The sequence below is a fragment of the Glandiceps talaboti genome, chromosome 18 (genome assembly GCF_964340395.1).
Source record: "Glandiceps talaboti chromosome 18, keGlaTala1.1, whole genome shotgun sequence".
Lineage (NCBI taxonomy): Eukaryota > Metazoa > Hemichordata > Enteropneusta > Spengelidae > Glandiceps > Glandiceps talaboti.
The window spans coordinates 8,299,248-8,371,336 of record NC_135566.1 but is presented as its reverse complement, the minus strand read 5'-3'; the positions used below and the strand labels follow the sequence as shown (position 1 = coordinate 8,371,336).

Genomic DNA, 72,089 nt, shown 5'->3' with positions numbered 1-72,089 from the left:
CACAGAAGACCTAGTTCCAGCACATCAGAGGTCTCCCAACACATCCACATTGAATCACCCGGTCACTCGGTTAACATAAATGAAGTGAAGATACTGGACACTGAAACCAGATATTTTGAACGGGGAGTGAAAGAAGCTATTTACATCCGAGCACTCAAACCATCACTAAACAGAGACGGGGGACGATACAAACTTCCAGGCACCTTTGACCCCTTATTAGGCTCACGTGTCCTGTAAGGTCACGTGTGCTGAATAGTGGGTCAATCTGTTTACATGTAACTTCCTTTAAGTGTTTCCCCTCTGATTAAACTTATTTGCAATTTTAGTGTTAGGCATGTAAAATCCTTAACCTAATACCATAATCTCTTTGCCATGACACTCTCCATTTGTCAAGATAAACAGATTAGGATGTTCAAATCATGATATCATCACCAGAGGTTTCCCACAAACCATTGCAGGAGGAAATCCCCAAAATGGCTGAAAACATGTGTCAAGTGCAGTAAATCGAATAAGTTACCAAGGTGTTATCAAAACAAATAAACAAAAGGTAGAAATAAGTCTGACTGGACCGCAGTCCTTATAAAATGTTACCATAGTAGCTGAGCTGTATTTATAAACAATAACTACAGTAACTATTTTGTGTTTTCAAACTATTTTCAGTTTTTGAGTAATATGCAAAAAAAACCACTGAACTTTTTTAAACACTAAGTAACATGATGATGGGTTATTCATTTATGGTAATATAAATCATTTTTTGTTATCACAGCACTTTTCAGATTACTGTTCACTTTGTCTGTTTATTATAACCAAGCAGAAACCAATGAGAAACTGCTATTATGCTACATGTTTACTTTTAGATAGATTGAGTGATTACATTTTCTTGCGACATTTTGTCCAAACGAAATGAACTAACATGCTACCATGCCGACATCAATACATTGGTGCCCCCATCTCTGCATCTAGTTGAAGAACAGTTTATCTCATTCAGATTGCATGTAGCAGGAACCTGAGATCTTGCTTGTGTACAATGTGGAGTTTCTTTTGGTTTCTGCACTGTTATATCAGACAGTGCCAGTGAACGGTAACTTGAAACGGGCTGTATTATTGTCTAAACCTCTCATATCAAAGTACGCATTCTTGAATATTAATGAGATAGAAACTGACAAATCAGCCTCACTTTGAATGCCACAATTTTCCCCTTATTAAAAATTTTATAGTTTATTAATTTTATGAACAATGCATTTTTATCACTGAAATCCTCACAAAAGTATGTATACACGCTTTCCAAACTAATTGTTGTTTTACAGACATTGTAATGTATCTTTATGGCGAGTCATATCATATGCCATAGAAATCTTTCAGACATAAATTTATGCATCACTGAGCACTCTCAGTTTTCCTTTTTAAATGTCAAGATACAATCTGATTACCTGGGGCTATCTATGTCACTGCAATAATCATTCCATTTCACTCACAATATATGCAAGATCCGTGTTATCATCTAGATGTTACACTTGCCCCAGCTGTTACAGTTTGTACATCATATGACATATCCATTTCTAGGCTGAAGTGCTCTTAAAGATAACTTCATAGATAGTACCTAAAAATTCATTGCATCTTTAATCTGAGCTGTACCACTTTAATGTTCATACTCATGTGAGGCCTCCAGGAGAGGGTTTCCCTACATTGGATATCTGTGGTATGAATGACAGAAACTTTGGTTCATTTTCTTTCACATGACAATGTTCACTTGCAGTTATTTCAAAATTCGATGAGAACATGAGTCCCAGTCAACTAGTCTAGTTCCTGACAGCGACTGTGTTCTGATTTTACACTACGTTAATATCTTCACACATACATGTAATGGGACAGTTACAGTTTGTACATGTACATTATGACATAATCACATAATATGTGAAGATACCATAGTGTAAAATCAGAACACAGTCCCGTCAGCAACTAGACTACAGTCCACTCACATGACTCAGGCTGTTTGATACATTTATCTTGACCTACATTAATATTGAGCGAGGCTAGTATTGAATAAACACTCTTGATTTTTTTCCAAGGAGGTATTAGACAAATGACTCAGTAAATAGAACGGGAAGAACATCCCCCAATTTAAATTCAAGTCACATTTAAGTTCATATCCTTGACAACTACTTAATAATCATCAGATTTCTTCACAAGATTTCTCTCTTTCTAAACAGGATTCAACTCATCCGGGTTTGTGGACTTTGATACAACATACATGTAGTCATGCAGTATCCTGGCATGATGAGTGACTCCACAATTCAAAGAACGACAGTAGTCACACACTCAACGGTACACAGTCTGTCAGCCTAAGTACCTGAAAAACACAGCTATTAGTACCTATACTATCATTAACTTGATGGCCAATCAAAGTATGCACCTACATTTAGGCTGCCACTACTTAACATTTCTAGGTACAAATTCCCAGAACCATGGAAAGTCTGGAAATCAAGACTACGGTTCCAGGCTGTACTACTGTACTCTACTGTTTAAAAGTGGCTGCACAATCTCTGCTTGAACTGATATATGTCCTTGTCAAAGCCTTTATTGTCACACCCCTTGACTTTGATCTAAATACATCATGTACCACCTCCTACTTTCTTTCAAGGACTATTCATGTCTCGTCAAGTGCTAACAATGCCCATATTCCAACTGAATTCTGTTTGCCAGTATACTGTATTATATATATAAGTAGGTTAAATCTACCCACTCAGACTGACTTCCCTCATCTAGAATCTATGGTTCACCTAGTACATTTTCCTTTAATCAAATTACAGCCTGGGAAACACAGTTTTAGGCTGGATGCTAACATGGTATCGAATCATCTCTGTAAAGAGAGATCTTTAGATTCGATGCCATGGATAGCACCAGAGTAACACCGTTCTAAATACTTAAACCAAAGTTACCCATTCATTTTTTTTAGTAATTTTGATATACCCTATGGTTGGGATTTATAGGATAAATCTGACTTCACAAAGCTGAGGAATTCATATCAGAGAATTATAATTGCCAATTTCACAATGGTATAATTTCTATTTAAATCTCAACACTGGACTTTAGAAATTCAACCCCAGAAAATCACATAAAATTGGTTTATATAATTTATGGTTGATGGTTGACCTGAATGAGAGAACACACTCTTCCCTTGAGGTCTACTACTGTTTCAAATTATCCAATAAAGGTATTATCTTGAATTACATCCTTGCTACTAATACTCTGTTAACACTAGACTGCTAAGTAACAGTCTACTGACATGGAATGATTTCAATATCTATGGAAATAAAATTTTTAGAACAAAAAAAAAAGTTGATGATTCTATAAATAAATATTATGATGTTAGATCGATGTACAGACATTGTATTATTTTAGTGAGCTACAGAGATAAATTGTAGACAAAAAAATGTGGTTATAATTCTAAAAATAAAGCTGACATCATTATGTATTTGGTGTAGAGAGCTCCTGGAGATAGTAATTGTCATTATAATGACTGAGACAAGTCTCCCGGCTACATTAATCTGTAAAATATGATGCGCTGTGCCACCCTATCAGCTCTAGCTACTGCCACTTCAAGCAAGAGAGGGCCAATTTTAATAACAGGATGTATCTTACAGTCTAGATTATTATGTGTTTTTTTGAGACTTAGTACATAAAGTAAACATTCCTTGAATAGACTAATTACATTATCATACAAATAGAGTATGTATATATCTCATTAATATGAAGAAACATATTTGCACATGTTTCGTCACCTTGATCAGAGAAGTATGTCGTTCCATGTTTTCTAACTATCAAGAAATGTACAATGTGTAACAGTATAGCTGATACTTGTTGGAATCTCATAGCATATATATTTCCAGAGCTAAGCTGATACCAATAAATACAAGTAATACTACTTCAAATTGGATTTCTTAAGAAAACATGTGGGAGACTCAGATGTCTGAATCACAGTGTCTTGTAGTCTGGATGCCAAGGTGGTAATAATACCGTATGGGAGCTAAGACTAAGTGTCTTGTAACATGGGGAGTATGCGGCAAGTACAAATGTACATGCAGCATTCCTTGTCAAAGATTTAGATAAGGTTTATGTTAGGGGGTCTCAGCCTGTTTCCATCCCTACCAAACTCTATTCAAAACTCCCCAGGCTAGCTCTTTAAAAACATGTATCATTGTACAAGTCAGCTCACACCCCTGAGATGCATCCACAACAATTACGGAATGAATGAATGAATGTCACCCTGTATTTGTATCTTATCCACGTTTCAGCTGCTCTTGTGTATAAATGTACAGTATGTGAATTCTGTCACTGTCCTATTAACATTGTAATCTGCACACATTGGAATATTGAGTCCATGTATTACATACCTGATTATAACTAAGTTGGCGTTGTATATGTACATCATAGCAGCATGTACTATACTCCACAGCCACTGAAAATGAGTAGGGCCGCATTGATGTTGTCATGTGTAAAACTGTCCAAGAGCAACGGTTAAAAATGGCTTAAAAAATCCAAAAACAAGCTTTCCTCAATACTGGAACATATCTAGACCATCAATTTGTATGTTGACTGTCTTGTATTCAGAGAGGAGCAAGTCAGCAGCTTCATAGTCATCCAATTACATGTACATGTAGGTTTCACAAAGACATGTACATATGTACGTGCACTGCAAATGTTATCCACCGTATTGAGGGTATCAAAGACGTCTCAACTACTGGGTACGTTTCACGTTAATTTAACAGCGACTGAAAGTGATCATTGATTGCATGACGTCCACATGCAGGATGCAGTGACACGCACACTTTGCTTATCAAATCAGAACACCCAGTCCTTGGACTTTCACTCCCACTGCTATGGCCTGATTTTCATCACCGGCACTTTTCTGCTTGACTAGCAGTCGTTGAATAGATACTGGTTACTCTAGATGTTTACATTATATACCTCCCTACATACAATGGACTAGCTATTTCTATTGGACGAGATCCATCACATGAGGGCTACATACTGTGTATAAGTCTTAACTTAAATCCAGCCTTTATGAATTGTGTTGGCTGTTATTACCTGCTAAAAGCTTCCCAAAATGAATCATGCGTAGACACAAGGAGACCTGACTCAGACTGAACCTATATACATAAATTCAACCTCTTATAAATATTACATTGAAAAACACCCTAGACGCACATGAATATGCACGAGACAAAACCTATCCTGACAAGAAATGTGATAAGTTTTAAATGAAATTTGAAATGATTTAAGAGCTGTTGATGAGTGATACTGATACATATCAAGATAATTCTACATTTTCGCTAAGGTTGGGGACCTGATATTATTGAGAAAGAAAAAAGATAAAATTTGCTTTCCATCTACTTGTCTTTGTACCATGACTGTGGTGGGGAACCCTGGTAATTTACATGTAACCTGTGAAATTCTGTCAGATCCAATTCGACACCTAAGAAGGACAAGTGATTTGTTCAAAACATGTCTGTTTCTCAATCAAAAGTGGAAGAAGAGAATTTGTGTATGTACCCTATGAATGCCAGAAGATTTTACCAATGAACTGCTCTCACCAAAAACGCTGATAACCAGTATATTCTATTGATACATGCATAAATAATCTCATATATTCAAGGATCTATTGACCAGTGATATATTACTGTAAAATTTAATTCAGAACTATTTTTAACCTTGTTTGTTTCTTTACGTAGTTAATTTGAAATTCGAACAAAAATAGCCATGACCTTAAAATAACCTATTGACAATTCAGAATTCAGGGTAACTTGTGTCAAAACTTAGCATTTATACAGTTTACATACCTGTGTACAATTTCCTCAATGCATACACACAAAATCAAACATTGTCTTCCAGGTGGGTGCTAGAATGAATCTTCATGGTTTCTGGATATGGTTACTAATGAAAATTATCTGCTCATATATTTCCTGAAAGCACATCCCTACAGTCTATTGTAGTACATGTTGGTAAAAATTGGGGATTTGATTCCAAGAAATCTTCTGACTTTGTATATAAGTAGAAATTGTCATTATTCACTAATTTCAAGGTATGGTACAAATCTGTCCCTGAAGAGGCAAGAAATACTAGTCAAATTCAGTTCTAAATGAATTAGCATGAACTAAATTTAAAAAAATAAATATGTATGATACTTATTAATAATAATAATTACTAAACAGTAATACATAATTATAATAAAATAGAAATTCTATAGGCAATCATGGCTGATTAATCAAGTTATCATTGTGTGTTCAAATTTGTTTCATTTTTAATGTCATGTATACTCTTGTAATAAGTGTCTTTGATCACATGGTTGATTATGGATACTGATGCTATATATTATATTACATTATTATTTTCAATAAGATTTTTTTATATAGCTTTTCTTCTTAAGAACATAATGGCTCTTTCAGAACTGAAGATTTTAATAGTTGAAGTAGTAAGACTTAGAGCATAAAGCATAACTCCTGGCAGTGACATAGTATAATCATGTACAATGCATGTTTAGTCTGTGTAATTGCTGAATGACAATCTACAAGTATGGTTTGAGGGCGAAAACTTTGATAATTGGTGGCAAACTACTGCTGTTTGAGTAAACAGAGTAAATACAAAACTAAACGATATAATATTAGACAGGACTATTAGAGGCCTACTGTGGATTTGAATTAAAATCTAGGTGCGATATAAGAGCTATAGAAAAGTTTGGCCAGAATGAAAGAACGGTCCCCATCTAATTGTTATTAAGATAACACTAATGCAATGACCAGGGATTGAAACATGGCCCTTTAAACTAAATACATGTATATCATATTAATGTGATTTGTGTAACTTTATATTTTATACTAGATGCTGTGCCTGTAGTACATCCTATAAATGAAAACCTCAATTGTAAATCTTCTCTTCCCACAGTAAACATGGCTATGGAAATTTTGTCAGGGGGGAATACTTTATATGATGATTTTGTGGTGGTGTCATTTGTTTAGAAAATTTGAAGAACATACTGTTAGTGTTACTTTGGACAATAAAATGTTTCTTTTCTAAGTCATGATAGATGCATTTTTATAAATTTTTATTTTCTAAATCACGATAGATGCATTTCTATATCGATAAGTGAAAGGAGAGGGTCTATGGGTAGGGGGGGGACTAATGGGGGGGGGGGGAGGGGGTCTATTAGGATTTCAAAACATACAGACGACTTAGTTTCAAATTCACCATACATGTATTTTAGCTAGGCACCAGAACAAATAGGATGTCATGCATTCCACACACAGACAGAGTCTCAAACCAGGTGTGACATGCCATGGTATTTGGGGTATGTAACACAATGCATCAGCAGGTAAACATTGTACATGTACATGTGTATGTATACAATCATGTATAGATCCACTATTATTAACCCAACAGGAAATGAATAGAATATATAGAAAGGGGATTTATTTTTTCAGTGCTGAAAACTCTGTCAACAGAGATCTAGGGAATGTACCCTGTGTCTTGGTATTCTTTTGTTCAACGATGTTAAAAGGTTGAACAGAGTGTACACCGTACGTGCAGGTTGTCCGCTCTGTAATTTTCTGAAAAACATGACAATTTTTGGTATATGTACATTTGTCTACCATACCTGCCTGTCTTAAAATTTGGTCTTTCTGAAACAATTATAAGTAATTAGTCTGTCCTGTATGTTGTGCGTTCATTTTTCTGTCGTTTGTGATAAAATGAAAATTCATAATATAAGCAAATGAGCATTATCTGTGCATTTCAATATGCTACACTTTTTTCAATCAAAGACCTGTAATTGTTTTGATTTCTAAAATGTTGATTTCGCCTGACATAAGTTTTTAAAAAAGATATTTCAATATTGTTATTCATGCTAATTGATAACGTTTTGAAATTGATACCTTTCTGTTTTTACTTGTACACATGTTCATAGTTATTTTACAATATCCTGTAAGGACAATGTCTTCTCATATGTATATATGAAACTATAAATGAATGTTGAACAGTTGTTTCACTTTCATCATGAAATGTCAATTGTATTTTACATACATGTGAAAGCACATGACTGTTTACAACCCGCAAAAAAAAAGATGTGTTTCCTTGCTTGTCATACACAAGAATGGAACAAGTTTCATGCAAAGACATACAAATTAATGTAATTTAATAATAGTGGTGTTTTTTCTCAGGTTGTATAACTGTAAGGATGTTGTGACTATAATCACAGAGATGTTAGTCTAGTTTCCTATACGCGTTATGATCGCTACGATCCTCTACACGGAGAGGATGGAGATCGTAGAGAACAGCGATAGGTATAAAGGAACTAGACTACAATGATGTGCTAATAATACAAAATACAAAATTCTTCCTGAGATGAATTTGAATATAAAGCTAATGTAATGTGTTCACAGACTGTAAGATATATATATATGTCATGCTCCAGCCTCATTGCCATGTGATTGTTACACATAATGACTGGCTTTTGCTTTTTAATTATGGGTATGAATCATGTTCATGTGATGTGGTCATACATGTAATTACCAACAGCCCGGGGTAAAACTTACATTTACATTTGTAAATTTTACAGTTCGCCAGTACACTGCTAGGGTGTGTGACTTTACACTATTATGCATGCTAGCCTGGAATCTATTCTAGTGTCTCGTTTTAAAATAAACACCCTGTAAAATATGGGTTCTTGGCTATAGGCTTATAGTCTAGTGCTATCCTTCACTGAATCTTAAGATCTCTCTTTAGAGATGACTGGATACTATGTTACCATTCAGACTACTATAGGCTTGAACTAGCCTGGAATCCATACAGATGGGGGTTGGAGAAGCAAAATTTAAAATCCCCATCTGTTTGGATTGAATTCCAGGCTGAACATGAGGGACTTCAAAGGAAAATTGGCAGTTTCATATCCTTCTACAGTTGGTATTACCATATATATATATTGCATAATGTATCAAGGTGCAAAGCATGTACAGACTGTCTACTGCATCAAGTCCAGCATTCCCTTTCCCAAATGCATAGTTCAAATACGTGCTATACAATACAATGAACATGTTGTACGTAACTCGTTCTAATGCTACATTTTCTAAAGTTACATATATCTCTTCATATTTACAATATCCAGCACACCTGTATGTATCAATGCATAGTCAAAGGTTGTTTATCTGTTCTTCACTCAGAAATAAATACATGCCCCCTTTTCATTTCAAAACAGACTTTCATTTCTGTATACTATTTTACTATTATGTGATCCATGACATGGTATATCCTTCCTCATTCCTTTCCACTAGTGGCATTTACACTCAACTTCCTCATTTTCTACATTTCTTTACAGTCTGTTGAACTAAATAGTTACCTTCAAGTTGTCTTTCGACACAGTTTTGTACAGAGTATATGTGTGTTTGCATGCTCATTCACTCTATGATTTATGCTGTGTTCATTCATGCACACACTTGTCTGAGCACTAAATATATCACATGGACCACTGGATGACCCCACAGATCAGTTGCCAGTATGCACAATGTAATCCATTTTAATATGATTACATAAATTCAAATTTTGAAAAAAATGCTGGGGTGTACATAGTCTAGCTGCTAGACCATTGGTCTTTCATTTGATAGGCGTACACCCACAGATCATACTACACTCAAGGTGTACATCATTTGCTTCAATCAGTGACAGAGGTACTCCTTGGCTTTTGGTCAGTAACCTTAAATTCAGAATGAAGATACAGGTCTTTATACCATGCACGAGCCAGGTTTAACAAAAAATATGGAATATATGCTCTGGCCGTTTTACATCCAACAGTGCACATCTATGTCACAACAATGCGTGTCTACATCACTGGTTCTGCAGTGTTTGAAAAATGAGTCAAAAATTCAAAATTGGCATTACTTTTCTTGATTTTACTTTTATGTTACTGGTGCTGGTATAATTCAGCTGAAATACATGTATACTCGTGACCTATGGGTTGTCATAACCTGTAGTGACAAATGCCACTTAGGTCACTCGTATTTTCCTTGGCTGAACAAAGAAAAATATTGAGGAATAACATCTAATTATACGACAAGAATAGGGTGAACACTGCTACATAACATTGCATGTTCAAGTGTGCATGGATCTAGACTGCACGAAGTCTTTCATTTTGAACAGTCTTAATTACAAAAATCCAGGCTACATGTACATGATTAAAGATGGAAGCATGGCTCAGAAAAAATGAAGTATGGCAGATGTTGTCATCATGTGTCAACAGCCATATACCACAGTTTGAACTATTCCAGTCTATTAGAAGTCACTAAAATGTAACCTTTCTACTCCTGGATCTGTGACTCCACTATACTTGTTCACTTTCATAGAACGAGGGGAACTGAGTCACAGCTACATGTAGATACAGTGATATACAGCGATGTAAACAGGCAACTGGAATGAAATCTACAAATGGGAAATTTTATTTGAATGCTAACATCAAAATGACATCATTCATTACAGAAATAAGTCAGACTAAATCAGAGTGCATATTCTCCTAAAGTGCCATGCCCATGTAGTTTACAGTTAAGTGTCAGGTACATTTACCACAAAGGAACTGTAGATATGCATGATGTGCATACTAAAATATTGAGTTCAATGACTATAGCTACCCCTCTAGGGTAGCACACACAATTTACAATTCCCTGGATAAAGTTATACAGAAATTAAGATCCAGATTAGATAAGTTTTGAGGGTACAAATGTATGAATGATCACTGAGTCATACATTGAACACGTAATACTTTCAGACTACATTGTCAAGGGAAGAGACGACTTCCACATAGAATCTGAACTAAATTGAAGACAGATTGACTACTGTGCTTGTCAAAAATGAGCCTCCTAGATAGACTATTTAAGTCTATTAAAAAAGATTTTGGGTACTCTTTTCAACACTTCCCTAACAATTATATCCTGTCTACTCACAATGCTATTAAATGTATTCTCATTCACTCTATTAAAATGAACAAATATTGCTATATCATGTACATGGAGGAACTTGAAAGATGAAAAGAGGGGACCATATAGACACATTCTAACATCAAGCCTGTCTGCGTCTGCATCATTTACATACTATGTACATTAACTCAGATTTGGCATCATGCTTCCCAGACATCAAGGATAGGCAGGGAAGGGAAATATGAATCCCTGGGAAAAAATAGGAAAATACATATTGAATTGCACTCATGCCAGGGAAAGATTGGGAAATAATAAACTCTGATTCAGAATCAGTGCTGCTGCCAGGGAAAGATATGATAAGATATGCCGAATCCGTGCTAATGCTTGGGAAAGATAGGGAAAGGAAAGCTGAATTGTGCTGATGTCTGGGAAAGATAAGGAAAGAAATACTGAACCCATGCTATAGGAGGGAAAATATGGAAAGATATGGAAGTGAATGCTGAACCAAGGTCCAGGGAAAGAAAGGGAAGAAAACACTGAATCTGCACTGAAGTGAAATACAATCCATATATATAATATTTGTAATAAACAGATTGACAACAGTATGGTGTGCATGTATACTGGTTGTCACCATATGTTTAGTCATATTGCTGTGAGGTTTTTGAACAGTAGCAGGTTATTAGAAATGTACGCTGGTATCACACACAGATACAGGAAATTTATAATCATGAGTTGTTCGGATCACTGACTTCCATGTACTTCATGAACTTTATGACCTCTGACCTCTGAATTGTATCTTTGGCATGGTGATCAGTTTCCCAGTAATGAGATATTCTAAAGATGTGACTGACAGAAAATAATAAACACATTCAGTATATGCATGAAACAAGTGATACGCAACCCATTGACCTGTGTGTCTGCCTTAACCCTGTATGAAAAATATTCATGCAAGCACAGTGTTATTTATGGTGGATGGTTTGCAGTAATGAAACCAACGATGGGTATGAGTCTACCACTACATAATTAAAATAGCCTGTAACCCTATCCATTTCAAAACATGTTTCAACTTTCTGTTTACTTTCCATTTAAGAGTGTGGACACAAAACTAGATACATCACTGCATAATCTAAATAAAATTAGACAATTTAAAAATCAAACCTTTTGGAGGTGTAAGTCAGAATAATTTCAACATATCTAGATACACCATGATAATTTTCAACATATCTTTATCTTTGACAACCAGAGTTAGTAATTTTCCAATTAGCCTTATTTGTCTTTCTGAAGTGTGAATACATACACACAGTCCCCTCTGATATAGTCTAGTTCCTATACAGTATTGTTATGATTTACACCAGTTAGAGATGATGCGATGTTGGCATCCAGACTACACCTCTACACTACAGATTACAGGAAATACAGAGCCAGCAATTATAGTGTTTGCTGTGTAGATGCAAACACCTCTACAGATAAATACAGGCATACGTACACATGCATACATCATATAAGATTTACATCTCAGTTTGACTATCTGTCATTTTTGTGATGTGCACTGTATAAAAAACATTACAAATTTGAGACACTACTTGACTCAAGCATACTGCCTTGCTGAATTCTGACATCCTTTCTTGAGAGGTACAAGTACAATTTCCAATATCACGTTTACAATATTGATTCATTTATGGAATACTCAAGGCTTGAATTTAACTTTAAAGTCTTAGTAGTACTAAAGATTTGGAGAACATTTTTGAAGTGCACTGATTCAGCTACAGTTTTCTATTGATTTTAATAGATCTAATAGACTATCACCTTCTAAATTTGGTAGTCTACTAGCTGTTCAGTAGTCTATGTATCCTGGACTACTGCTAATTGAGCTCTGTAATTACTGTATTGGGAAGAGAATCTACCCATATATTCATCATCAGTGTTCCCATGGGTACTAACTGTAGCATGACAGATTTTAGTGAATTATTATGGGGGTAAAGATAGACAACCCAATCTACATGTATTTACCATATAGGGTCAGGTAAGGTAAAGGTAGTGAAAACAGAACACTGTAAATTCATATGAAATCAATGTCTTCAGATGAGTCATCCATGCTGTAGTCATTGATAGAAGTTACTCTGTATGCATTGAAAGTAGTCATTGTCAAGTAAATGTGTTCTGTAGCTTTTCAACAATTAATATCAATTTTTATGTATATAAACTTTTGCAGGTTTTGCAAATCTCAGCTTGACCATCATTTGCCTTTGTCCATCTTTAATATGTCTTTTTTCAAATATTGGAGAACACGTTTTTTATATTAAACTCATTCAACTGCAAAGAATGACTTTTGTCTTGTTGTAACATTACTCCAAAATTCTTCAGAAGTAAATTGCAAATGTAGGGGAGTAATTTGTATGTATTCTGCAGCCTTTCAAAAATTGTCAACAAACCCTGGCAATATTAATGTTTATGCATTTAAACATATGCAGGTTTTGCAAACCTTAGATAAACCTTCATTTGCATTTGTCCATCCCATACAATATAGTATGCTTGCAAAATCCAACCTGGTACGTTGGAAAATTACACCCATGATTATACATGTATGCTGCCATAATTTATTAAACTGTGATATAATTTATGCCATCAACTGTGCAAACACTGGTGTATTGAATGCCATGGAAGGTATACATAAACATTTAATTTCAAATTTAGCACTATATCTACTTCAATAGTCTGATCACGGTTCAATGTAACATCATAAATAAATAGCTTTTGAATTTAGAATGTGCACCTTTAACTCTTACAACATTCTTGCAAACCAGAGCTGTTATTTCTTCCGTGACATGGGTGCATCTTGGATGGTGCTGTAAGTAAAAGAGGGTGTCCACTGTGGTTTACAATAATGCTGTTATAATTATAGTATAAATTCAGACAACATATAAAGTTGTTGTGGTACTTACCATAAGTGCAATTATATTACATGTATGTCTTGGTGACTCAATCTGATGTGATCTCCAACTTGCAGTCAGTAAATTGAATACAAATGACTTACAAACACACATCACCTCATACAGTATTATCCACACAAAATATACAATTTTCACAACAAAATCACAACTATGTGTCTACAGTTTATCTGTGTATTGTGAAAAAAAAAACCATAAAATATTTCTGCAATTATGTATCAAGCAATAAAATGTGTATTGTTTCATTGTTTGTCTTTATCGGTTGCAATTTCTGTCAATTGACATTTGACTTGGAGATCACATTAACATGATGTACAAACATCAATCGGATTAAAATGTGATGTAGTGAATATGACTGTAGTCTGGGTAGAAGGTGCTCACTCTTGGTATAACAAAATGGAAAACAATTCTCAGTACCTGTTATAGCATTTTGCACCAGACTCATGCTAGAGGGTCAGATTAGAACAAGAAGGTTGACTTCTCAGTACCTGCAATAGCATTTTATTTCATGCTAGCTAGAGGGTCAAAATAGAACAAGAAGGTTGACTTATCAGTAAGGTAATAGCATTTTACCTCACGCTAGAGGGTCAGATCATACAACGAGAAGGTTGACTTATTCTCACGCACACCTATATATACTAAATGCATGTAAAGAGCATGCAGCAGAAATTATGGTGTTGACCAAGAAATTGAATGTTCATTATTTTCATGATGCACCTAGTTAATAGTAATGTGCTAGTTCAGGTACCTAGAATTAAATGACAGAATACAAAGGAAATAGAGGTATATAAGAAATTGAGCTGTATCAGATTTTAATCAGATTGTATAGACATTCATCGGACTTGTTGCTTGTTGGATCGTACTTGTTCGGAATTCCTTTTAACAATGGATATACCCTAAACATTTGGCAAAAGTGTAGAAATATTTTCAGCCTGCCTGGACACCAGGTGTTCCAACCATTCACACTTGTTGACAACAATTTAATGTTTCTACTGATTCCAGTTACATGTGAGTGGGTGTAATAAATTATCAATTCAATAAATAACTTCATTTTATACCAGACTGAATATGTTGAGATTGTAAATTCCTCTGACAAATAAATCAGATTTGCACAAAAGACCAGACTAGACTAGAGGCAAACAATCGCAAAATTGGGTTTGGTATGTGCTTTGCACTTCCTGGTTGACATACATGTACTGTAAACCTAGATATTTTCGCTACTCGAAAATTTGGCGATTTTACAGTCTTCAGCTAGTTCTCAAAGATTAATTTTCACTGGTTTGAGCCATCTTAGTCCTCATCCTACAAAATCGATTTTACTCTTAATGGATGTTTTGTACCCCTAAATACAAATATTTCTTTTAAAAAATGGCAAATTGAGAAATGGAAGAAGTTTTGGTATAAAAAATTAGTAAATGCATGGTACTAAAATAAAGTATTAGTGTCGACAAAAGAAGTATTAGTATGGGAAAAGTGTTAAACTAACAACTCAAACTCAAACTTTTAGTTTTTTGTTTTTATGACTCTAATTGATAGTCTGTGGGATGGAGAGACAGAGAGACAGAGACAAAGACAGCCAAATGTTAGGGACCATCGCACAATGTCGAACAAGCTCATTTAAAGCAAACATTCATTTAAGACAAAACCCCTCCCTCCTCCTGAATGTTCACGACTGTGCCATCACACGTTTATACGTGTATATATCAAACCATGATCAAAATTATAGCAGTGACACCACTACGATCGACGCAGTGTGAAAATATGACGGTAAACATGAACTTCCAATCTTATGAACCTGTTTGCTGAGATGAAGGTGTGAAAGTTTTCGAAATTTAGCTAGAACTTAGAAGTACGAAAATGAAGTTCAGCAATCGTATTGACGCCACACCCCCTTTGCCCCTAAACAAATGATGTTCACCTGTTGAGCTTGTGTGACATTTTGTGATTGTCCCTAAGTTAGCAGTAAGATACTTTTGTGCAGTTTTCACTTTGTGTGTGAAAGTCTATGAAATTGAGTGAATATATTGTTTGCCATTCTAGTTTTCTGTACTTTTTTTTTTTTTTTTTTTTTTAATTTAGTTTTCTGTACTTTGATTTATAAATATAGTATAGTATATATAGTGCGGTACAGTACAGTACAGTACAGTACAGTACAGTACAGTACAGTACAGTACAGTACAGTACAGTACAGTATAGTACAGTACATTACAGTACAGTACAGTACAGTACAGTACAGTATAGTACAGTACAGTACAGTACAGTACAGTACAGTATAGTTGACTCGAAAATACATTTTACACAACATAATCTATGATCAAGGATATCCTACTAAAATATATCTAACTACAAAACATGTAAAACAGTAGTAACTAGGAAATAAATATTTGTAACCTATATATATGCCATATTTAAAACGACATTGTTGAGTGTCATATATTTATCTTATAAATACAAACCATCAATGAAGACAGGATGACCTCGACAAACCTTAATTTAAAATGTTTCAAAAAAATCTGACTAGTTTTTACCTCATTAATTAATATTAACACAGCATTGTGAGGTCAGCAATATATGTTATTTATCATTTCTATATTTAGTCATGGCAGCAATATATTCATATCAATTGTTATACAAAGTCCATCTGTGCCTGAGTTGGCACTGTCTGTACATACATACATACATACATACATACATACATACATACATACATACATACATACATACATACATACATACATACATGTATACTTTTGCCTGAAGTCCAATCTGTAGTGATATTTTACCTCCATAGAAATTGACAACATATCAAATCAGACTATTGTATATGATCACAAACTCCATTCATGGATGTGAATCCGAAATCATACCCTATTACAAGATAATGAATCAGTCTTTCCTAGCAAGTACATATCTATGGAATGCATCAAATTATATAAAACCAGGGGGCAAGGATAGGCTGAAAGATTCACCATTATTTGTGCTTCACTATATTGTTGTGGCTTAATACTTCATTACAAATGACAGTGATGTGGAGCACAAACAATGCCAAATCTTTCTGTCCATGTGTAAGCAGAGCTAGTCTGTAAGATACGACGCTGTCAGCTAACACTCATGGGGGGGGGGGGGGATTTGATCGTACTCAAAAAACAGGATTTAGATGCCTTCATAGGGCTGAATAACATGACGCATCAAACAATCTATGTGCAAGTAATGTTAAAATGGCACACAGACAATGATTTGTCAACGCTTGGGGTAAGGAGTGAAAGGTTAATAATAAGCCAAAAGATAGCTGAGTAGTCATTAGGTGACATTGCACTCTAATATTTCCTGGAAGTCAGACAAAATTGTCAACTTTTGCAGTCAGTCTGACAGTCATCTAAAGATAAAATCCTTTGAACTTCCAGACACAGACAAATATAATTATAAAATGTACAGTAGGCTTTAGCTGACAGACAATGTGATGAAACCTGGTATACAAGTAACAAGATATTATCACTTCATTCATTGTGCTGTTGTCAACCTATATATATAGTGAAATGTAACTGATGACAACAGCAACGCACTGTAATATTACTACCCAGCAATATGGTGCAGCTGTTTAATTTGCAGACAAACCATCGTACTCCACATATTCCAATATTAGACTTTAGTCTATATACATCCTATATATGTACATAAAATGTTGTATGAACACATTGTAGAGATCGTGAACATTTTAAAGGTAAATTTACTGATGCCTGAAAAGTGTCACTAAAATACACGATATAGTATTCCAATATTAGACTTTAGTCTATATACATCCTATGTATGTACATAAAATGTTGTATGAACACATTGTAGAGATCGTGAACATTTTAAAGGTAAATTAACTGATGCCTGAAAAGTGTCACTAAAATACACGATATAGTTTGTGGCAGTCTGTATGAAAATATCAACCTTTCACAAACAATGAAAAATTGCTTTAGAAAAAAGACCATGAATAAGACCTTTACTAGTGAGATTATTTATACTTTATAATTATTGATAACATTGTAAGAATACAGATACCAATAAGATATCTTATATACTTCTTACATGTATGTAGAAGTACCTTTCTGCATTTCAAACGATCCCAAGGTTACATTTACCTCATAGGCATTAGGTAGCATGCTACAAATGTAATATACACTATAGGCTATTATTTTTGTTTGCCATCATAACACCATCTGTCTGTAGACTGTATGACCAGATAAGTTGTATTTATTTATTCATTTGTTTGTTTGTTTGTATTTGCCCTCTGTCTGTGTGTATACTATGATGGGATACACTAAGTATTTTCAGCTTCAATGTAAAATTGGTGTGTTAGCCACGGAAAATTAGCATATTTAAATTATTTTACATTATAAAAGTATGACCTGAACTGAAATGTCACTTCATTGACCCTTAGGTCTGTCACAAGATCTAAGGTAACGCCAAACTTAGATAGTATTGGTGGAGTTGTCTCTATGGGTGAGATGACCCTGTCAATGTCATCCAACAACAAAGTGACTCATTCACACCAGAACTGACTCCAAAATGCATATTTACGATAACTCAAAAATGCATTGCTTGAGAGATTCATTTTTTGTAATATTCCAATTCTATATTTCCTTGTAAAATATTCACATTTTGTACACAACTACAAAATTGCAATCTTTGAAGTCACAGTGTTACATTAATTAATTTATTGCTTTCTGACTTGGATTATGGTAAGTGAAACCAATTAAGAACTCAGCTGCTGCTATCTCTAATTTTTATCAGTATTAATCTAATTAAAATCTATCAGGCAATTAGATAATTAAATTAAAGAAGACACATAATATATGCAAATGGATTTACAATAAAACTATCAACATTAATAGTTTTAATGCAGTTTTTATCTTATTTTTGACTGCTTTTAGTTGATTTGGTTTGAGAAATATTGCATGCAACCAGACTGTATGTGTGTAGGAAAATAAATCTAAGTTAAATATCTGCAACAACTATCAGTAATTTTTTTTACAAAGGACAGTAAGTAGGTAAAATTCAAGTCATTTTACCAGAATTCAATAATAAAATTATGATAGATTCTATGCAAAACTATGTCACTTAAAAATTATAAAAGTTATAAAAAGTGATGTCTCTTACTTCCAACATGCTGTGCCAAGTGTCATTAATCTAATTCAGTTGTTTACTTTCCCTGTTTATAACAAGTTTCACTTGTCAATGCTTGCCTGTCGCTGGTTGTATTCCACTTTTGTTTTGTGAGTGGATGTTAATTTCCTATAACAGGGATCGGAGTTAGCACTAGCAGTAGTCCAGCATACATAGTCATAGACTATTAAACATTATATCTTGACTACCAAGTTAGAAGGTGGTAGTCGGTTACAGTGTTAGACAAATGGAAATTGGCCGAAATAATTCACATGGCTAAATCTGAGTACCAAGCATAGAAGTTAAATTTGAGATGCTAACACCATATGTTACAACTACCTCCAGGCAGCACACTAAAAGTACACTGAATGAGGGGTGAGTAACCTGTAGTTAGACACAGTAGATAGACATCTACTGATTTATTAAAATATGTAAAACTTATCTCCTCCCTACATAACTTCTACTTCATAATTGAGTACTTTGTTATCAATGTTGTTTTTTCAAATGTTTTCAACCTAGTCCTACTGTTCTTCTATCTGTTCAACTGATAAGGTTACTATATAAAAACTTAATACTTTATTTCCTTACATATTATCAGATCAGTAAAACACTGTAATAATTAGCTTTTATATCACGACACCACCAAGGATCCTAACTACTTTAATACTAGTATTACTCTCATTTCCCCACCTAGTGACAAAACCAGCAAATGGACAGTTTGATAAAGCCTGTCGACCTGAACAGGTGTAACGGCAATTGTAAGTTATTAGAACCCTTGGTTAAGATCCAAGAACTAATTGTGTTACTGGAACTTAATCGTCTAAACTTTTTTCAAATGTAAATTGGCTCATATTTGTTCCTACTGTTTCTCTTTCTGTTCATTTTCGCAAGTGAGACCACATATCTCTGTTGATGCAACGAAATACAAGTATATTTTGGACAGTGAGAAAAAGAGGTCTTTGGTTTCCCATGATGCCTCTGGTGAGCACGTTTTGGAAGGTGCTGTAAACAGGCCTGTGATTTCTAATGATGCCTCTGGCGAGCATGTTTTGGACAGTGACACAAAGAGGCCTGTGGTTTATGATGATGCCTCTGGCGAGCACATTTTGGAAGGTGACGCAACTAGAGGCCTTTGGTTTACGATGATGCCTCTGGCGAGCACGTTTCGGACAGTGCTGTAAAGAGGCATGTGGATTATGATGATGCTTTGTGTTCAATTGATCAGCTTATTGTGCTTGGTAACCATGGTAACAGCCATTCTACGTTGCAAATTGTTTCCTTGAATTTACATGTAGAAATTATGAATTATTATTTCTACAGAACATTTCAATATTACAAAGTATAGATCTTCATATTCATATTCAAAGTATATAAAATCAAAAGATCACTGTTGAATTTCATACACCAGAATTTAATAAATCTAAAATTTAATTCAATTTAATTGGAATTTTTGGCATTGTTGAATGAAAACCACCCTATGTGATGCCACTATTGCCATTCTTTCTGCATACTTTGGTAACTGTATGAAAGTCACATTCCATGACGCAAGATCTTTTTATTTTGATACTGGAGTGGGGAACATGTTGGTAAATGGAAATTCACTGTATGTACATGTATGTATCTTAGGTTCAAAAAACTTTTAATACATGAAAAATGTAACTTGCATTCGCAATGAATTGTTCACAGCAGGATGATACATATGTAGAATGCAGTAGTTTGTATGCCTAGTAGGAGATGTCTGGTCACTGTGTTTCTGAATTTGAATTTCTTATTTGTTTCTTATTTGTTTAGTTTCTTATTTGTTTTGTTTTGTCTTGTTTTGTTTTGTTTTCTGACAATCTTTTGTTTTGCCCCCCCCCCCCCCATTCTGTTGTCTCTCACACAAATGGCATGATTCTCTTCTTTCTCTTGTGATTCTCATTATTTTATGTGACTACTTCTCTAGTTTAAGTGAAAAATCATCTGTCTGACAGACTGTACATTAATACTCTTCACATATTCTGCAGCAGTGATAACCTACACTAAAACTGCATTTATATGAGTCGTATAAAAACAATTTAAAATGACTCACATTTTAATAAAGATTAATAATTATGACATTATGGCCTGTCATGTCATTGATACTAATATCACACATACTAAAATCCAAACTGAGTGAAAAGTGACATGAGCGGAGTTTGCCGACATTCTCAAAGACCAAAATCTATGCATCAATTTATCACACAAATTTTCAACAAGTCTTCGGTATAACAGCAAGGTGAAAAAATGCTGTATTGCAAATTAGACTATATTATATTTAATGTTTAGTTTCAAGTTGTGATAAAATTTAACCCACAGCTGGCCTTCGATCATAACAACATGTGAGAATAATCTGAATCTGGTTTATTTGTTTATTTTTATTTCTAATTATATTCACTTTGAGGAATTTTTTTTTCAATAATTACTTTTTTTCAATAATTACATATCAAAATAAAGTTCAGTCTAGTCTAGTCCCTATACGGTATTGTTACGATTTACATCTCCACTCACTACGCTGGTATCCAGACTAAGTTCAGTCCTGCTGGTCCGATGAGAGGGTGGTACAATGTTTTGGAGTACCCATCATTGTAACATACATGCAATCACCGATGCTATTCTATGATATTTACCAAAGCTGTCAAAACTGCCTTTACAGTATTTGACAATCCTACAACCATGATACTGGCATTTCATTCCTAAAGGTGTAGGGGATAAAAATAACAACATGCGTGCCACTCAGTTTTGTTTACCTTAGCACACTGAACAGCAGAGTGTGTTATGGCAGCACTCATCAATTGAACACATGTTGTGATGTGACATTTACACTCAGAAATGTCTGCATTGTACTGGAGTAAAGTTCACACGTTCATGAGGACTACTGTACTGCTTTTACTGACAAATACATACTTCTTTTCAGACAGCCTAACAAATATTACAGAAGTGGCCATGTATGATGAGTATCTTTTAAAACTAATGTACATTGTAGGTTCTTCTTTGTTTTTTTTGTTTTTTTTAATTTGCATCTCAAAAGGGGATGATTAACAGCCTGAAAGTGATGATCAGCCATGTAATTCAGAAAGTAATAACAGTAAAAAACAATAAGTATTGGGAGGTAGATGTCTATAAAAAAAGTTCAAGACAGCAATTCACAGTATTTTACCTCATGCTAGAGGGTCAAAAAAGAACAAGAAGGTTTACTTATCCCCATATGGCTATATTAATGCATGTGCAGCGTATGTAGCAGAAGTCAGTGTGTCAACCACAAAATCAAATGATTGGTGTTTTTATGATGTGCCTAGGTTATAAAATTATATTTCAGGTAAGAGAAATTAAATCTACATACATGTAGTATGTACTTAGGTCAGATCATTAGCCCACATTCACTTCATTTTTTCATATTAGTCCACATAAGTGTTAGCCTATCTACCAATAATGAGCAAGAATTCAAAAAATCAAAATGGCAGTTTAATACAATAGCTTGTTGTAGCATAATAGTCCTTCAAGACTACAGGTAGGCTAATATAGTATATAAGTGTGACCACCCATGAATGTGATTTAAATCATGATGAAAACTTCTGCCAATAAATTGGTATTGTTAATATTCTCAAACATTCTTGTCATAATCATATGTTGAATTAATTAATCATTACTTCAACATATTAATAATTCCAATCCTCTTTCTGTGTTGCTCCAGTCACTATGCAAGCCTATGATACAAAAAGTATGCACTGAATAAAGAGAGTAAATAATGAATTTTCAAATCTTAGAAAAACGGTTGCAAGATCTAAATTTAAATGCCCTGCTTTAACATAGAGCCATCCAAAGTTAAGGTGTGGGCTGAGAGATTTTTATATGTCTATTTCCTGTTGTTTGGCCTTGAATATGTACACCACTTTTTCAAGTTTGAAAACTTTCCAACAAAAACCTAACAACTTCTAATTTCTAAAGTCACTTAGTGATATGTATGCACATCAGATTTAACCAAAATATATCATAAATAATAAATAAACATTCAATCTAATGAAAAATATTTGTATTTCAACTATCTGTCTCTTTATTTTCCTTTTTGTTCATCTATTTTTTTTTCATCAATTAATTTTTTATGTGCCTATTTTCGTGGTTCTATTAATTGCTTTATCAGTCATTTTACCAACTGAAATTTAAAAAGGAAAAAAAAAAGAAAAAAAGTACTAGTAATCGCTCTCCTAGCTACGTATTCTGTTTTAATACTCTGGGTGTACAGGATGTGCATGCATAAAGTTACCATCATGTGTGCCATAACTGATTCCAAAAATTATTCCAAAAACTTGGTCACATATACTTGGCTGCTGGGTACTACAAAATCATATATTTGTTTACAACTGCAATAATGGTGACTGCGCCCCGTACGTACGTAGTAGCAGTAATCTGTAAACGTTACAACTTTACATACCAAGTAGGAAGTGCCAGTGCTAGATACACTTACCGAAATGTTGGAGCTTGAACAGTTCGAACTGTTGCTCGAACTTGGCGAACGCTGGACAGTCACTAACGCCATTCTCTACTTTTTTTGGATCAGTCACTCCAGGTCTTGAAACACCTACTATAACCACTACATAATGAAATTCAGCTTGGACGTCAGACAGCCAAAGTCGTCTGGCACATCTCAATTGGCTACAAGACCCTAAGTAATTAATAACAGTCGTTCTTATTAAATCACATACAGTATTGATTACGTTTTCATTTTTTACATTCTAGACATTTTAGAAATATTTTGAAATTAAACTACGAGCTTTTATTGAAAAAATACGAACTTAATATAAAAATATTTTGTACAAATTGTGGACTCAAGTATTAATTATACTTTCTCAATATATTCTCCCAGTACGCATGTCTAATGACCTAGGAAGTTGTTTGGGGGTCGGGTGAAAGGATAAAGGTTACAAGCCATAGCAACACTTAGAAACAGCGATTACATTCAAACGTCTACACGGAAGGCGGCGAAGTTTCAAAGACTAGTCGCTACCGTGTCACATTTGTAGGTATCCAACACGTCTCACAGATATCACAGTAACAGTGAAACCTGCAAGAAACAAGTGGAAAGGCGATTCAACGTAAATAATCGTGTAGGTACGTTCGTTTTTCGAACGCAACGTTGTACGCGTTCGTAGACGTTGAAAGGTCATTATCACGCTGTAACTTGTAAGCATTGTTGATATCAATTTATATTGACACCCATTGTGTTGATATAATTTTGATTACTTGCGATTCAGTCCCTCATATTTGTTGTTTATCATGGGCCTGTATTATTGACAGTAATTGTTGAACTAACTCGCCACAGCTCCGTTTTATATTTGTAAGTGTACGTACGAGTAAAATTGTAAACAAAAATGGCGGACGTGCAAACCGCAAGTCCAGTCCGGAGCGCATCTGGATCAGCAGGTGCCCGTCAATATTCCCCAACACCTCCAGGATCAAGACCTGGTACACACCATGGTTCAAGACCAGCATCCAGAGAAGGTTTTTCTGGCTCAAGGCCCAATTCCCAAAAGGGGTCCAGACCAACATCAAATATGGTCAGCTCAGCTGGAAGGTACAGAACCCCTATAGGCTCCAGACCTGGCTCCAGAACAGGCAGTGGTTCCAAGGCACTTCAAACACAGATACCATCACCACTAAGTGACAGACCAGAAAGTGTTAGATCTATTGCCAGTAGGGGGTCATTTCCCGACCACTTGAGACCCTTGGTGAAAACAGCTGTCAAACGATGGAAGAGATTTCATGAACAGCGAGTGATGGAACGTCTGAAAGAACGAAGGGATGAGAAGAAACAACGCATCCAAAATGCAAGAGAAGACAAACAAAAACTTGCACGTAGAGTTCCTATAGATGTCTTAGCCAGAGACTGGTTAAATGATTATGAAGCAACCGTAGAAGTCAGGGCTTACCTTCTAGAGAAACTACTCCCAGTCCTTATTATGGGAGTTGAAAAATTGTTGCGAGAAGTAGACAGAAGAGAACTGGCAGACAAGGAAGCACCAGATTCCAACTTTAATCCAATCAACTTTTTAGGACAATACTTGATGAGAAATAATCCAAGATACAGTAATTTCCCTGAGGCATCACCGTACATTAGAGGGCTACAAGATGTCACTGATGAATTAAAAAAAGAAGTCTTCTCCTTTGAAGATAATAGGTAAGGAATTTGAAGTCTTATGCATTATGTGACAGTTCCTTCCAAAAAAAATCAGCTAGGTCTAGGGTGTGGAAGTACCGTAGTCTAACAAGCAGTGAGCCCTCTAATGATAGCCAAATTTTGTTGTTTTTTCCACAAAATGTTAAAAACTGGCATTTCTAATGATCACCACATAGTAAGAGATAGGAAAACAAATTTTGGTGCATCATTAGAAATTGTGTACATCAGTGGCAGTCAAATTGGCTTAGAGGACACACTGATAACAAATGCAAATAAAAAATAGCAGCAGCCTTGAACCTATATAAAGACAGTTTAGCACTTGATCCAGCAGATACAATTTGTATATCTGTATTTATCTGTAAAGAAAATACTGTACCACAGTCTGTAATTCAAGCCATTTTATACACATTTACAACATAAGTACATATGTATTATAGTTACATACATGTATATGCATCATACATGTAACTATTTTGTACCTACATGTAGCTTACATTGTAGGTGTTAGTTACATATGTTATCTAATCTGTCTATTTGTACAATTTCCTGAACAAGCAAACCCACAACAGTTTAAACTGTAGTTTGGTTTACAATCATTCAATTATAATCCATCATCATCATCATAGTGTTGGGATACAAATATATACATGGCAGGTTAGATCTTTTAACATATACCAAATTTGTATCAGCGAGTTAAGTGAACCACTAAATTCATCAGTGTCCCTTGTAATTTGTACATGAAATGGGTATTAATAATGTCTGAATATAAAACTTAAACCTCCATTATCACAAAAAGTGTTATTGAAAGATACACACTGTTGTTGAAAATAACAAGTACATGAAAAATATTAAAGTCATTATAATAAAAGGAAATTCTGAGTACACCACGATACTTTATTGTCACAGAAATCACAGTTGACATCATTAGTGATTTTTGATAAATCAGAATTATTATCATGTTGATGATGAGGTTAGAAACCTTGGGAAGACTTTTTAATGTACCAAACCTTGAATGATATAATACAGTCACACTTCATTTAAACACAAACAACTCATAAATACATGATTTATGTAGTAAACTAAAATCAGCCATCTATGAGTATGATTCAACCAACGAGAATGAATTTGAGTCACTTTGAATTTGTACTGTTGTAGGGTGATTTTTGGAAGTGGGCAGTGGTATAAATTCATTTTGAACTGTACTGACGTACTAAATCAGTAATTCTGTTTTCAGATCATGAAATAATCATTTCATTTATGTATCTTGATTTGTGTCATTCAGACTTGCTAGAGTTAAAGCTGAGGCTCGACGTAGGAGAGAGGAGAGAACAAAAGATGAGAAAATGAAAAGTCTGGAGAATCAACGCCGATCAGCTACACTGAGAGACCAATACAAAGAATGGATATTAAATGAAGAAGGAAGATTAGAACTGCATCTTGTACAGGAAGCACTAAGATCATTTAGTGAGATCACAGACAGCTATCCAGAAGAACTACGAAGAGGTACAAATGGTGTATTAGTTGTTGAAAGCATTGTCTGCATATCCCATTTTTGGCAGGCAGGCAGACAGACAGAGACAGACAGACAGACAGACAGACAGACAGACAGACAGACAGACAGACAGACAGACAAACAAACAAACACAAACAAACGCAAATACACACACAGAGCACTCATGTACTATATGCAAATACAGAGAATAGCAAAGAGTTAGTTTGAACGATCTATCTCAGGAACTGATATAACAATTTTAAAGTCAAAATGCACAAGTAGAACATACCCTTTTCTGTGTGAGGGCGCTCACACACCAACTGTCTCAAAAGTCAACATGTATCTGCATCTATATTATAGAATTAGGATCAAATTCAAAACTATTCTCCTACCTCACTTGTTTGAAGTGTCCCTTTTCACTTCACTGTAAATGTACATGTATAGTCAAGATGTTGTTTCTTGGAAAAAAAATGGCCCCACCCATCGCACAACGTGGAGTGATCCTATGCATGCATCGATTGATATACACCATAATCTGAATGTAAAAACAGCATGTTTTGTGTTCTACCCATTGAATGTCCTCTCCTCTATCCCACCCATATAGCCTCACAGTTCAGCCATGAATTGGAAGCCACTGATGATACCTGTAAAACTATCTCAATACAAGAATTCTCTGACGTAAGTATGCTATATCTAGGCATTATGTAGAACGTACCTGTACATGAGTGTAGGGTCTATTGTAGCATATACTAGTATAGCTAATTAGCAGATGTACATATGATAAGCAAACTGTGTGAACCCGTTTGTCCATACATTTGACCATTTTGTGTTTGGACCACTACCTGACTTAATTTTGTGCATTTGAATTCAAGTTCCTGATATATATGAAAGTGTAATCTTGTATGAAATTATACAGACAGACATACCAATATGATATGTTAACAGATATGAGTGATTCCAAACTTCTGGTAACACATAAAACACCCTGTTTTGATCATTCCTGCAGTATATTAAAATGTTTATTACTGACATGCCATCTGAAGTCTTCGTGGAATTCCTCAAACATCTGTCTAAATGTGCCCAAGCCTACCACGATGCAGCTAGCCGTGAAGCCAGACGTGAAATCCTAGAGCAGTTGTTTGTCTCGTGTGATCATTCTGGAGTAGGTGTCCTGGATAGACACAGAGTCCTGGCATTGTTTGAATCATTTTGGGATAGCTCTGCTGGTGTTATCAAGAGGAATTTGAGAAACCCACGAAAATGTAAGATCTGATTTCAATATAATTCTAAATCTCTCCCATGATATTTAGTTTACAGTGATTTCATTTTGGCATGTGATTGATGATATTCATGCTTAGTGTACAAGTATTACATACCTTTGAAAGCAGTGATGATAAATCTGTACAGTATTACATGACGTGTCTTGAGTTTTTCTAGACACCACTTCACACTGACAGAGGGATGATTATCCCAGTAGGGCAAAATGATGTTGCAAATCTTAATACAGCTTACAATGATGAGTGCATGGAAAAAACTCTCAATTTTTTTTTCATATTCTGATTTTGATATAACTCGATAGTTCTACCATATTATTTGTCCTACTGGCACCCAGTGTGCCCTCTAAGCCAATTTGACTTGCCAGTGACACACACAATTTCTAGTAACGTATCAAAATTTGGTGTTCCCCTATCTCTTACTATGTGGTGACTCACAAGAAATGCCAGTTTCTATCATACTGACCCACAACAACAAAATTTGGCTACCACTAGAGGGCATACTGCTTGCACCCTGATACTGTGATAGATACATGTATTTTAACTTTTAATAACCCCATTCATTGTCAATACCATAATGATTAGGAAAGAAATATTGACATGTTCTATTTGTTGTCCCCACACATCCCTGATAGTGTTTTCACTTCACCCTATTTCACAATCAATTCTATAGTAATTATACAGAGAAATTGACATACTGTTGAAAAATGCACATTACATTATGAAACAAACACTTGATTGCTGTGATTCTCATTGTAACTATTGTCTATTTACAGGGCCTGTGGTAGAGTTAGATGAGGTAGCTGATGAAGAAGACAGCACCATCTACTCTGAGAGTGGTTCAAGGTCAAGTCCACTGGAGGAATTAGAACTAGTAGAAGGTGAAGAAAGTGAGAAGGAGGCAAGAACAGCTGCTGATGAAGAAAAAGACACAGGTATTAGATTGCATATATAACTCTGAAAGAAAATGTTTCAAGGGGAGAGATGAACATTGTCTGTAAGGTACGCCGTTGTGCCCCCCCCCCCCCCCTCACACATTGGTCAACCCCTCCCAGAGAAGGCCGGTGAGGGCAGAACGACATGGCATATCTTACAGCCTAAGATGAAGACTAGTGAAATGAAGACCCCTTGATATATACATATAGTTCATACAATAGTAGAGCACACTTCAATATCAAAATGTATAATACACCTATATTAACAACATCAGGGCATCGCAGTAACACATCAATAAATGATTAGTCCTATGTAGTCGATGAGGGCCCACAGTACAATTATGCAGTAGATATCAGTACATACAAAACAGCCCTTTTAGCAATGCGATGCTCTGAGGACTATGAGAGAGTCAACCAGAATACATGTTAAACCCTTTCAAGAACATGATAGCCTCCATATGTAAATCAGATGATGTGTATTGTAACCTTTGAACCCATTGAATCACATAGATTATTCTAAGCTATCAAGCGTTATCTCCAGATTGTCACCAAGTGTTTAGTTTAAAGTGTAATGGACAGATTGGAGAAGTATGCATGAAGTGCCTGTGTAAGTTTTAATGATATCTGAAAAGTATTAGAACATGGGGAAATGAATGACTCCTTATTGCTCATAAGAAATAATTAGTGTCAAAGGTCATGTATTACAGTATGTTATGGTAAGAGATATCTAGTAATAACATATGTACTTTGTTTATTTGAAGATACTGTAGCTGAGACAACAGATGAAACTGACAGGGAAGAAAAAGCTTCACAAGCAGGGGAAGGAGATGTACAAACAGAGGAAGGGAAAGTGGACAAAGAGGAGGCTATCCCAGAAACAGAAGAAAAGGATGAGAGTGGTGAAGAAACAAAAGATGAAGTTGTTGCCGAGGAAGCAAAGACGGAAGATGAAAAACAGGCAGAGGGTGAAGAAAAAACTGAAGATGCAAAACCAGCAGAGGAGGTGGAGAAACCCATAGAAGAGGAGAAAGCCGCTGAGGATGAGAAACCAGCAGAGGATGAAAAAGCTGCGGTGGAGGAAAAACCTGCTGAGGTTGAAAAGCCCGCTGATGGTGAAAAACCTGCTGAGGGTGAAAAACCTGTTGATGAGGAAAAACCTGCTGATGAGGACAAACCTGCTGATGAGGAAAAACTGGCGGTGGAGGAGAACGCGACAGAAGAAGTTACAACAGAAGAAGCTGTGAAAGATGATGAGAAAGCAGGTGAAACTGCAGAAGAACCAAAACCTGAAGAAACCGAAGCTGCAGAAGAAAAGAAAGCGGAGGTTGTGGAGGAAGCCACTGAGGAAACAAAAGATGAAGGTAAAACAGATGAAGAACAGACTGCAGAAAGTGAAGCAAAACAGGAGGAAGGAACAAAAGCAGAAGAGGTAAAGAAAAAACCTGTTTATTTAGAAACTTAGAAAGTATAAAAAAAATGTCCTTCACCTGATGTAGTGATTACTTGTTTGTATCCAGTTTATTTTCAAATCACTTTCTGTACATACAATAACAATTTTTTTTTACACGTTTAGAATTTTTTTTCTTCAAGTTATTGTGTCAGTCATGAATAAGGTGTTTCACAGTGTTTTTTTTTCTAGTAGTAAACACACAGTAAAATTGTTTCGTCAATTCAAAATCCTTATCCACATATGGCCAGTTTTACTTTTGATGTGATTTGTACAAAGTTAGCGGTATGTATAGCAAGCTAAGGCAAAGAGTTTAAGACTTCTCATACATTATGTCAACAGGAACAAAAGACAGAAGAAAAAACTGAAGAAGGAGGAGAAGAAAAAGCAGTTGCTGAAACTCAGGAGAAAGAAAAAGATGATGAGTTCAAAGGTTAGAGCTACTTTTGGGTTTGTTGTAAAATGTAGTAAAATCAAAACTACCAGCTGTATGATGGCAGTGGTTGTCATTATAGATTTAGAATTAAATAGAAACAAAATTATGTAAAGTATGAACTTATATTATTTTCCTTTTGATTCTCAGTTCTTGAGGCTGTTGCCTTAATTATTTTTTAAAAAGACCAGATCATATTGGGTTAAAATTTAGTGTGTGATAAGTAGCTTGTGGCAGAGCTTTAAAAAAACATCATTCAGAACAAAAGGAAATCCTGTGTAAAATGGTTGCACTGATAAGATAACACTAATATTAGAACCTGGGATTGAATGCCTGGCCTTTAACTGATAAGATAACACTAATATGAGAACCTGGGATTGCATCCCTGGCCTTTAAATAATACAAAATATAAATTGAAAAGTTGTATCTTTTTTCCCTAACATCTTACAGAGGAACAGACACCACTACCAGCTAGCAAAGTGGGTGAAGATGAAGATGTTCCCCCTGAAGATGGGGAGGACCAAACACAGCAATCATTAGCTGGAAGGGCTAGTGTGACTTTCGCTGAAGAAGCTCTACTGATCAAGGAGAAGACCAGATCTGGTAAGTGTTCAACATCTAATGAATGATTTCAGAAATATTTACCTCATCGTTTCATGCTAGCATACTATGCACACAGAAATAAAAGCTTTTATTGTTACCTTGTTTAAGAAAACTCCAACCGCTAAATAAAGAAAAAGAATTATGGGTCATTCTGTAGTACCTATCACTTTTTTTTTTCTGTGCATAGATCTGAAGAGTCCAACCACTCGCAGTGGATCTGTAGCAGCCAGTGCATTTGATGAAAACTTTGTCAACTTATCTCAGTTTGTCCAACTGACTGAATCTTTCCTTGGAGATGAACCACCACAGGACACTTTCAGTATTCTTCTGGACTTTATTAAAGCTGGATATGTAGAAACTGAGGAGGAGAAGATGACCAGACTAAAGAAGGTGAGAATATACATGTACTTAGGATTCTGACAGTCTGTGGTGTTGTCAGGACTTTATACTAGGGGAATGCTACTGCAAGGACTGAAAACATTTTCATAAACCCTGGGTTCTGGCATAGACAGTAGAGAGGGAGATCTCCCCCTCTACTGTCTATGGTTCTGGAGAGTCATTTCATGATTTCACATTTACGTAATGTGTGATTGCTGTGAAACACTAAGTTGAAACTTGTTTTGTATTACAGTTCTATTGTTACAATGTAGTTTGCAATGTATATGGTATACAGTACCAACAATTCACCCAGCTAGCAGTGTCTGCAATGTACTAAAAATGGTTTCCTAAACACAAAACTAACAACACTATTGCCTAATATGGCACATTGTATCTTTCGTTTTGGTTGATAATTCATGCATACATTTGATAGTGTGTGAATTCATGCAGATTTTGGTCCACAACAGTATTCACTGTAGACTGTAAGATACATTGTGTTGCTCTGCCCATAGCGGCCAGTTAACCTAAAAGTCTGATGCTATGTTCTCACTTTTGTGACATAACTATGTCTGATCAACTGCAACCAGATCTGGTTGCAAATGCTAGAAAAGGGACAGTTTAATTGATACAGACGTGCAAGGGGTTGACCCATGTGTAAGAGCTCACCATCATGGCTTACCTTACACAGACTATATGCAATGTACATGTACATCGTAACATGTCATCGATTTTGACCATGTAAATCTACATATTGTATTTTGTGTTAATTAGTGTATGCTACATAAAGAGAAGGCCATAATCACTATATGATGCAATACATTGTAAATCTTATACATCAGCAAATGTCTAAGATTTGGTAATATGGCACTGAGGAAATTATTTTTCTAAATTATCCACAGGCTCGCAAGGAAGCCATGTCTGCCAGACGTAAAATTCTACTGGATCAACTGTTTGAAAGATGGGATAACGACGGATCTAGTTTCTTGGAGTTGGAAGAAATCCTGACAGTGTTGGGAAAATTCAAAGAAAACATGGAACGTGATGCCATTGAGAAAGGTAAGGACTTATCAATAAAATTGTATGGTTTATTACATTTCAAGGTCTGTGGTCAATTAAGGACTTGCAAGGTATGTTTGTCAGTTACTGGTATTTACCAATCAATTCCAACCTTAATGTCAGGTGATAACTGGAAAGCTCATCAATTCCAACTTTTGTAAAATATTTTACACAAGGCATATATTTAGCGTTTTGCAATTTATTGCGTTACAAACATGTTCTTATCTCACATTGTACTTTCTAGTTTAAAAAAGGGCAAGTGAAAATTCATCTATGACCCTTGAGGCTAACATGTCCATAGGTCACATGTGCTGAATAGTGGGTCAATCTGTTGAAAAACACTGAAGTGTGCAGTTGAAAATTTCAGGTACAATTTTCAAGGTCAACAAAAGTTCAATTCAATACTATATAGTAAAGTTCTTTCATTAATTAAAAATTTCTCATCCACCTATTTTAATATTTGACAGTCTGTACGGAGTAAAGACAAAATCAAATCACACACTTTTTTTTACGTAGTGCTTCTTGTCTTCAAGTTTTATTGCAAATCTCTGCATGATCCATTCTTTTACAGCCAAGAAGGTGTTGAGCAAAGATGACAAACTCAGTAAACGTGAGTTTAGGAAGTTCATTGAAGCTCTCTGTCGGGCTTTACCTGGTGGTGAAGACAATTTTGAGCCAGTCATTGATTTCCTGTCAACCAGTGTAGAGGTAATTACATCATTTGAAATACAGACTATTTGTCACAAATAACACTGGCTTACAATCTATAGTGTATGGTCACTGCTTTGTTTTTGCTAGGCTAATGTTGAACTGCTAAAACAGCATGTTAAAGGGACACAAGCTGAGTTTATACATGTTAGACATAGTTTTTACTACATACTTAAAAAGTACTCACAGTATTGTACTTACTAAAGCACACTTAACCACCACTTGCAACTGACTGAACTCAAACCAGGTATCAAGATATAACCCATAAACAATCTGATGATGTAATTTAAGATACATTTAAAAAAAAAAAAAAAAAAAACGGTCAGGAAATTACTACCATGCAATCAACTGTTAAACAATGTCAGAAGACAATCGTAATGTATAGAAGACATTGACATTAACATTATACAAGAATGTGGTTTTTATTTAAGTATTTTCACTTGAGTATAAAAAATATTATAAACTCAGCTTGTGCCAGAACACTAGACATCAGGCAGAACTGACCATGTCACATTTCAGGTACTCACGTTGAAAGAAAGTGTCTTAGACGAACCTCACATATTAGATAGAATTGACTTGTATTTGCATTTTGGCAGTATGAGAACTTTCTACAAAAAACTTTTGTATGTTACCACCATGAAGTATCAAAAACAACAGTATTTTAACAGGCTAGAATATCATTGAATTTTGCCAGGAATTTCTAGGAAAAGACAATTTTCAAAGTATGCTATTGTCCACAACTACTATTCTTCAATTGCCACTTTCAAAACACTGCTTTGAACAACACTCCTAGTGGCCAAACTATACAATCTTTTGTTTTTCCTATATTACTCAGAATATGGCATTATGTTGTATTTGTCTATTTGCAGCGCACACATGCTGAGCGTATCCGAGGACAAGCTCGTAAGAAGTGGCTGGCACAGATTATTATTGCTGCTGAGACTAGTGGTGCCAGCATGGAGCCTGTATATAAAGCAGTCTTCCAAGCCTTGTATAAGGTGAGTTGTACAAGTCAAATCTTACTTTCCAAAGAATATAGATGACACGGTTACCTGATCATGCTACCCACTAAGGATAAATCTAAACTCATCTAATAACTAGTATCCAAACCTCATCCAGTCAACAAACAAAATTTAAAAAAAAAAAAAAATTGTAAAATTTATATATTGAAATATAAAAAATACATTGACGTTTAATTACTTTTAGTTGTACGTGTTTTTTTTTTGATATTGTATATTCTATATATATCCTATAAATGTGTATAAAATGTATTTCATAAAACGTCTCCTTTATATGATTCTTACAAAATTTGTTTTATTACTCCAAGGATGCTGAAGCCCATGGTGGTAACAAACGTATCAGTGCCAATATCAGTATGCTGGAACGAAATGATGGCAATCCGTCACGTGGTGATACTGTCTTACGCTATTCTGCCACCACTCCTGATGATGCTGGTCTGATGCTAGGAAAGGCATTGTTTAAAGATATGAAAGGAATTAGGTAAAAACAAAGAAAGATTTCACAGTTTGAATTTTATTCCAGTGATTATTTGTAAAGGTAGAATATGCATTACAAATGCCTCATGGACAAATTACCCTGAAAATACAAGTTCTCAAAATCTCTGTAAATTTCATCATATGGAACTTAAACTTGCTCTTGGTATTTTTTTGTTTTTTTTAAATGATAAAATAAATTTGGGGCTCACCATCTTGTTTTCAAGAAAAATTGACAAATTTTTATTTTATTTATTTTTTGAACCCAAACCCATTCCTGGTTAAAATTCAGACCACAAAGTGTTTGGTGGTCTGAGGTTACCTACAAGAAGAAGAAAAAGAAAACCTGGGGTCACTGCAAATTTTTGAAGTAGTAGTCAAAGTGATACCAAAATTAAATCGTTTTAGAATCCAATATGGCCTAAGAATACTATGTGAAAACATGTGTTAGTGTTATACGTTGATGGTTGAGTGGAAATATACAGTGCATTTATTGTTGTGAAATATTTTGACCATATGGCAAGTTTTGAGAAAAATGAAGTCATTTTACGTACTTTTATGTTTACAGCTTTTCTTCAGTTGAGAGTGGTAAACCCATTCATGTACCCAGAGTCAAAAACCATGGTAACATTCACTTCTGGAACCCCGACAGAGCTGAAGAGGTAAATATCCCATAATACTAGTCAGATATGCAAATGAAGACATCGATGTCATCGCGATGTCATCTTTCATCTTGTAGGATTATATACATGCAATCTGTCCTTTCAAAAATTTCACATTTTAGTGGTGGAAAACATTATGCAAGCCGAAATACTCAGACAACCAACCTATGTTTTGTATATACATTAACAATCACAGTATTGCAGTATGCAAACTGTATGTCTTGTCATTCCACCCTCACCCTCACCCTCACTTTGTCTTTGAGAGATAAGGCTGATGGGTGAGGAGGGTGCCCCAAGACAGTGTATCGTACAGGCTATGCAGTGTGGTGCACTTGCAATTTGCAGTACTCAAAGTCATGCAGGAACCTGTTTTAATGTTAAGAATTTTTACATTTTTTACATTTTACATTATCAACTCTAACAGTATGCAAATTATTAACACATCATGATTAACATATCAATGCATGAAATATGATAAGTTGTACTCATAATTAACATTCTTTCCATATTTATTTCATATTTTGCATAATTCATAGTTTTGTGTTACATGTATGTACTTACTGATCAAGTTTCAGTGATTTGTATTAACACTGAACACATTCACAACATAATGATTTTCGTAATTGTTTATTAACACACTGTGTTGTAATCATGAGATTTCCATATATGGAATACAGCACTCATTATTAACCAATCAAAACACACCAGTTTCCGTATATGGAATATCTCACTAACTTTATCATTATCATCCCATGCATGCATTTCCTAATATGGTCATGCTTTTTTTACAATCGTGCATACAATTATAGTTTAAACGAGGGATTTTGGATGAAACTTCGGACGATACAGTAAGTAATTCAGCAGTCCTGCCGTGTATATCTTTGTACTATTTTGTAATTTGTTGATAGTTTTCAGTAGTTTACTAACCTGTATGTGTGTATGTGTGTGTGTGTGTGTGTGGATGTTACAAAGCCTAAGAATAATGATAATTCACACCAGATGTAAACTGAATGCTTTCCATATGGACCAAAACTAAGCCTTTTACTGCATTGATGTGTGAAAGAATGAAGACAGCGCCCTCTCTTGATAGAAACTACCTATCACAATGAAAACTGACTTAAGCCACTGCAACCAAATATGATGTATACGTATTAAGCTACAAAGACAAGCATGGTGCATGCACTTCATTATTATCAACGTAATATACCAAGTTATACAACATTTGAAGCTTGCATTCTTAAGATATTGCCTAATTGCAAAAAAAATCTTCAATTATGCAAATAACCCTTTTGAATTAAAAGCTACACAAACAAGTTTATAGGACACGCGCACTTTGCTTTCATCAATGTATGCACCACATTTTATGAAATGTGAAGCTTGCATTCTTAAATATTGCCTGTACATGTATTATATAAAATTACCAAAAATCATTAAGCATGCAAATGACTCATTTTGACTCCATTTTAAGTGCTTATTACCTTCAGATAAATAGTTATAATATTTATTGTTCATCAAATACATGTGCAAGTCTGCTGACTCCCATAAGGCAACATAGGACAACTGTTACAAGGGGAAACCAGTTTCAGTATTTCATGATAATAATGAGAAGTCTATATGTGATGTTAAATCATATGACTTTCCAGAACTCAAAGTTTACAAAAATGGCTTTATTTCCTGGCGTGGTGTTCCCTTCAACAAATTAATCTTAGACTATGAGAGGAGGACTTTCAGTTCATATCTGGTACTACTATAGGCCTAATACCCTGTAGTTTTAATATGCTGTTCTGTACGCATAGAATATATGATCCTGCATTCTCGCAAACCAGAGCTGATATTTCGTTTGCAACACTGCGAATATTAAGAAATATTTTCGACTATGTCGTAAAAGGTGCTGGGGTTTACGATGATGATGATGATCCTGTAGGTATAGGGTCTGTAAGATATGATGTGTCATGCCCACACCCATTAGCTAGCACTCGTAAGGGTTGGCTGATGTATGAGGGCGCCCTCAGTGTCATGGTATACTAGTACATTGTATCTTACAGACTTATAGGTATATAGATCCATAGTTAGTATGCTCTAGATGTACATGTAGATCCGTAGGCAATGACATAGTGTTTATTGTCCTGTAGTTGTACCACATAGACAAGCTGTTATATCCTAGGCACCAAAGTAGAATTTGTTATAATGTCCTGGATGTTAGTAACAATAACATATTACTCGGTTCTTCTTGCCAGATACTAGAGCATTTGACTGTACTTTGCCAAAAGTTAATTCAAGCACGATATCAAAATGGTCAACGTACAATCTAGCTTTGCCAAAGACCAACTTTGCTGATGTCTAAAAATCTGCAGCTAAAGTGTTCAAATATTAACATTGTAAAAATATGAGGTGGTTTTGTATTCACACTCATTGGTCATAGGGGCATTCTGTAGGATTTGCCACTAGAGGGCGGCCTTCCCAAACACGACAAATGTCTGGCAAGGAAACTATGATTCCGTGGGTCAAATTGACCATTTTATGAATATTCACTTCTTCACTGTACCATTAGACACTGTGATGTAAGAGTATATACTAACACATTTGGTTTCATTTTTTATTTTCGTTGTAATTTTAGGAAAGAGATGGTTCCTTTATCGTTGTGCCATTGAAAGACCAAGAGAAACGAGTATTTGGTTTATTGGGTATCGATACCTTAGCTGATCCACACACCAAGTCTATATTTATCACTCATGAAATCAGCTTCTTCCAGGTAAGCACAATTACAATTAAAGTCATGACACCTGAAGAAAAAAATGACGTTCGTCTTGACGAAAATCTTACTAAATCTGCTATATATCATTATCAGGCTCAACAAAAATCTTACCAAAAGAGATATTTGTCAAGCCAGATGATAAAATGCGGAAGTGTTAGTAAGATTTTTGTTGAGCCAGACGGTGTTTTCTGTCAGGTTTCGTGATTTTAATTATAACGTTTATTTTCTGAATTATTCAGACAACATTCCCAATAATTTTCCTTGAAAGTCAGTACAAGTCAAAGACGAGGGAGTAATGACAAATCCTACTATTTCCAGTATTTTCCTGCTAAGTAAAGAATTGTTGGATAATGATATAAACATCAATGCACAAGCCTCGTTCATCAAAAAGATAGAGAAATTAATGATGATTTTTGATTTAACAGTTTTGAATGATACTGCAAGCACTTCATACAATATTATAGACACATGTAGTCTATCAGCTAGCCCTCGGATGTTCTTCAGATAAAATACGACACACAGCCGAACAACGCTATCGAGGATGGAACATCCGAGGTCTAGCGAATGTCATTAGGATATAAATAACTGCCAATCAGAGAACCGTATTAGCGACAAACACAGAGGACAATAGCTAAATTTTCATGCATATTCATCTTAAGGAGGGGCTTGTAAAAATAACCACCAATGCGTTAACTAAAATGTGTGAATGACAACGTCTACACACTCATCAAACACAATTACCATAAACTGATAAGACATAGTAATGACATAAATGTGTTTGTCAACACCTGCATGCAGAGATTGAATATATTAAAGTATATATATGCATATATGGCCCAACCCACCGCTTATTGTAATCTCAATGGAATGTCCGGTCTGAAAATGACATTCGCTAGACTGTTCGGGCAGGCCCTCACATGCGAACTTCGTTCGCTTATAGTTTTAGCATCGAAAGAAAGCCCGAATGTCTAGCAGCAAGACTAAGACACATGTTGCTGTGATGAAGAACAACCTAAAATATTAATCCCATGTTTTCAGTTCAAACACGTACAACTTTAATTACATGTGGTATATACAAGTATATATTACAAGTATTTAAGTATTATTTAGTGTATATACTATGTATATCTATCTATATTGTGTATATATATATAAAAAAGATAGAGAAATTAATGATGATTTTTGATTGAACAGTTTTGAATGATACTGCAAGCACTTCATAAAATATAACAGACACATGTTGTTGTGACAAAGAACAACATGAAAAATTAATCCCATGTTTTCTGTTCGAAAGCGTACAACTTTGATTACATGTGGTATATACAAGTATATAAGTATTATTTAGTGTATAAACTATATATATCTATCTATATTGTATACTAGTATATACATGTATTTATATATATACATATCTACATTAATTACCCAATATACAAATGTATATAGTCATCCATTGATTGTAAAATTAGTAGGCGTTAAGTTATTTATATAAAAGAGATATGTCAAACTTTGTGTTTTATAATACCCAATTCACTGTTTTCGTTGTAGGGAGTTGGCAAGTCCTTTGCCACAGCATTCCACTATGTGGATATCCGGCGTAAAACTCTGAGGATAGCCGAGAGTGCATTGTCATGGATACATAGACGTAGTCCTAGTGTGTATGAAATAAACGTGTACATAGTTGAACCAGATGAGAAGGTAAGACATTCTCTAATTTGTAACTGAATAGTTAATCTTGATTTAGGAAATGAACTTTAAAAAAACAAAAAAAACAAAAAAAACACACGAACATTTCTGTACTATGCTATCCATACATGTTATTGTCATCACTTTGTATGTATAATCTATATTATCAGTGTTACATATGTTTGTTGATTGTGTTGTGTTCATCTAATAAAGATGATGGCACATGTATATTTCAATATTGTGTTCATTGTGTCTATTCCCCCCCCCCCCCCCCCCATTCTGTAAGTCAGGTGTTTTTGATATAGTAGTGACTATAGTTTATATTTATTGTATTGTAACAAATGAATACATTAATGCCCTATGTATCCTAAAGATTGTATGTTTAGACTGTAAAATATCGCTACTTTGGAAAAGTAAAATAAATGAATGCGACATGTCAATGCGTCTACTACAAACCTCGATCATGTATCATGTGTGTATGTTTAGTATTAAAGTAAAACTTCATCTACATCGGTTGAATCAAAGGGTTGATTTACCTCCACATTTCGCTTCATATTAATAGCTAATTAAGAGAATTTAGTTATCCAACTTCCACCTTGACTATAGTGTGTCACAAAAAATTGAACATCTAAAGACTTTTGTACTGTAGTCAGAGCTTGTACTGTCCACTTGTCCCATACTGTTTTATGTGCATGCATTCACAGTCTGTGTATATGTACTATAGCATCATGTCAATATCACTATCCATTACTTTATATGTATCATGTGTTCATTACAGTTCTTGCAGGCTCTTCCTCTGAAAGCCAAGTTTAAGTTCTTCTCAATTAGCGTCATACTAGAGGTGTGCTTTCGAAGGATATTGTGATGTGATGTGATGTGATTTAGATATGTCTTGTAAATTGTGTGCGATGGGTTTATGTAACCATCAGTGGTGGAACGGGTGGAACGGGTTCACTGCAGTGATATGCCATACATTGTGGTGGGTTTGTATGTCACCCATTGGTGTATATATATGGTGATGGTGCCACTTGTGGGATGGGTATATGCACCAGGTATTCACACTTAGAATTGGTACCCAAGTACCCTCACAGTGTTGATATCATTTAATGTTTGTATTGTGTGTGTTTATGTTGTTGTTTGTTCTGTGTGTATTTAGTTTTTGTTGTTAGTCCATATATGGATTCGCCATTAAATTATTTTGTGAAATCACGTGTGGATATGATTGTGATGTAGTAAAGCACACAGTCGCACTGTGATGTTTTTGTTTTGTATGTGACTTTGTAATGATGTTTTCACTTGTATGCATAGCAAATCACACATTGATAGACTTTACTTTTAGTTACGAGTGGACAAGTAGTGATTCTTGAACCACAACGGTCAATCAGTAAAAATGTAATGGGGGGGGGGGGGGGGGGGGGGGGGGGGGGAATAAACCCTCTCCCTTCATCTCATATACTGGATGTATTCAAATGGAATTTGACAATTCTTCATCATTATTGACTGAAAGATTATGTTATTGTTGGGTAAGCCTGAGAATCACTCACTACAAACACTTCTAGGGGATAATTGGCATAACTATACAGTTAGAGACTAACTTGGCTATCTGGAATGACAATGTCATTCACCAGAATACCTTTGATGAGCCAGTACGTCAAGTCAGATAGCCAGGTCTCTGGGCTATGACTGACAGATCCCAAAACAACAATCAGAATATTTCAGAATATTTTTTTATCAGTACAACTCAGAACTCAGTGAGGTACACCATGTCAGGGCGCCCTCACACATCGGCCGAACCCTTCGAAAGTGGAGGGACATGACATCTCTTACATCGGTCTACTCAGAACTGTCTACATTATGTACTATGCATTGTATCACAAATTTATGATTGTGTTTGTTAACTTACAGCAACAAGACTATGTGTTACGTAAGATGATCACCACCAATAAAACTGGACAGACTACACTACACAACAAACCAATGAAACTTGAAAGGAAAGACAACCTATTCAGGTGAGAAAAATTTAATAAATTGACTGAAGTATTAGTGATGTCCTGTCGTAGATATGGAAGCAAATGTGAATGATAGACTTCATCAACTCTGTTTATTGGAACATATTGAAATATGTATTTCGATGTATACATATAGATAACTGTAAAGTGATAATAACATATGACAACATAGCATGCACATTAATCCTAGCCTGTCTGCTAGCTGAATCTGTCACTCTGCTGCACTCATGCAGTTTAATGGAAATAGCGAATGAGTGTAGTGGAGTCACAGATTCAGCTAGAAGGTGGCTTAGCTATAAATCTCTATCTATTGTATACTATATATATGAAATTTGCAGATTTGATTGCATTTGTGTATTACATTGTAATCAAAATATTTTTATTGTTATTCTGTCTGTGATTTTGTTTTCAATTCTTTTCTCAACCTAATTTCTTCACTTCTGACATCTTGTTCATTTACAGCGTTCAGCTCTATTTTCTGTGTGGAGTAAGGTACAATGTTTATACCAGTGCATGGCCCCCTAGCACACTGTTCTATGAGTAGTCCACTTAGATTCATGGCCCCCTAGCACACTGTTCAATAAGTAGTCCACTTTATAATAGATTCATGGCCCCCTAGCACACTGCTCTATTAGTAGCCCACTTAGATTCATGGCCCCCTGGCACACTCTTCAATATAAGTAGTCCACTTTATAATAGATTCATGGCCCCCTGGTACACTGTTCAATAAGCAGTCCACTTAGATACATGGCCCCCTAGCACACTGTTCAATAAGTAGTCCACTTAAATCCATGGACCCTAGCACACTGTTCAATAAGTAGTCCACTTAGATACATGGCCCCCTAGCACACTGTTCAATAAGTAGTCCACTTAAATCCATGGACCCTAGCACACTGTTCAATAAGTAGTCCACGTTAGATCCATGGCCCCCTGGCACACTGTTCAATAAGTAATCCACTTAGTATAGATTCATGGCCCCCCTATCACACAACTCAAAAAGTAGCCCACTTAGCTCCATTGTTAAACTCCATGCACTAGCGTGTTCATAACCATGTATACCCACACACTGTTTGATATCATTAGTTAAAGCATGTATTGTTCATTGACAAGTTTTTTGTCCCTTGCATTTTGAAGTTTGCATTAATATAATTGTAGGCAGAGTTTTCAGTGAAGATGCTAAACAGAGAATAACTTACTGTACTAATACACAGAAGAATTGGAAAGTTAAAAGTGTTAGCTATGATCCACCCAAGTTGATTGACACTGCCACTGACCTATCAGTAACCAGTAACAAAATAATCCTGTACGTCAACATAGGAAAATTTGGGCGTATGATAAAATGGAACTTTGAGACTTAGATCTGGACTGTTTTATATACTTAATCGATATCTTGCTTGTAAGGTCCATGGTTAGGAGGAAGTTACATTAAATTTAGAGAAAGATCAAATTTAGAGAGACGATAAAGGCAGGTTTTGTTTGTTAGTGATATTTAAGCCATCTTCTGATTCCACATTATGGAATTTTAGACAAGAATTAGGAGATATCTCAATCAAAAGGTTTTGTTTCCCTGTACTGGGTACTTGTAAAGTTATACGTGCATGTTGACACCACTGCCACAATTTGAATGAAATTTTGTAGCTCTCCCAAACCATTGCATCATATTTATAAATGGTTGATACCATCTGTAGCACAAAGTATTCCTAAGCTTTGAGATCTTTTTTTTTTTTTTTCATCGTGAATTTTGCATTGTAATGACCTTCTTTGCATATCACTGTGGCCATAGTTGACAAGGTACATGAATAAGAGTGCTAAAGTTACAAGTAGTACAGTCCTTAGTCATTTAGTTATATAATTGATGTTTTGAATAACAATTTTTTATTAAAATGTAGAAGTCAGAATGTAGGCATAGTTCAAATACATATAGAATCACTTACTTGCCTAGTTCACTGCAATATGCTGCATCATAGACTCTGAAATGAAATCCAGCATCCATTATGGAATAGATTTGCTTACTCTTAGCTTTGTCAATTATCAGCCCAATATTGCTAGGGTTAGTATTGTTTCCACCTTTTTTGCACTGTTTATACCGGTAACCCTGGTCAGGCACATAATGGACATATGCACTTGGAACATCGTAGATAGTAACATGACACTTGTATGGCATTGATATTGACCTACTAAACTAGTAAAGGGCATGTGTAAAGCATGGAAGCTGCTCAAGTTTTGAATATAAAATACTGAGCTTTTATTACTTCTATCTCTATCTAGGGATTACCTGTTCAAATGTGTAGACAACTCGGAGACAGTGACCGCTGATGCGTATGGTGAACGTCACACTGCGTTCCCATTACGTGATGGCAGTGGTCATGCTGTTGCCGTTGTAGACATCAGTATTGGCCAGCTGAAGCAACTACCAAGCCATGAAAACAAAGAGGTGCAAAGAATGTTGAAACTTCTACAGCTTGCCTACAAGGAAGTTGCACAGGAATCAGCTGGTGCAGATAAGACCTACGTCCTGGGTAAGTTAACTGTGTATACATTAGTTGCATAGAGTTCTTTCATCTATGTCCTTTGTAGGTTTTGGTGCTATCACAGCAGTTGTATAGATTTCTTTATCTGGACGCACCACTTTTTGAACATTGAGCTTAAGTATCACCTGCTTGTAAACAGTCATGTCCTTAGTAAGTTCGCTCACTACCTTTCACTGGTGGATGATCTTGACAAAGTTATTTCCCATGAGGTGAGATAATACTGCCAAGATCACCAAACAACGAAAGATAGTAACTTATGCATGTATAGTAGTAGGACAGGGTACCATCAAACTAAAATCGATTGTTTACTACTTTCTACAGAGGCAGAAAAGAAGAATGATGAAGACAGAATTAACGTCTTGTTTGATCGTATTATGTTGACTGATCTCAGAGAAAACGTTGCCAAATTAGACGCCCGTGCCTTTGCTGAGTTGAAGAGCTACAAGGATCCACCGAAGATTATCCATGATATTTTAATCTCTGTTCTGTCTGTGTTCTATCCTGAAAAGGCTATGGAAGGAGAGTTTGACGCCTGGAGTTCATGTAAACAGGTAAAGATATGTCATCACCATGGCGATAAAATCTCAGTCACAAAATGAAATTAATGATGATATAGGAAGACTTTTTTCATAATTTTTTTTTACTAGTTTTGTGTTTTCTGTGTTCTATCCTATTTACAGAGTGTCATAAAACACAAGACATCTACACAGTGATGAGGGAATATTTGCAAGAGTGAAACGTAACTCTTGCTTGTGAAAGAATATGTCTTTAACAATAGTCTACCATTTTTTATCTATTATTACAGTATGTAAACAGTGAACTGACAAGACGTATCATGGAATTTGACCCTACTGCTAGCACTGTGATTAGACCTTCACGAAGTGTCTACAGTAAACTAACAAGTAAGTTATTATGTTATTGCTAATTCAGCATTGACACTGTTACTGATAATTTTATAGACAGGGAAACCGCATTGTAGAACTGCGGTTAGGTCTGTCTGCTTTGAAAATGCCGCAAAGAGACTGTCCTTGGTTAAAGTTAGGGTTAGAGTTAGATGGACATGCATGAACCCAATTTAGCACATAGACTAAGTGACTACTATGCTACACTTATATTCTCCTGCTATATTCAGTTTCCGTTTGTAATCTTTATGTTCTGGGTAACTTTGTAGTCTTGCTTGCCAGACTAAAATCTGTAAGGGCGCCCTCACACATGGGCTGATGTAGGTCACGCTCTCTGCCAGCATTGGTGCACATGGCACCCCTATTATGCACGAGGAAGGAGTTGATGTTTTGCAGAAAGACCAGTGACAGGTCCTCTACACATAACACTTAATTTACCAGTTTAGAATTTACCTGGAAGTTATCACTTTCTCTGTGATTGACATGTGATTGACAGACATCTGTGATTGACACTTGACATCTGTGATTGACATGTGATGGTGTTGTGTTCATTTCAGATGTGCCACATGGAGCTGTTGCCAAACATGGATCCTATCCTGCCCAGCATCTCTACAACTGGGCCTTTGTGTGTCTATCACTTCTGGAGCATTCTGCAAAGACCAAAGAATCACAGAAACCACGTGCCATGACGCCTACTAAATCCGCCTTATCAGATCACCCAGAAGACGTTTTGTAGAAGTTTTTTTTTTTTTTATGATTTGACAGAGTTTTAGTTCTTTCAAAATAAAAAGATGTAATTTTTAAAAATGGTGTCAAAATATTCTGCATTTACCATATATAATAACACTGTCTTTGTAGCAATCACTTTTCTAACAGACTTCCAATTTTGTTGCAATGTTCATTGCAAGATATCTACAGAAAAAACAAAACAAAAAAAACATCACAAAGTACAAAAAACAAACAAATAAACATTGTGATTTGTTTCGCTTGCTTTGAGCTTAAAATGCTTTTTTGGCAACAAACCGAAGAACCTTTCCACGAGATGTGCATAAACTTATAACAATGGAAGCCAAACGGGAACGGGAAATATTTTTACAAATGTTGCCAAAAAAGTCAAATATTCCGGCCATTTTTGTATTCAGTTAATGGAAAATAAGAATACATGAACTGTTGTAAATATTTTCATACTTGTATTAATTTGCCATAATTCCACTATCACTGTTTATTCTGTCAATACTGGATTTGTACATTTCTCAGTAAAAATTACTTGTATTAATTTGGGCCAATGTCATAGTATTATATATAGGCAGTATTTGATGTATTATCTTTCTGTATAAATAAAAATGGTCTTATTTTATACAAGTTGGTCTGTGCTTTACATTATACATGAAAGAATGAGTGGCTGTGGGTGGATATACACTGACAGAGATCTGATGCTACAGGTCTGTTGAAATGCTGTATTTGATAACCCAACCCAATCAAGCAAAGATTACATGGAATATTTACATTCATTTGATTCCTTTGAAATCAGAATTGAAGATAGAGTCAAAATAAACAGAGTAACTAGCTATATGATTGAATCTGTACTTGATGCCAAATAATCAAACTGTATGTAAGACAAATTTGACAAAAAATAACTAATGGCCGGCAGATCACATGAATTACAGAGGTTGCACTACACAAGGAGTTCTACTTAGTAAACTGTTCTCTCATCTGTATCATATTCAAGTTCATGACCAATCTGATTAAAATATGATATAGTGAACACTTTGCGATTTCTTTTTGGCTGTTATGTTTACTGTCGTTTGTTCTTTTGTGAGCACTTGTTACATACATCTGACACAACACCATAGGCGTTCCCGTACCAAATGTAAGCGCTGAGTGAATTCACGTTTACTGTCATTTGTTCTTTTGTGTTACATACATCTGACACAACACCATAGGCGTTCCCGTACCAAATGTAAGCACTGAGTGAATTCATTCAATGAATGAGAACGCGCGTAATGTGCCAAAACATACGGGTACAGTACTTCAGAGAGCTCTATTAAAAAAGAGCTTGAGCACAGAGTGAAGACAACGATGGTATTATCACTGTTTGGTGGTTCTCTTTCTTTTAGATTTCAGATTAGTTCATGATATAAGTTTGTAACAACTAAATTTCTAGAAATACTATAGTAAATATACCACTGAGTCATACAAAATTTTAAAAGTGTTTTTTTTAATGCCTTTATTCCAAGCAATTCATCCACTGACAAAAACATTCTCAATGTTCATGTGAGCATGCTCACAAGGACTTCTATGACTGGCCACAAGCATATGTAAAATTGTAATTTGCATATTCAAGATAAATATGGCCAATGACCAAGGATCTTCAAAACACACTAAGATAAAAGATGGCCTCTTGATTGTCTAAAGTTAGATATGGTGATGATGTAGTAATTAACAACCCTTCATAACAAATCTTAAGACAAAGTATTAGTTATTTTATAGAAATTGATGAGAAATGAACATTATGAAATTGAAATCAAAACTTGATGTTAAAATTCATCTAGCTCTAAGAAAATTCATCTACATGTTATACCAATTTACTTTTGCACATCTATCTTCCTATATTTGTCTCTGTGTGAGCTTCGTTTTCATTCACAAGATTGGTTGAAATAGGCTATAGGGCCGTCAGCAGAAAAACAAAAGATTGTATAAATTGGCCACTTGGAGTGCTGTTCAGGAGAAGCCTCTGGACGGACCAGAAGTGAGGGCTATGATAGTTGAGTACTATAGATTCTTTTGAAAAATGATACCTTCCCTTTAGTTTCACAGCAAAAATGTGTTACAATTCTACTAACTTTGTTTCACATGATATAATTTTTAGGAAGTCAGAGTTTTAGTCACATTTTTACTTCTTCATGTACAGTATACTGCCTAGTCTGTCAACAATTGTTGCTGCTGAAATTAATAGAATCTGCGTCTGAATACAGTCTATATACTGCCATGTCAAGTGAGTTTCCTTATCTGGCGCCCTCTAGTGACTCTTCTTTTGCAAATGATTGCAATACGACATATTCCCATACCATTTAGTAGAAAACTTACAATTTGATGAATATTCACAGTAGCGAATCAGAAGAAGCTCACACTTTGAGACAAATATTTGAAAAACAATATCAACAATTTTTTCAAATCAAGACATTCTTTAACTACGTGATTGCTAACATTTTCTTCATAAAGTCATACTAACTACTTCTACTACATTAAGTTTAGACATATCACGTAAAAAAAGACAGTATTGCACAATAAACTCAATGTACTTTTCGAATAATGCCTGTAAAAACTGCTTTTAAACAAAAGTATCCTAGAAACAATCATATATATACCTTCTGACCAAATTTTCAAACAATCGCCATGATTGTACAATGTTTATATCTGTATTTATATATTAATAAGATGAAGATTAGCAGAACTGAGTAAAAAGATTAGCAGAACTGAATAAAAAGATTAGCAGAACTGAATACATAATTGATATTTTCAATGTAATATTTAATCAGGCTATGATATCAAGTTACTATGTCTAATCATGGTATCTAATCTTTGTGCCAAGGTTACATGAAATCAACATGTCCACTACAGTGATGCATGGGGCTGACATATGCATGCACAAATGCATGGGACTCATTTCTTCGCATTCCTCTCTCCCCTATATATGTGTTGCCCCTTTGAATATTTGGGACTGGGGAGTGCTGGGGAGTTGATAAATATATTTTCAAAATCATTTCCCATGATTACAATACAAAGAATATTAATCTGATATACAATAATCGCTGGTTATGCTAAAATTTTAGAAACTTTCAACAATATTGAATTCCATCATTTACATAAAAAAATTCTGAACAGAAAAGAGTATATCGAATAGCAGTAGACAGAAATATACTTAAAACAAAGACAATAGACTCTATTGTCTATGCTTAAAATAGCTGCTTAAATGTCTGTCATTGAACAACAATCAAGACAACATGGTCAGTTTTGAACTAGCAAAAAATCAGAAATAAAGGTATGAATTAAATAGGCAAGCGCAGTCCTAGTCTTACTCATAATTAATAAAAGGGATTGTTACTTGTTTAAAAAACAGTTCACTTTAGTATCATGGATAAAATATTATCAGGTTGGAAATGTACATGGAGATGGTGATGCATACTGATAATAGTAAATACAAAAAAACTGAAATCAATTTTCAGACGAAGAAGAGCTGACATTTTTTATCTCCTTGTCATACTGCTATGATGATATCAAAGAAATATCTGACTCTACGTTCTATTACAATGACAAAACCACTTGAAATAAATATTTACAGCAATATTCCAAGACTCCCTTACACTTACTTTGAAAACCTGCAAATCATCCTAACAATGTTAGTAACAGTAAACACAAAAACATTTCAGTATTAACAGTCAGTTATCACCCTGTCAATGGTTAACACAATCTTAATCATTTGGTGCACTCATGAATAAAAACAAATGTATACAATATATTTGATGTGTGAGGGCGCCCTATGTAATGAGGCGTGCTCATTTCTGCATGTACTATGTGCTTCACCATTAAATCATTTGGTGGGCTCATGCACAAAAACAAAAGCATATGACTTAGTGGATGTGCAAGAACATCCCTATACAACAAGAGCAATCATTACTGCAATGTATGCGTAGGTTCTCTATCAACAAATCCAGTCCCCATTGATTGGCTTATACAGAAAAACAAATGTACATGACATATTTAACTTACGTGGGCACCCTATACAAAGAGCAGGGTAATTATTACTGCAAAGCATGCCTGTTTTTTCCATAAATCATGTGACAGGCTCACACAGAAAAACAAATGTATAATATAATTTGAGCTGTGAGGGAGCCCTGCACAATAGGGCAATTATTACTGTTACCGCATGTGCACAGGGTCCTCTGTTAAAAATACCAGCACAACTACTGAGTGCACTTATTTTTCAAATGTTCTCATATTGAGCAAAAAAAATCAAGGCCCATACATTAAGTTTTCTAAATCAATGGAAATCAAAATGCTGATACAAATACATCAAATGATAAAATTAGCATACATTTGATATTTCATCTGTTCGAATCTTCAGTGCTCATGAGTGAGTAGCGTGCGTTCTGTATGTGCATTGCACATGCTGACTATTAGATTGTATGTTATAGGTTATGTATTTTTACACAACTAGTATTTAAATAAAACATATTTCAGAAGGTTTTTTTAGGAATACGACAAAACATAATCTGCGTCTGAATACAAACTGACATCATCAACAGTGGGAGATACATCTCAACAAAAAGTGTTTCTGACGTCTTATTTTTATAATTTTTCTTGATGGGAAAGTAATAATCATACATTATAGTGGACAGGGCTACAGGTTCTGGGTGAAAGTTTTTGCCTTGGTAATACTTTTGTAACTTTAATTATGTTAAATTGGTTTAAAGTATTTTTCATTCAGTGTCATATCATTTTCTAACTCTATAAGGATAGTCTGAATCCGAATTAGAATTCCATATCATTTTTTTTTTACTAGTTTGCAAACTTCGAGAGAAATCCACAGTCGAGAAATACTAATCATTTAAATTCCACTGGAGATGAGACTACCGGTACTGACGCAAGTACAACCGAAGTCACTTCATCTGAAACAGAGTGTCATCTAGAAACTCAATAAAAATCTTACTAAACAATGCTACATCTTATCATCTGGATCAATAGTGATTTAAGTATTTTAATCCATTTTTTGGGGGATCACTTTTTTAAAAATTGCTCAAGCAAAGACAATGTAGAAATGTTGGTTTTTTGGTGAGTTAGACACGATGATCTATTTCAGGTTAAATGACTTCTATTGTAAAGTTACATACCCTTATCATTGAACTCATATATTACATAAATTCAACATTCTGTGTCTTGCTGAAAGTAGAGGAGTGGGGGGGGGGGGGGGGGGGGGGGGGGGCTGATCAAATAATGACAAAGCTACAACAAATTGTTAGCTCTGACTTATCAATTTTACAAGTCACTAAGTATTCTAACTTGCTTGTTCTTCTAGCTTGGCATTCATTGCATCAATTTTAGCTTCAAGTTCTTCCACTCTGCCGTGAAGGTCTAACACCGCGTGGTTGAGTTGACGTAGTCCCATTTCAGATGTGTGTCGATTCAACAGTTTTCTCATGATGTACAAACTGACAATTATGCAGGCTGCAATGATGGGATTGTTTGCCAAGGCCTTCAATAGATACAAGATAAATCCTGAAAGATGAAAAAAAAAAGGTAAACTTGTCATATTAACTTGATATTTGTTGAAGTCAATGTATCATTTTTCTGTCCAATAACGACAATATATTCACTGAAAATGGTTGAAATACCACTAATTAGACATTGTACATGTTAATTAGTGGTTGATATTATCCATAAGCAGTACAGGAATACGAGTAGGTTGAAATTGTGATTGCCGTTGAGGGCGCTGATTTTTGGGTGTGACCCAAAAACCAATTTGATTTGATTTATCATGTACATGTATACACTACAGGTACAAAAAATATGTTTACCCACAGGTGATGCAATACTGTTCATGGTGTATGATATTATAAGTAAGCTATTGTATTGACAAAACATTTTCAAAAACACATCCCAGTTGCAGCTTAAAATTGACCTTTGTGGCATAAGAATGAAATCTAATAACAGAGATATTGTACAAAAACTGTCAGAACATGAATTGATATTAAAGCTTTAGTTTATACTTGTTGGCATGTATAAATCCCAATACAATAATTAAACCTCTCCAAATAATCTCTTTCAAAACTAAAAAATCTTACCTGAGGCATAGATAACTCTTTTAAGGCACCAAGCAGCTCCAAATATTCCATACAATAAAAATAACAATGCCATAAAATAAAGACTTGTACCAGCGGAGAAGAAAATGGCGGTAACCAAGGCAACAATCAGCCACGCTAATGTTAATATTGCTGTCACTATCTCAGGGGCATTTTTCTCTGCATGTCTTGGCAGTTTAGTAGCTGAAATAGAACACAAGAATCACGACTTACATCTTTGGCTACGTTTACGTGATGTCGTTTTTCAAACAAAACACAACTATTTTCTTGACTTTTCGCCTACCATCTACATGGAGATGACAAAAACACGCATGAAAATGCAACGATTTGAAAATGCTGCTGAAAGTGGATTACTGTTTTGAAAATGATATGTTTTTATTCCTAAATAAAAATCTGTGTAAATTTAACAGGTGAAAACAGAAAGATTCAAAAATGGCATTTCGTAAAACAACCAACCTGCTAAGTACACTTCAGTAAGTAGAGTACCTTTTAAATATGGATGAAAAATTACGCTCCAAAACATATAAACCAAGCTTATGCCCTTAATACGCCTGATATTGATATCATTATTTTGAAATCTAACTAATTTATCATTAAGCTGCATGTATCAAATCTTGTTGCCGCCTTATAGTCTGTGCTTGCAAGGCTTACTATTTCTGAGTCAATATACTACAGCATCAAAGTCATACTGGTGTATTAGCTATGTACGGTAATGACTTTTTGGAAGCGAAAGCTGTATAAAATTTACTGGAAATAATTTTTACGTGTAAAGAATTACTGTGAAAGTATTCATTTTACCTTATTTTGAAACAAATTTTGCACCAAGATATATCAATGTGAAAATGGAATCATTTTTTTCCTGATAAATTTGAGTTTGAGTTACTAGAAATACTACATCTATCAAAGGCAGAGTTAGTGTAAATCAATGCAATACTTACAATAGTGATGTGGCTGTAAGTACACTATAGTCAACAAATTGTTTTTCAGTCAAAATAAAGTGGTGTACTCTGTTGAATTTTTTGTGCAACAATGTATTCCCAGTACTCCTGTTGATGAATGTTTTACATAAAAAGCAAAAAATAACTTGCATGGATATACAAACAAACTATTACCTACCATCAACACCAAAAAATTCCTTTGATGTTTCATCCGTAAACGTGTAAGCACCTTTCAAATATGGCGTCACGTATTCATCCACATAGGGTTGTAATGCCTTCACCAATGCCTTCCAACCTTCCTTGATGTTGGCTTTTATCTGAGGATTAAACACAATAGTGTCAATTTTGGAGACATCATTAAAAAAAATCTCGTTAAACAAGTTTAAACCAGATCTCAAGAAATTCATTTTTATCAAGATCATTGTACAACAGTGTAAATTTTGGAGAAATCATACAAACTCCAGATACACAAACTAGATCTCAGGAAAGTTTCATTTTTACCTAGATCATTGTCAAAAATGTTCATCAGCTTTTGTAGATCAACTACCTTTACATCATGTACATACACAGGTTATAACACACAAGCAGTTGAATTTTTTTTTTTTAGCATTTAGCTATGTGATCTTGTTGATGGCATATCTATTTTGACAATAGTTGAGAATACATGTAATACCAGACCTCAAGTAAACATCACAAATTTTCCATTTTTCACAACACAACAATTTTCAGTAGACTATTTTTTTGCAACAGGCTTCCTTTATCAAGATAACAGATTTTGAATTTCCAGGTTTGCTATATTCAAATTATGGGGACTGTTTAGGGTAGGGGCCTTGGTACAACATACACCTTACATAACATAAAACCAGACAGTCACAACAAACAAACATGCAAGTCTACATTTCAATAGCCCAAGGATACAGACACTGCTTTACATGTAGTGAAGGCTGACAAAGATTAAAGAAGAAAAAAATCACAATTCTGGTTATTAACTTTTAACGGGGATTAAAAATCTACCATAAATGGTCACTGATGTATTACAAATGTTTAAAAACTCAACAAAATGTTGTTTGCATTTGTGCAATTAAAAGCCTTCTTAAAAATTTATTTGACAGATTTTTAGAGGAGCCTTAACCCTCAGTTGATGCTTTATTTGCATACATGGTGCACTCGGTTGGTGCTTCATTTGCATACATGGAGCACTCGGTGCTTCATTTGCATACATGGTGCACTCAGTTGGTGCTTCGTTTGCATAGATGGTGCACTCGGTTGGTGCTTCGTTTGCATAGATGGTGCACTCGGTTGGTGCTTCATTTGCATACATGGTGCACTCGGTTGGTGCTTCGTTTGCATAGATGGTGCACTCAGTTGGTGCTTCATTTGCATACATGGAGCACTCGGTGCTTCATTTGCATACATGGTACACTCAGTTGGTGCTTCGTTTGCATAGATGGGGCACTCGGTTGGTGCTTCATTTGCATACATGGTACATTCAGTTGGTGCTTCATTTGCATACATGGTACATTCAGTTGGTGCTTCATTTGCATACATGGTGCACTCAGTTGGTGCTTCATTTGCATACATGGTGCACTCAATTGGTGCTTCATTTGCATACATGGTGTAATTTTTTTTCTTCCTTTCTGTACTCTTTGGAGCTTCATTGATTGATGTATACTTTGCTTATCATTTCTTAGGTCCATAAAATATACAGAAAGTGGACCATGCCTTATCAATGGACACGTACATTGGTGTTTTTTGTTCACTTACCATCTACACAATTGCATCAGTTACAGGCACTAGATGGTTTTTAATGTTTCCCTGAAATCATCATATTAATGGCAGTACAGGTACATACATGTCATAAATTTTCCTTCAACTACAAAACATCCATTGTGTATATGTATAAAAGTTGTTAACATTTGTGTACTGTAGTCATGTATTAAGTTTTGATGATAATTTGATATCATACATGTACATTTTTTTTTTAAATATGAGGAAAAAATGGACCATAAATAATTTGACTATTCTCTTTTGATTTATGAAGCTATTAATAATCCACCTATCAATACATCCATCAATTTATTATTTATCTGTCATGTTATAAATAAGCTATATACCAGAGTGCTTTCATTGACAATCTGACACAGCACTGACATGTACATGTACATAGCAATTTCTTGTGATTCACCATAATTTGACATTTCCTTATACCTAGGTACATCGTAGTTTGTGGCAAATAACAAGGAAACTGATATTTCATCAATTTGGCCAAAAACAAAATTGTTTGTCTTTTATAAGATAGCATACTAACTACACTACTTCCCATATACCAGTTCAGTACATTTTTCCCTGCCATTTTGACAAAAATATGTGACACACTGGGGTAAAGTTCAAAGAAAAATGTTTGATGTTTTCAATTTCAGCAATCAGATAAGGTCCAGAAAAAAAGCTGAATGGAAGTAAATAAAATCGTCTATTTTTATCCTTCACTGCAAACTACAGCTGCGTTAAAATGGAAGGAGATTAAAGTTCAAAATTTGACCTTGGTACAGATGGACTACACTACATGTACATGCAAGTCTCCATGAAAGATGTTTTAAAAAAATGACAAAAATTTTAAAATTAAAAATACATTTTTTTTTCAAAAATGAGAAAATTCAAGTTTAAGTTTGTACAATTATAAATACAACACGTGATTAATATTTAGCCAGTGCCTTTCTAACAGAAATCTAAATTTACAACACAGAAAGACCAGCGTGGCATTAATATTTGCATTTGCAGAAGCGACTGTATATTTTACAAATGTGAGGCCACAATTTTACTATCATCTTGAAATATGAACGTTACAGGTCAATAAATTCGTGAGTGCATAATTAATTAAGACATGTCTCTTGAGACTGGTCCAGAAATCATCAGTTCAACCGAATGTCAAACTTATTTCCAAAATTAAGCATTTTTTTTTTCTGAATTAAAATATCTTTGAATAATTATCCTACAGGAGATGACTTCTGATACATTTGTACGTTATATTCTGTGTAGTGGTTGTACAGATCTAAAAATAGCTTTGCAAAATGTGCTAATGCAGAAGTCATTTCATTGTTCGACATATTGTGTTGTGCCCTCAAAAAAAAGTGTGGGTAGGTTCTTTCTCGATGAGTTAATGTGTTTCAGCTAATGAAAGCAGGGCAACATAATTTCTATTGGTCTAACAGAATGGATGGACCACCATTAAAAATACACGGGGTCTAACATTCAGCAAAATATGGTACTTTTAGGCTCTATAATTTTAACTGAAATAATATCATTAAACTTGAACTTTGAACTTGAAATTTGAATCCTACATTTATTTCCACTTTAATAGATGCTGAAAATGGAAGATGAAATAGATAACTATAGTGTTGTAGGTATCCCATAGTAATGAGATCTTTTTAGCTATCACAAGTGTTTGCTCCTTTTAGATGAATTCTATGCATAAGGATGAAAAAACTGCAAAAGAATGGATATTTCCTTCATTACTGATATACGTGTATACTTTCAATGTTTAATTTATAATTTTATAAGCAGTAATATATGACACCTAATATTTTAACCCCCTTCCCCATCCCCAACACTGTCACCATCACCGTCACCACCACCACCACCACCACCACCACCACCACCACCACCACCACCACCACCACCACCACCACCACCATTGGCAGCAGGTGTCTCTTTCAGAATATCATCAGTACAGCTTCTTTATTCAGGGACTGCATCACCAAATTAATTTTTTGTTACTTCTTAGACCTAAAAAAACGTTTGGTTCTGGTTATCTGACCCCACCTAGGTTTTCATTGCCGACCCTAAACTCTTTTTTCCGTATTCAAGAAAAAAACAAATAAAATCGCAAACATGGTAAAGTCTCGCAAGAAACAGTAGATGCGGAAACTGACATCAACTTAAACAGACAATATAAAACTGTTCTTCCAATCTGTAATGGCTGTACATCTGATGAGAAGAAACCAATAACACAGAGACCATATGGAAAACAATGGAAAACATAACTATACCTGAACTAGACACTCGCACATGAAAAAAAAATCTACCTACCCCACATATTCTAAAATTGAGTGTAATCGGAACCACAAGTTATGTTTCACAAGTTATATTTTTAAGTAAAAATGAATCTCAATATGGGATTACACATGTATAACTTGAGTGAGTCTTTTCATCTACCATTCAGATAGATTTAAATACAATGTCACAGACATACAGATGTATATGATTCACTATTTACAGACACTACGCTAATACCATTTATTCACTTCCGGAGAAACAATTACATAATTAGATCATTTAACACATGCTACATTATCGTTTTTCAGATGAATGTTACAGAATCTTAATTCCATATATTTGCACTATTTATAAAATATTTAAATGACACACATTAGTGTCAATTAATATTGTTGCTGACTTTGTTAATATTGATTCATCATTCAGTTTATGAATTATTTTTAATTCAAACAATAAAAGACTTAATTTGACAGGTCAGTTGGTATTCCCTGCATCACAATTAATTCTAGTATCTATGCTCATTGACCTTGCTTTTCAACGCATGAGTGAGTTGCTTGTAAGTCACACACAAATTTTACAATTACCATGCAGGGCCATTTTCTATTTGCATAATTAACAGTATAGTAAGTTGCTCCTTTCTAACAGTAAGGGCAATGACACATATTCATGTATTCGCGTACATGTTCCAGGGCACATACCATATGAGCCACATACATACACACACACCCATGCACGTGCACATGCACACACCCCCCCCCCCCCACACACACACACACACTCACTCACACACTGTTCTTGGGTAGAAAAATGTGAAGAAGAAAAAGTCTAATATAAAAAAAAATGAACATATTGTGTGTTTTTCCTGGTCAAAGTATGTGTAACAGTTACATCAAATTAGAACAAGATAATGATACATCATTCGGTATATTTATTCTAATAACTTCAACTTATACAGTACATGTAAATCTAATTGTATTGTTTAAATACATAAACGAATCAACTGTAGAGCATTGTCCATTGTGGTAGTTACCAGAATTAATTAAAACATGTAGATATATTAAATTGTATATTGTACATGTCAATTTCTGTCATTTTTACATTCTAGTATTCAATGACATTGTATTTCATTGTATTGCTTGTATTGTATTGTAATTGGTATTGTATTGTATTGTATTTCACTGTTTGCATTGTATTGTCTGCATTGTATTGTATTACGTTGTATTGTATTGCATTGCATCGTATCGTATCGTATCGTATCGTATTGTATTGTATTGTATTGTATTGTATTGCATTGTATCGTATTGTATGGATTTGTGTTGCTTTGGGTTGTATTAAAAATATTGTACAGTTGTTGCGATTAGTAATATTTAGATTGTGAAATCGAAAACAAAGCTTTTAAAATTCGTGCTACATTGGTCTTTATTGATTTATTGAAAAATATTGATGAATCTCCTGATGGGTGATGGTCTTTTACAGTTTACTATTCCTATTTTTTCAACTTCACCAATTCTCCAAACCATTTAGGTATTTGAATCCCCATCACATGTTTTTTTACGAAATTAAATACGCTTTTGAAACGATAGAAGTGGTCATCACCTAATTAGTGAATTTTCATGGCATCTAAGAAACGTATTTTAACAAACGTGTTCTGTTGTAATGTTTCACGGTGAGGTCTGAATAAAGAATCACCAGCCAATGGCTTTGTCGACAAAAGATCTCTACTTACTTGTTTAAAAACTGCCTGCGCTTGATCTGTGATGGATTCTTCTGCAGTCACATAGGATACAAATAAAAGTGTCAAAACCATCGTAAGAACAAAACCCTTCGATATAGACGCCATATTCCACTAATAATTCTAGGTTTGGACACAAGGCAAGACAAAGGGACTCGTCTGGAAGTCACAAGAAGAGCGGTAATGTGATGGAGACTGATACGGTGCTGGATGTAACGGTTTTTGATATTCAGATATGTCCTTTGTAGTAGCGAATAACAAGGGTTTATTATCTGGTTAAAAATAGACTGAGTATGGCTGGTGGTAGCTGTCGATTACAGAACAACACATGCGTGTCAACCACCTCACACACACCGAAAAGCGTGAAACGGGATTTCCGGAAGTTACGGCAAAATGACGTCATTATGCGCTCGCGAACTGCGCATTTGCGTAAACTTTGACCTGGGATTCCCCATGATTTAGTTTGTGCATGGAAGTATACTTCCATGGTTTGTGGAAGGTAGAATTTTCCTGCATATGTAATAATGCATGGTCGTCACTTACACACGAACCCTTCAATTTTATTGGCGAATCCTTGTTGCTAAGTGAGTGAGTGACTGACGTATCTCAGCGTACAGTGTGAAAAAACACAGTTCTTGATTTCACGGTTACTACGTATATATCCTAAGAATGTAGCAGGGAGGTTGGAAATATAGCTCGCCAACCCAAGGCCTGTTTCGCGATACTACGATTAACTGCCTCTTTTTAAAGTCATGTTCCTGTGGAGGAAACTATTTTCTTCGGCCGAAGAGCAGGAAGATGTCCCACCAGACGCTGACGATCCGAAAGATACAGATGGCAATGATAGGTATGCCATTGCATTATGCTTTGTTTAATCGAACTCAACATATTGGTTGCCTGAATTCACCATATCGCATTCACAAACATCAAGTATTTCGAGGTGTGATGGCAATCATTCAGTTGACACGTGTACATCAATCTGATTAAAATCTGATGTTAGATAGGCTGGTTTTCCTGTATTTACCTTTATTCCATCGTTATTGCGTCTTTTACGTGAGTTTTTTTCCCGAGGCGAACGCCTTTCTAACGGCGATCACTCCGAACAAAACAAACGTCACAACACGATGAATAGAGGTAAATAAGGACATCTAGCCGCTTTCACCACATCGGATTTTAATCAGATTGCGTGTACATGTGACCAAAGACCCACTCCGAAAGTCCATATATAGTCCAACATCCAACAACAAGTGGAGTGTGACACTTTTGGAATCTTTATTAACTTGCCTGCCCTTCCCACTTTTCACTGTTGCTAAGGGTGTGGTCATAGTTGCTAGGGCCAATTGGTTCATAACGTTTTCAACTAGGTGGTATTAGTTGAATCAAAGTTTGAGGGAGCCAAGTGGGAGTGGGTACGGGAGATTTTTGAATTTCAAGAATGCTTCCTGGTGCTATTTTAATATGTAAATTTTTGAGTAGCCCCCCCCCCCCCTTTCACTCCCCAGTTTTTGAGTGACCTCCCCCTAAATTCCGTAAATAATGACGGCTCCCTTAAGAAAGGTATTTACGATATTCAAAAATTACCATTACGGTGACTGTTGCGAAATTATCGCAATAGTCACCGTAGCGGTAATATTTGAATATCGTGAATACCTTTAATAACGTCATTATTTTGTATCATGATCATCCTAGACTAGAATAACACCATCCAGGGATGGACCATTATTTCACACATGACTGTGAGCAATACGAAACACAGGAGAACCAGCTCAGTGAGGGCGCTTCATCAGGGCAGTTTAAAAACTTAGAAAACGTCTCCGAATACCTCCAGTACAAAAACCACTACAGTCAATGTTGTATTAGTCCGCCGAGGTCGAGTCCATTTTGTGCGTGTTCAGAATGGTTGAAAAGGAGACGTAATCGTTTATTGCACTGTGAATTTTAGGACGTCATCAATTGATCATTACCATGACAATGACTGATTGAACGACACACAAATTCTATCTTCAGACCAAACAGATAATAATATTACAACAAAATGTCAAATTTTATGGGTTTAGTTTCGTCTAGGGTCTATGGTTTTTATGGTGTCTGTCATGGGGAAGGATACCACAGCCTGTGTACATGTTTCATAGCGTACTTTGTCCTGAACTATCTTAATACTAAGGTCAACTTCAATTCAAATTGCAGTCCCAACAAACAAGACACCTCCAGTGCAGCCCATAACAACAGCCCAAGTATGGCAATGCGTGTTATGATCGCATCTTTCCGTAAAAAGTTCCCAACCATCAAAGGTGTGACGACGGAAGTTGTTCAGAAATGGTTCCAGCAGGGAGCTGCCAGTACGAATTTACTGACAGGTGACGTCGACAGCACAAACAAACGAACACTGGTCATAGTGGTAAGTCGTATCGTCGTGGAGATTATTTAGATTTCATTTCAGTGTGGTTAAAAGACGCAATATTTTTTAATAATATTCAAGTTTAATCAACTTTCATCGCTGTACAGGATACTATCTCCAAACAGTTCATTTGTCACAGGGAACTGTGATGGCTGCAATAAATGGAGGTTTTCAAAAAGTAATATATAAACAGTTATTATCAATCCATTCCTGCTTGTAACAGTTGTAAAACTTAGATTCCATAGCCATGTGGAAGGGGTCCTTTGGCCGACGGTGTACAAAATAAATGTCTCTAGTATCATGCCAACAACTGACTTTACATACTTTACTTGAACGTGTGTGATTTTCTTCATCGGTTCATCGCTACTTCACATCTCGTTCTTTCTTGACGAAACTCTTAATTATAACATGATGTTTTCGTTATTTGATGAAACCAGGATTCAAGACCAGAAGCAGAATACAGAGTCAGTCACATTCCTGGTGCAGTTCGTATCGAATTCTCGACAGAAGATAACAATTATATTATCAAAGAAATACAGACTAACGTTAAAGGTAACAAGGTCAACATATAAACTCCTATTAGTATGTTTCTTTTCCAGAAAGATGTTTTTACTCGGACAATTCTTGATAAAAGACTTTATCAATATGTTGAATTCACATTTGTGGCGTGTTTATACTGTCCTTTTTTTTGCCATTATATGAATAATCTTATGTCACATGTACAATGGGATAAAGTGAAAAAAATAAACAGCAAAGTTTAGGTGTAGAATTGTGGGATAGGTCATTGCGTGTCTGATGTTTTTTGTCACGAATGGATGCACTGCCTGACATATAGCAAGAAGCCTAAGAATTAGGGCTGTCACATTCAGAGTCACATTTATCACATTCCTTTTCCTAGTGTCATGGACACGTGTGATAGAATTACCACGCATGTCTCGGACATCTCAGATTACCACCATTGAATATCGATTGCAATTACAGCCATGATAAAGTCATCAAGTAACAAACAATTCTGAACACCCTTACGCCGGAAAACACACAAAATCACAGGCCTACAATCTTTGCGCTTCCTATACCTATAGTATAAAGTTTTAAAAGCCAGGGATTCAATCCCAGGTTCTTGCATTAATAGTATCAATTCTTATGTTCAGGACCACCCTTAGCTGTTCCAGACGAGTGGTTTTTTTTATGCAAATGTTAATCCTATTGGGAATTGAGCCTTTAAAATACATCTTTTTACAGAAGAAGGAAAGAAGCTTCCGAAAACAATCGTTATGTACTGTTCCCTTGGCTATCGTTCTTCTATTCTTGCAGACAAACTCCAGAAGGCGATCCAGTCGAAAGGTAATGTGCTTTATACCCCACGTAAGCCATTACCATTACAAACGATGCCTTGAATGTCCCCCCGATTGACCCCAATATACAATTGTGCATGACTCGACTCTGTCAATGTGAAAGTATTCTTTTGTAACCACAACAATATATCAATGGTGTGTTAGTCTCTCAAACCATATGAACATGAGACATTGGTCGTTTAAAGGCCCATGTCTTATCCTGGGTCCTAGCTCATCAGTGGAATAAATGGCCATTCTCCATCAGTTTTTTATAGTTCTGACCAACAACTGTTTTTCACGCCAAATTTAATCCAAATCTGACATTGACCTTTCTATGAAAGCTTACCTTTTGGTATGAAATACTAGTAAATCTTAAAACGTCACTATAAATAGCACAGAGTTGTGCTCTGTTATACCCCAGATAAGTATCCAATACTCGGTACACGAACTATTGCCGTGAATTTTATCCCCGAGGCAGAATGTGTGCATCGTCAATGGTTACACATATTTTTAATTTACTCGTTAACGGTGTCGAAAGCAGTAAAACTTTCTGGTCAGCGTGATATTCTTCCCCAGTGTCCTTGTACACAGTATAGACCTGTTGCCGGTTCCAAGATGCATTGCGCGTCTCTCCATACAATGTATTCTGCACGCGCGGAGGGGTTTGCAAGCGCTACGCAGGGGATGGTTGTCACATGACGGTACCCTGGGTTTACCCGTAAAATCCCACTCTGTCATCGATGGCGTTCAGTCTTTGTTCTATAAAATCATCCATAATAAAAGAGATCAACATGTCTTACCATCATTTCCTGATGAAAATTTTATTTCAAATGTAATAAAGACAAAACAAGACTAAATCTAACAACATAAGCGACGTCCTCTCGCGCAATGCATCTTGGAACCGGGAAATCGACTATATACGAATGCACGGATTATAATGCATATCTAATCAATAGCTACCCATTTCGGGTTTTTTATTAGTAATTCTTGAGTCACAAGTACAATAATTCCCCATAATCCGGTCAGCGGTCACTCTCCTATAGCTAGATCGCGACACCCACTTGTTTGGTATTTAGATCCCACCAATATCAACATGAACTAGACTGACTCTACCAGATTTCATCCATTTATTTACATTCTCCTCATTCATGTTTCCTTGGTAACTATGGTAATGATTCAGATATTGTCTTGTTCTTGTATATCAGATGACGATAATCATGACTTCGAAGGTGCTGAAATTTACAACATGGAGGGCGGAATATTCAAATGGGCGAACGAAGGATCCCCGATGGTGGACGTGACTGGTAGTTCAACAAAGTATGCACATCCCTTCAATGCTGTGTTCGGAAAACTTTTACATTATTCCAAGAGAAAAGAAAAACTGTGAAGACTTGTTTTTATTAGTTTAAGGGCGAAGTAACTCTATTCACAGAAAAGGTACTTAAATGTTTCATTTTCCTTGATAAATGTTAACTCGGGAATTGAAACTCAAATAACACAAAACTCGTCAAGTTCTAGAACACTTTCACGCCTAAAACATTTCTTTAACAAGACTAGAAAACACAAAATAACAACAACTATGAACCTAATAGACGTACTACTAAAACCAATCCGATTGTATGATAAATAAATACTTACTGCTCAATTCCTGTACTTACCGCCATTTCCTTTTGTCTAGTGTCGTTTGATTACACCAGTATGTTCATTTTATCTTCAGCTGTTATACAATTCACTTCTGAGGTAATTTAATGTTATTAGATGTTTGAATGTTATTCGTGGGTCATGTTAAATAAAAGTTTTCACTCTCCCTTCCTCCCTCCCTCTCTCTCTCTGTCTCTCTCTCTCTCTCTCTCTCTCTCTCTCTCTCTCTCTCTCTCTCTCTCTCTCTCTCTCTCTCTCTCTCTCTCTCTCTCTCTCTCTCTCTCTCTCTCTCCATCTCTCACTCTCATATAATAAGATAAAACAATATTATCATTGTCATAGCGTTACGTTTTTTATTGACAAACAAAGTACGAGTGTGGTAGCTATTGCAAAAATAGATTAGAGCATTCATTCACTATTATAGTTAATCTAGAGACTATCCGTGGCTTTGATTCTCGGTGAAAGGAGATCTAAAATCACAAAGCCACAGATAGCCTCTCGTCTAAACTAGCATAGTTTGAAATCACAGCTAGCAGCATCTAGTCGATATGATCATCCCCCGTGTCTAAGATATCAGGTGTGTCCACCGCCAAGCGTTTTTCAACTTTAAAGACTGATGCCACCGCCAAGCATTCTTCATCAACTTTAAAGACTGATGCCACCGCGTCCACGTGTTTTTCAACTTTCAAGACCACTTCCTCCTCTTCGTCTTCGTCTTCATCTTCATCCTCCACCTCTTCGAAAATTGGTTCTTCATTGATACACGTCGATACGATAATTGAGGGCACATTTCCAGTAACACTTCTGACCCTGACTTGATAGGAATCTCTATTCAACAGTAAGTCGTTGTACATTTCCTCAGATTTATCGACGATTTCCAAAATAGCTGAGATGTTAACCTACAACATCAAAGAAAACGAACAAATAAGAGACTTTCGTTACCTAAAATAGAATCGCCTGGGGGTTCATGAAAATAACAATAACCGCGATTTCTTGGTCGCCGCCATGACTTCATTCTACCAGCTAAATTTGGGAACGCAGGAGGGTAAGACTCTCTTGTTCTAATTTCCGTTCTAGTATAGAGTAAAAATGTACTACAGCTACCGTGAAAGTCCTAATCTCAGCTGCACTGCACTGACAAGCATTGTGGCGGCAAGTACTTCATTTCGATCATGCAATAGCATGGTGTTCTCAATTTTTGGTACATATATAGGTTCGTAATCATGTCATCGCCGTGAACCAGTCTTTTTTACAACACCATCCAAGACGTCGACATACCGTTGGTGTGTCACAAGAAGAAAAATATATAAGCCCTGGTTTATGAGAATGAATCATTTGGTTGAGGGACATTGTTTCACCTGATCACATGGAAAGTCTACTAGACAATGATTTGACTTCTATAGCATAGCAAAATTATGCCGGGTCGTTATTTAAATTACCAAAGTATCATGACATCTAAACTTCTTGTGTTATTTTTTCAAACAAAAAAGTATGATTTTCACACACAATGATGATTTCCCACATTTTCCACAAGAAGTATGCTTGTATATAAAATAAAGTTTGGCATCTGGTAATCGGCACAACGCACGTAATTTTGTTCACCTTTTATTCCCCCCCCCCCCTCCCTACGAATAAACCTTCATCCGGTGCTTTCTATCCCGGGAACTCCACTCGCGACGAGAAAGGAAGAATATGAAAAAAAATTATGAATATTTCAGGCATGAATACTATACTCGTAGGTAGGAGTACATCTTTCCTATGTGATGGGGTTTCCTATCAAATCGTAGACGTAGTCAGGGCCTACCTTGAAGAAACCACTGAACGGAGAATCGAAGTCGGCAACCACGTAGCAAAGGAGAGAGATTGAGAATGCCGTCAGGATAGACATAGCCAGCTCCATTAGATAGGATTTTGCCTTTACAGAAAAGTGAAGGGAAAAAACAAGAATAAATTTTGGTAGAGCTGTGATTCATTTGCAGGCTGTAACATGTTACCACCAACCACTCCGTGGTGTGACGGTGACACGTGTGCAACTTCAAGATCTAAGGCGGTACTGGTGTATCCGAGTTGAGTTCATCGCCCGTATTATAGCAGATGTATCATTTTCAGCCAATAGTAACAGTTGTATTATTGTATCCAACTTACGTTACATTTCGCTTTATGGTTAAACTATAGAGCATGCGTAGAATAGATAAATACTCACTTGCAATAGAAGAACTCCGAAGAATGACGAGAAGCCAAGACACTCCAGAAAGAACCATTTCAAAGGATGAATTCTAGACTTGACGTGTTCTTTGCGATCCGAAGATGACGTGTTCAATCTGATAATATGGTCCATTAATTTAGTCTGAGGAGTAAAATGATTGGCACAACTCATTGACTTTTTAAGCTTAACCTACCAATATCAATACCACTATTATTAACCCTATGGATTCCAGAAATATGAAATGAATTAGGGCGCAACCGGAACAATCGTAAAATGGTTCAGAAACTATACTCGAAGATTGAAACAGTTTTTATAATTATTTAGCGATGAAAAATACTGATCAACACATTCATTTAGGAATGCCATACGAATTTCATGCAATTTTAAGTTTAACTCCTTTCTTTCAATATATGCATTTGCTTTTTTTTTAAATTTTTGAATGTACCAGTCTGGTGATTAGTAAAATTAGGCTAAAATGTCGAGCTTAACTAGTACATACTAAATAACAACATGTTATTTTTTTTGTATATTATAGACTTGCATATTCAATTGTATTTGTCACTAGTGTAAACACGTGGTAGTATAGTCGTGTTGGAACACTTCATAGCTCCAACCACTGCCAAGAACCACCTTGTCTATGCTCTGACTTACCATGATCAGTTTGTCAATATTCCATCGTTTATTCTTCCCAATGGGGTTTTCAAGCAGTGTCACAATCTATATGGAAGAAATTGTATTTCTATCAAACTACCTTAATATATGCAATGTTGAACAATTTCATTTTATGATGAACCATCATTTGGTGTAATTATTGATAGGTTATGTCTTGCACTAATTTAAATTGTGCAATGGATGCCAGAAAATAAATATCCTAATCGTTGCGACCTTCTGACTTTCTGCACAGAGGGCGGGCTTTAAATCTTGTCGTCTGTGATACTACTGGAAATGATCATCTGTACCTTTTCTCCCATTTATTTTAGTTAGCCATCTGTCTACCACTCTATCCTTACATTACTGTTTGTTCATGTGAAGCACAACGTATCTCGTCTAAATAAAACACACTTACTTTCCACACCTGTCCACCACTTCTGTTAGTCTTGTAGTCCACAGAACTGTATTGGACTTTGCCTTCGATTTGTAGAATTATTGAAATCGCCTCCTCCTTGACAGCTCTGAAGATCTGGTAGGTTATTAAAAAAAACAGTATGAGGGTAATATTCAAATACTACGTCTGGTTTTGTACAAGACCACGGGCTGCGTTTCCGAATATTGCCGAACAAAGCCGGGGAATAACAGTAACTGCTGGATGTTGCTACCCTGGGAGCAACTTCGGTTGCCTTTAACTTTGACAGTGTAGCATGAGGGCCTAGCGGTTAGACTTACTTGTCTAGTGACTCAATCTAGAAAATGATATTCCATTTCCAATTTTAAAAAGAAGTTCGAAATCATATGTGTTTCATTTGTACACGTTTCCAAGTTTAACGTGAGTTTGTTCAACGTCAGGAAAATTGTGGAAATATCCCAGTGATTTAGGCAATGAACGACAAATAGATACATTTTCTGGAAACATTCTTACCTCCAACTTGTGTCTGGCTTGTGCTGATTTGAGGTGAGAGCCGAGAATCATTATCTGGTCTAGTAAACTTATTTCCCTGGATAAAGCATTCAATAATTTGCGTTGTTTCTGCATAGCGCCTTGGAAGGAAAACCCAAACGATGTTCTGTAATGAATTGACATTTTGGTAAACATGTATGAAACGTGATAACAAATAGATAAGGATTACTGAATCTACGTTGTACCATAAAATCAGGAGTTGGACAAAATTATCGGGTTTGGGGTGGGAAGGATGGACTAGATATCTCACAGGCATATCAACAAATCACGCCTCGTGGAGCAAAACTATTAACTATCTCCAGTTACTTCAGTATATCAAGAGTCGATAAAATTGACTTACGCATACACCATACCAGCAGGGAACAAGAAACTAGCTGAAATCAAAGGATATAAGCTGCATTAGATTTACAGGTAAGGAAAGCAAAGGAATGTATCCACGAAACTGCACTCTTTGTATTATTGTAGATGTGCTGTTAATAACACGATGGACGTATGAACACGTGACGTCCCTTAGCACCATTACTCTGTTCTAAACAAAAACAAAACTAGATGACAAACGAATGTATGTGCGTGTGCGTGTGCGTGTGCGTGTGCGTGTGCGTGTGTTCCATACCTGGTGGTGGCAGTCCCAGACGAAGCGGATACGCATGTTTGTTAGAAATTTAACACAAAAGGTCGGCCATCTAGGTCTGTGGAATCGTAAAAAAGGGGTACTTTTTCAGATCATCCTCCGAGAATAGGGGTAGGATGCCCTTTTTCTACTCTCTCTCTCTCTCTCTGAAGAAAGGTGTCCTTGAAGGTATATGGATTTCGGAAATAAGGGATGTTTTTATTTGCAGTGATTTTCTCCCAGATTCACTAATTATTAAAAGGAGGTGTTTTTCATTGAAATATTCCAGGAAAAGGGGTACATTTGAAATTTCGCTAACAAGCATGGGTACCCACCCATCCAGGGACTGCCACCGCCGGCGTTCCATAGAAATATAACATGTATGGAATGCGTCGTACCAAGTTGTCATTCTATTATTTACAAGAGAAGACATTTAACCCAAACGTCGTCTGACTCGACAGTGATCTATCTTACATTGCTACATTTTATCGTCTGGGTTGACAATAATGTAAGTACAATTGCTACATTTTATCGTCTGGGTTGACAATAATGTATTAAATACAATTGATACATTTTATCGTTTGGGTTGACAATAATGTATTATATACAATTGATACATTTTATCGTCTGGGTTGTCAATAATGTAAGTACAATTGCTACATTTTATAGTTTGAGTTGAAAATAATGTATTGAAATCAATTGATACAGTCATCGTAATCTTAAAGATATACATCATCTATAGGTGGTGCAATAGAAAGTGTAGCAATATTAGTAAGTTTTTCGTCAGGCAGGCGATGAAATAAGATTCTTGTCGAATCCAGACAACGTTTTGTTTTAGGTTAATCGGCTTGTATTATATAGCACTGACACATTGGCACCAACTCACAAATGGCTTGATTTATATCAGGCGCTCCATTGGGATTTAGACTGCTTGGCCAGAAGAAGTCAATGACGATATCATTAAGTAGTAGAATAAATGGACAGACTACAAGTGACACTATGGCAGGCAATGCTGTCATTAGCAGTGAAAGGGGTTTGTCGGAGAACGTATGAAGGCTGTCCACGGCTTCGATATCAGAGTCGGTGAAAACTATTAAAAAAGATTAAACAATAAACACCTTTGTTAATTCTCAAGAAACAATATCGATTCGTTAATATTCTTGTTATTATTCTTGTTATTATTATTATTGTTATTGTTATTGTTATTGTTGTTGTTGTTGTTGTTGTTGTTGTTGTTGTTGTTTGTAATAGAATGAAAAATAACAGCTTTCTTACTTTACCAAAAAACAGCAAATTGTGTAAAAAAAGTTCATCAACTGTTACTTGTATGATGATTTTACAGCTAACTGGCTGTGGTGTGTACACTGTAATATAATATGACTATTGAACTCGAACAAAGTGAACATTTATATCAAAAACTTATCCCCGCCTCTTTCGAGTGTTTTCCTTCCACTACATGCGCATGCTCCATTACAATTCAGACCAAATGGTGTATGGTCTGAGATTACAACGAACGTTTCGTCAAAGCAAACTGTTTCCCATCTATGCATTAATTTGTTATAGGAATTGCGATTTAAAAAAAAAATGATAAAATATATAATAATTTGTATATGTTGTCATTATCTTCTTTAAATTATTACAGTCTTATCATAATGGTTTTTATGTTTTAAAATAATTTCTTTCCAAATACACTATTATTACTTAAAAATACTGACAGTGTGTCAGTGTACACAACCACTCGTCCTTACATTCCATTTTGTTGTCAATCTTTGGTCCACCGTCGTTGACACCCTTGTTATTAGTGGTTTCCCCTAGTTCAACAATACCAGGTGACACTTCATTCGCCGCGGTGGATGTGTGAAATCGTACATTCGCCGGGTAGTGGCGGTCTATGTATTGAACAATTTCTTCACTTCTCCGTCTCTTTCGCTGCTTCTTCAGTCTGAATTTAGTTGAAAGCGGCAAAAAGACCAATCCTGAAAGAGAAAATGTATCACGTGATTACGTGGGTGAATTCCAAGTCAATAATTAAATGCTATGGCGAAATATGAGTGGGTTTTAATTCTTGATATCGCACCTTTCAAAATAAGTAGGAACGTTATTGATTTTTTGTCATTATCATGGGGGGGGGGGGCTTTTTTATGTTCTATTTTATGGTGTTTTTTGCTTTGAATTTATTATTTTCACGATACTTTTTATGAAACCAAAATAACAAGTTTTGTGATAATAGGAAAATCTCTTCTGAATTTTTGTTTTCTTTTTTCTTTTTCAAAATTATATCAATCGTTGACGTGCATCCTATAGGAGAGAAACTGTGACATATGGGACACCTATAGATATGATAGTTAGTAAACCCCCCCCCCCCCCCATTAAGTTTATATCCTCTTACCTGTCGCTATGAATACTATGAGGCAAAATGGTGGAACAATGATTGCTGCCGAATCTGGCTTCTTTCCTCGAGGGTCAGGTGTTGATTGTGGCTCTGAAGTAGGAGGCATTTCTGGGGTTGATGTAGGCGTTGTTGGTTCTGGAGTAGTTTTAGGTTCTGCCTGCACGAGTACCACCAATATGAAAATAAATAGCATTCCGTTGTACCATCTTACAGACATGAGAGAGAGAGAGAGAGAGAGAGAGAGAGAGAGAGAGAGAGAGAGAGAGAGAGAGAGAGAGAGAGAGAGAGAGAGAGAGAGAGAGAGAGAGAGAGAGAGAGAGAGAGAGAGAGAGAGAGGGAGGGAGGGAGGGAGGGAGGGAGGGGGGGGGGAGGGAGGGAGGGAGGGAGAGAGAGAGAGAGAGAGAGAGAGAGAGAGAGAGAGAGAGAGAGAGAGAGAGAGAGAGAGAGAGAGAGAGAGAGAGAGAGAGAGAGAGAGAGAGAGAGCGAGAGAGGTGTTACAAAATAGGTCAATAGTATCCACATCATCATGGTACACATCGAATATACAAGAATGGTGCTTACCCCATCTTCATCTGTTCATGCCATAACATGATCAAATCAATGACTGTAATTAATTAACCGAACTCTGTACCACAAGAGCTGTATATGCATGGTGAACAAGGAGTTGTCCTCTGCTTCCTATCGTGCAGGGGAACACAT

At 35.6% G+C, this 72,089-nt stretch overlaps 4 protein-coding genes across 5 annotated transcripts in view; 2 read left to right on the top strand and 2 right to left on the bottom strand.

Annotated features, from left to right (window-relative positions):
* Positions 1 to 4,831, bottom strand: part of LOC144448877 (uncharacterized) — a 49,144-nt gene extending 44,313 nt beyond the window's left edge. For both annotated transcript variants that reach the window (XR_013482143.1, XM_078139214.1), the window contains exon 1: positions 4,395 to 4,831. Coding sequence is in view for 1 of the 2 variants with exons in the window: in XM_078139214.1 (XP_077995340.1) it covers positions 4,395 to 4,493 (99 nt within the window). In the remaining variant the exon portion in view is untranslated. The remainder of the gene's footprint in view (positions 1 to 4,394) is intronic.
* A 19,179-nt stretch (positions 4,832 to 24,010) lies between these two features.
* LOC144448975 (EF-hand calcium-binding domain-containing protein 5-like) lies at positions 24,011 to 46,923 on the top strand. Its single transcript, XM_078139364.1, has 21 exons — positions 24,011 to 25,247; positions 26,530 to 26,750; positions 27,344 to 27,417; positions 27,746 to 28,001; positions 28,790 to 28,948; positions 29,710 to 30,377; positions 30,738 to 30,828; positions 31,279 to 31,431; positions 31,619 to 31,821; positions 32,709 to 32,865; positions 33,437 to 33,573; positions 34,443 to 34,571; positions 34,901 to 35,073; positions 35,635 to 35,728; positions 38,346 to 38,480; positions 40,032 to 40,181; positions 42,075 to 42,178; positions 44,447 to 44,697; positions 45,031 to 45,260; positions 45,515 to 45,611; positions 46,169 to 46,923. Exons 1-21 carry the CDS (start codon positions 24,442 to 24,444, stop codon positions 46,345 to 46,347), a joined length of 4,467 nt encoding a protein of 1,488 aa, XP_077995490.1. The 5' UTR covers positions 24,011 to 24,441; the 3' UTR covers positions 46,348 to 46,923.
* Positions 46,924 to 51,588: 4,665 nt separating this feature from the next.
* On the bottom strand, positions 51,589 to 59,539 carry LOC144448971 (uncharacterized). The gene is made up of 4 exons (XM_078139359.1): positions 59,189 to 59,539; positions 53,588 to 53,726; positions 52,454 to 52,654; positions 51,589 to 51,887 (listed from the first exon to the last, which is right to left on the bottom strand). The coding sequence occupies exons 1-4, from the start codon at positions 59,300 to 59,302 to the stop codon at positions 51,667 to 51,669; spliced, it is 675 nt and encodes a 224-aa protein (XP_077995485.1). The 5' UTR covers positions 59,303 to 59,539; the 3' UTR covers positions 51,589 to 51,666.
* A 111-nt stretch (positions 59,540 to 59,650) lies between these two features.
* Positions 59,651 to 64,571, top strand: LOC144449550 (uncharacterized). Its single transcript, XM_078140100.1, has 5 exons — positions 59,651 to 60,041; positions 61,382 to 61,592; positions 62,030 to 62,144; positions 62,835 to 62,936; positions 64,132 to 64,571. Exons 1-5 carry the CDS (start codon positions 59,947 to 59,949, stop codon positions 64,311 to 64,313), a joined length of 705 nt encoding a protein of 234 aa, XP_077996226.1. The 5' UTR covers positions 59,651 to 59,946; the 3' UTR covers positions 64,314 to 64,571.
* The last annotated feature ends 7,518 nt before the right edge of the window (positions 64,572 to 72,089 follow it).

Bases quoted from the DNA above. Each gene is read 5' to 3' on its own strand.
- LOC144448975 (XM_078139364.1), top strand. From the start codon at position 24,442: ATGGCGGACGTGCAAACCGCAAGTCCAGTCCGGAGCGCATCTGGATCA. The intron at 26,751-27,343 runs GTACAAATGGTG...CCACCCATATAG, and splicing joins TCCAGAAGAACTACGAAGAG to CCTCACAGTTCAGCCATGAA. The intron at 40,182-42,074 runs GTAAGACATTCT...GTTAACTTACAG, and splicing joins TAGTTGAACCAGATGAGAAG to CAACAAGACTATGTGTTACG.
- LOC144448971 (XM_078139359.1), bottom strand. From the start codon at position 59,302: ATGGCGTCTATATCGAAGGGTTTTGTTCTTACGATGGTTTTGACACTT. The intron at 53,727-59,188 runs GTAAGTAGAGAT...TTTAATCCTCAG, and splicing joins CGCAGGCAGTTTTTAAACAA to ATAAAAGCCAACATCAAGGA. The intron at 52,655-53,587 runs GTAGGTAATAGT...GTTCTATTTCAG, and splicing joins GGAATTTTTTGGTGTTGATG to CTACTAAACTGCCAAGACAT.
- LOC144449550 (XM_078140100.1), top strand. From the start codon at position 59,947: ATGTTCCTGTGGAGGAAACTATTTTCTTCGGCCGAAGAGCAGGAAGAT. The intron at 61,593-62,029 runs GTAAGTCGTATC...TGATGAAACCAG, and splicing joins AACGAACACTGGTCATAGTG to GATTCAAGACCAGAAGCAGA. The intron at 62,145-62,834 runs GTAACAAGGTCA...ATCTTTTTACAG, and splicing joins AATACAGACTAACGTTAAAG to AAGAAGGAAAGAAGCTTCCG.